Here is a 72,089-nt window from a genome sequence, read left to right on the forward strand (position 1 = left end):
TCTTTCTAGGAATAAAAGAAGGAGAGCAAAATGACAAAGATGTCTCTGACCCTGGGATCCAAGCTTTGGGCACCTGACGCAAGCACTGGATATAGAAGAGGTGGGCCATTATCATCACTGTAACCTCCTCCTGCTGCAAGAGAACAAGAATCAGTCAAAGATTCTGATATGCATGGCAACAAAGGGCATTAACGGCAAAGGGAACCAGCAAAATTTCCACCCCAACCTTCCCCACGTCTGAGGGACGGATTCCCTCACCCAACCCCCAAGATGAAATCTTGTCTCCTCCCTAGTGACGTCCAACCCCTCTCCGACCGTTGTGGAATGAACTCCTGTCCCATTCCTCTCAGCCCCACTGGGAGAGCTGTTCTACCTTCCAAACCAGCCGGGGATTAAACTCCGCTCCCCAGAATCCCCTCAGCCTCCCTCTCCCCATCCAGCTGAGGGGCTGGAAGGCTCTGGGCAGTAGTGCTGTGGGGTGAGAGGACACTTTTCCCAAGGGCCCCACCCCTGTTGTTAAGATGACGCCTTGGACAGTAGCTGAGGGGAATGGGAAACTTCAGCAGCCTCTGCTGACTGACTCCTCCAGTTCTCCCAGAACAGGTGGTGGCTGGGATAACATGATACTAGGGCCTGGAGGTGAAAGGCCCTGGGGGTCCCTCCCCAATTGATCCTTCTTTGATTACCTCATTCCCTATCAGCTGGCCAACTTCCCACTGGATGGAATCTGTCAGCACCAGCCCAGACTGGAAACACGGAGCTGGGCGTCATGGATGGCCAGAAGCATCGCCTGGAGGAAAGATCTTTTCTTGCCTTCCATGAAGATCTCTCCAAAGACCTAAAACCAACAGCACCAGAGCCCTTGTCAATTGCCCAGAACCAGGCTCCAAATCCCTTTAGCATCTCACAAGGTGGATAAGAGTCCTGGGGCAGCCAACCTTTGGAGCAGGATTCACCATAGGTGCCATGACAGGCTGGGAACATGTCTGCGTGCTCCGGATCCCAGCTCAAAATGACAACAAAGGTCCCCAACTGCTCCCAACAGTGCTATCTCCTGTAGCTCATCCGCTAGATGTTAGGGGACTTTTCGATCTGCTTCCACTCCTGCTCCTCACCAACAATCCCAGGAGCATGACATATGGTGCTGTAATAAATATAAAGGGAAGAGTAAACCCCTTTAAAATCCCTCCTGGCCGGAGGAAAAATCCTCTCACCTGTAAAGGGTTAAGAAGCTAAAGGTAACCTCGGTGGCACCTGACCAAAATGAACAATGAGGAGACAAGAATCTTTCAAAAGCTGGGAGGAGGGAAAAAAACAAAGGGTCTGTGTCTGTCTGTGTGATGCGTTTGCTGGGGACAGAACAGGAATGGAGTCTTAGAATTTAGTAAGTAATCTAGCTAGGTATGTGTTAGATTATGATTTCTTTAAATGGCTGAGAAAATAGCCGTGCTGAATAGAATGACTATTCTTCTCTGTGTGTCTTTTTTGTAACTTAAGGTTTTGCCTAGAGGGATTCTCTATGTTTTGAATCTAATTACCCTGTAAGGTATTTACCATCCTGATTTTACAGAGGTGATTCCTTTTTGCTTCTATTAAAAGTCTTCTTGTAAGAAAACTGAATCCTTTTTCATTGTTCTAAGATCCAAGGGTTTGGGTCTGTGGTCACCTATGCAGATTGGTGAGGATATTTACCAAACCTTCCCCAAGAAGTGGGGTGCAAGGGTTGGGAGGATTTTTGGGGGAAAGACGTGTCCAAACTACGTTTTTTCAGGAACCCAGATAAGGTTTGGTGGTGGCAGTGGAAGTCCTGGGGATAAGGGTAAAATAATTTGTACCTTGGGAAAGTTTTAACCTAAGCTGGTAAAAGTAAGCTTAGGAGGTTTTCATGCAGGTCCCCACATCTGTACCCTAGAGTTCAGAGTGGGGAAGGAACGTTGGCAGGTGCCGTGATTCAGCCGAGGAAAGGAGCTCAGTGTCCCTCACCCGATGCCCAGGGCAGGGGCAGGTCAGGTTTTGTTCCCTGACTCTCTTTTATGCTTCGTAACAATGGATCCATGCAACACAGACAAGTCTGGACAGTTAGCAAGGCTCCAACCCAACCCAGGGTTCTCAGCCTCTTGCAGCTGAACACTCTCTGCTGGAAATAAGTAACTAAGAATATCCGGGTTGGAAGGGACCTCAGGAGTTGATCTAGTCCAACCCCCTGCTCAAAGCAGGACCAATCCCCGACTAAATCATCCAATGAATTTTTGCCCCAGATCCCTAAATGGCCCAATCAAGGATTGAACTTATAACCCTAGGTTTAGCAGGCAATGTTCAAACCACTGAGCTATCCCTCCCCCTATAGAACACACTCACTGCAGCGGGAGACAGCTCCACACCTGAGCTAATGAAATGCACCGACAGAGAGACCTTACCTCCCCCACCCTGGCCATGTTCCTGTATGCCAGGCGCTCGGTGTCTTGGAGCCCGTCCCGACACCACAGATCGCTTGCCGCTCTGTTGTTCAGCCCTGGGGGAGAAAGACACACCCATTGGGGAGGTTTGGCATCCGGCTTTAGTGCATGTTTCCTTCTGTTCCCTTTGCTGGGTGAACACTGGCCGGGGTCCTCGTGGCATCCACGGCCCAATGGACTCGCAGGGTCCCCACCAGGTGGTTTAGTACCTGAAGGGGGATTTGTCTCATTAATCACAGTAATCATGTGACCCTTATGGTCACTGTGCTCTGGGGGTGGGTGTCTGTTAACGGTAGCGTCTAATATTGAGAACCTCCCACACCCACTGACATCAGGATCTGACCCTAGCTACTGAACTGGTGACATCCTACAAGCTTTGTGTCCATCCCCTGCCCTCATGATGGCTCTTTCCCTCCATGTGTCTCAATAGGTCCGTTCCTGTCCCCTCACCAGCTGGCAGCCCCCTGGGGGGGCTGATTTCCCTGGACTGAGGGATAGAGCCAGGCTCTGAGGTAAAGCAGCCAATTTCCTTGGCATGTTCACCCCCTTCCTTTCTCCCTGAATTAGGGAGATGAGTGTGAGTCATCATCTAAGCTGGGGTCAGTCTCAGAGGAGGGAGCTTCTTTCTGCAGGGTCCCTAGGCCAGTAAGTGGAGGGCCCAAAGCAGGAGCCTTCTTTCCACTGGGGTCCCTCTGCCCTGCTGCAGTTGGTCTAAGAGAAGAGACCTTAGTTCTATTGGTGTCCCAATGGCCAGCTGGAGCTAGTCTCCAAGGGACTCACTTCTACGGGGTCCCATTGCCCAGCTGGGTTTCTGACCCCTCCTCTGCAGCAGGAGCCTCTGCAGCCAATATATCCCATCCCTGGCTTGCCCACTGATGTCGTTGGCTGGGTCAGAGATGTAGAGACCCAGCTGCAGCACAAAATTGTCTGCCTTGGTGAAATCGGAGGAGGTCTGGCCGAAGGAGGAGAAGGGGGGAATCCATCAACATTCTGCATTCAGCTCCCCAGCTCCCCTGGGCCAGAGCTCTGCTCCCATCCATCTGCAGGAGGCGCTGGGGGAGAGGAACTAGAGCCCTCTTTCTCTCTTCCCCCAAGGGAGCTTTGAGCAAAGGGACCCACGGCCTGGGCCCTCTATGAGCACTAGCTGCCAGGCTTCTCCAGAGTAACAAGGGCACTGAGGCCAGGCACGACCCTGCCAGCCAGTGGCCTATGGAATGTCGCAGTCCCTTACGGAGCCAGGGGGGACCACTTAACCAGGGGATGAGGAATTTGACTCAAGCCCTGGCTCTGCAGGATGCTGGGGTCAAAGGTCACTTACGTCAAATCCGGAAAGGGAGGTGGCGAATCGGAGCAGGGCAGCGTTGCTCCTTATGGCCCTGGCTCTCTCCTTGGTATTCCCAGAGTTGAGCGAGAAATGGACATGCTGGATGCCTGCTGGCTCTTCAATCCTTGCCCTTAGCAGTTCTCTGTGCAGGGCCTGGTACCCAGCAGAGTTTGGAACAGCCGAACTGCAATGGGTTGGAGGTAGGATACCCGGGAGAGTCCAGGCAGCAAAGCAGAGCATGAGGAGAAGAGGGAAGGCTGGTATCAGCCACAGAGGGGTAACGCAATCCCCTCTGGAGGGGAAGGAGTCCTCCCTGAGAGTTTGTGGTGTTCCCCCCCTACCCCACCCTGACCGGGCCTGTTCCCAGCTCTGCTCACCCCTCCCCTACTCTCAGCAGCTCCATCAAACCGAGGGAGCAGGTACCAGAGGCCACTCCTGCTCCTGGGACAGAGAAGTAGGATCATGACCTACCCGAAAGTGGGTGGTGTCCGGCCCAATGCCCATGGTGAAGATGGTGTAGAGTAGAGCCCGCAGGATGCGTGACTCCAGCTCCAGGGCAAGTGGTGACTTCAGTTTGCTGGAGGGAGAGAGGAGCCCGTGTTATGTTATGCTTGGCACATGACCCTCCTCCCCTGCAATGATCCCCTCCCTATGGCCACTGTAACGTTACAGGAGTGAAATCACCCCCCAGCCAGGGAAGAGGGGATGTTCCCACCTCCTCTGCTGGGGGATGACAACAGCCACGGCTGGGGGTAATCTAGGCTGGAGAGGATCAGCACCAGGGTTAGGGAAGCTGCATGGGAGGGTCCTGGTATCTGAGGCTGCAAACCGCAGCCATGAAGCTGGAGATGATGGAGCTCAGCTCAGACTCCATGGGCAGATTTTCAATCAGCTCCTGACAGACGCCAAAAAGATAAAATCCCATGTGAGACTCAGCGCAGACCCTCAGGTGCTTCCCCGGGAGGAGGCCACAGTGCTCTGCAGAAACAGTCAGTGTCACCCCCACCCGCAACCAGCTGGGCCCCTCATTCCTCCCATCCATCAAACTTACCCCTTCCTTCCCCCTCTCCCATCCAATTCCTCCCTCCCCTCAGCCTCAGCTGCCCCTCCGGCCTTACAATTCCCCTAGTGCCACCTCCCCATCAGCGTCAGAGTCAGAATTTCACCCTTCCCTGCTCCCCAGAGCTCAGTCCCAGGAACCCCTGTGCTCTGCTCCCCACTCCAGCCCCACTAACTCTTCCTCCCATGTCTGGCTTCCTCACCCCAGGGGCCAAGCACAGGATCCTACTCACCGCAATGCTCTCCACAAGGGCAGCTTTGGAGAACTGTGGCTCCAGAGTGTCCCGCCTCTGCTTCTGTGCCAAGAAGCACAGACGTGGGACAGCATGGAGGAAGTGGAGCTGTTTGGCCCTGTCCTCCACCCACTAAGAGTGGGATTGGTAGAGACAGAGAGAGAGACGGTTAGGTAGGGCCCTCCCCACCCCACCTACACCAGCTCCAGGGCTCAGGAACCCCATGGAGTTGGAAAGGGAAAGCCGCCCTGCTTCCCCAAACCAGTGTCGCCCTGCACAGACGGGGTTGTAACTGGGACAGTGTCTGCGGGGAGCGGACACCTTGGCCTGTGAGAGACAAACACCCCCACTTCGGGGTACCAGATAACAGGGGAGAAGTTCCCCCCGTTGAGGGTCACGGATTCTCTGGGACAAACCCCCCCAGTGTGGGTGGGGATGGAACAAGGGGAAAGACAAACTCGGGGGCAGTGCAGCTTGAAGGTTTTTCTACCTCAGCTCTGTCCTGGAGGTGCTGCTGGATGACCCTGATGGTATCTTGTTCAGGGGACACATCCTCCTCCTCCTCATCTCCATCTCCTCCAGCTGGGCACTGAGGGTCTCTGCACCGGGGAGAGAAGGAGAAAGGGTCATTTGTGCTGATGCTGTGGGAATGCAGAGTAGAGAAATGGCTCAATGTCCCCCATCCTCTTCAAGGAACCCCACGGCATAGAGGGCCCCGCCCTGCCCCTCTCAGAGATGCCCTCAGCCCCATCAGCCTCAGGGCCCCGTGGCCATCAGCCCCCCATCCCAACATCATCAGGGGAGGCTGGAGCTCCCCTGACACTGCCCAGCATCCCCTGCCACTGGATGTGGCTGGGCCACTTCCACTGGTGTCAGTGGGGCTCCTGTGGCTCAGTCCTGGCACCTTGGTGAGCCAAAGGGCACAGGGTGGTACTAGGGTGGCATGACCTTGGTGCGTGACCAAAGGGAGGTCACTTCTTTTCACTCTCCCTCTGTATCATGGGGATGGAGAAAATTCTCTAAGTCCTAGCAAGCAAGAGATTTAATGACGTCAGATGTGTTAGAGCCCTTGTGCTCGAAAGGACAATGAGTGATGGTTGTTCGGGGCAAGAATCCTGGTGGATTTGATACTTGTCCCCCATCCAAAGCCAATAACACATCTCTGTATCTGCAATCATGAGTTAGACATTCTCAGCACCCCCCTGTCTCCCGCAGCCCTCAAGTGTGCCTTGGATTATGGAGGCTTGATTCCTAAGTGGACTTGAATTTTTCTACTGGCTTCCTGGGTGTCCCTAGCCAATGAGGGTCTCAGTCTGGCCTCTGAGGCCCACACCATGAGATACTAAAGATCAGGATGGACTGATTTCACTCCAAGTTTTTTGTATTTGTATTTTTGAATTATTTTCCTAATGAAAGTTTGATTCTCATGAAATTCGTAGAGCTGGCAGACGACAGAACAAGGAGCAATGATCTCAAGTTGCAGTGTGGAAGGCTTGGATATTAGGAAAAACTTTCTCACTGGGAGGGTGGGGATGCCTTTGAATCTGCTAGGATAGAGTTCCCCATCTTCTACTTAGAGCCTATATTTTTTCTTACCTTCTACACAGATGATGATTGCTTTCCACAAAATCAACACAGTAATGAAAACAATCCCGGAGAATCTCCTCCACACCAATTGTCTCTTGGTCCTCCCCAACAGACCGCGAGATGGAGGCTTGCTGCAGCAAGGCTACAGTGGTCTCCGAGGTTCCCCCTGCCCTGCATCCCTGTCCTGCCGGTCTATTGTCAAGGGAGCTCTGTGGGGTCACATCCGCCTCATCATCTTTGCCCAATAGGCTGAGTTCCTGCCAAAGGCCTTTGTGAAGTCACTGCCACACTCACCTTTCCCTTGCAGGCCTGATGTCTGCCCCTGGCCAGCCTGGATGGATGTTTGAGCTGCACCCTGGATCTCCCCAGTTGCTCATTATTGATTCTGGGGAGCAAGCAGGCCACCCAGTAAAACAGCAGAGTCTATTCCTCACCCCACACTGGGTTTTCCATACAGACATAGATTGTGAAACTATTTGATCTCTTAATCCGGCCTCTATTTCACCGGCTATGACATTTCACACGCTTACCACAATATTAAGCCCAATTGCTTGTAATTCACGAAAAGGTGCCATGGCACCTTCCAGAACGATAACCAGTTGTGATGCGAGTATACCAGGAAACAGAGAATCCACCTCTTCCCTGCGTAATTTGTTCCAGGGTTTAGTCTCCCTCACTGCCAAAAATGTGTGCCTTACATCTCATTTGAATTTCTCTGGCTTCAACTGACAGCCGTTGGTTCCTGTTGTGCCTTTCTTGGCTAGATCGAAGTAGCCCTGCCCCATGAAATCCGATCTCTCCTGGAATCCCCCAAGCCAGGAGAAACCAGCAGGGTCCTCCTAGCTGTTTGTCTGCTGGGCTGGGGATATCAGACGCACCAGAGGCATGCAGAAGAGAGTGCACTGCATCAGCCCTGCGTTGGGCTCAGGGGTTTGGCCTTGGGAACTTTTGCTCCAGTCACATCTCTGGGTGCCTGGGCTCAGGGCTTCTGACCCCCGTGGTTGCAGCCAGGGCTGGGGTGCTGAACTCAGGACTTTCATGCCCCTACCCACTTCTGCTCACACTCTGGGTGCCTGGGCTCAGGGCTTCTGCCCGGCATCTGCAGCTGGGGCTCAGGGCTTCCCTTGCACTTCCTTCTGGGGCTCAGGGATCCATTTTTAAGGATGCCACCAAATTGGCCCTTGTCTTAATTTGCCAGGGGACTAGTAAGTAGGAGCCCCCAGCTGAGCTGCTCTCAGAAGCAGGGACCCACTCGCACATTTTAGAACCTCCTCTAACTTCAGAAAGATTCTTGGCTGCTGCCCTCAGAGCCCAGGTCTGAAGGCAGCACAGAAGTGAGCGTGGCAATGCTGTGACCCCCCCACAACAACCTCTGAACTCCCCCACAATCCCATTTTGGTTGGGACCCCCACCAAAGAAAATGTCATTGAGATGGACGTGTTCCCAAGGAATGTGTCAATTTCAAGGAATCAACATTTCCCAGCTGGAAACAAATGTTCTCCTGGAAAACTTTCAATTTTTTTCAGAGTGGTGGCCATGTTAGTCTGTATCAGCAAAACCAATGAGGAGTCCTTGTGGCACCTTAGAGACTAACAAGTTTATTTGGTCATAAGCTTTCGTGGACTAGAACCCACTTCATCACATGCATGGAGTGAAAAATACAGTAGCAGGTGTAAATACACAGCACATGAAAGGATGGGCATTGCCTTATCAAGTGGGAGGTCAGTCTAACAAGACAATTGAATTAAGAGTAGGATACCAAGGGAGGAAAAATCACTTTTGTTGTGGTAATGAGGGTGGCCCATTTCAAACAGTTGATAAGAAGGTGTGAGTAAGAGTAGGCGGAAATTAGTCTGGGGGAAGTTAGGACTTTTGGCTGCAGAATTTTATTTCATTTTTTAATGAGAGATTGCGTCTCTTAGGTTTTGTGGCACACAAGCAGAGAAGTTTGTAAGACATTGCAAACTTCCAGCAAGAACAATAACACACAAGAGCCCCAAAATCATAGGGAGAGAATGTAAGCTACTGCCTATAACAGAGAGGCACAATTCACTGGGTACCTGCTGACTGACTGCTGCTAAGCCCCCACTGAGCTGTCTAGCATACAAGTAGGTCCAGGAACCGTGCCCAAAATGTAAAGTCGCAGTATTCAATTTTAACACAACCACAAATACACCAGAGCCTCCAAATTTTCTGTTTTACAAGGTCTCTCCTTGTTTTGGAACACTGAGTTCTAAACATGCCATGGGGAATTTGAATCAAATTTCAGCTACTAATTAGTATGTGTTTGGAACAATCACTGCTGTGCATTCGGTGTTATGTTGTAGGTTTCTTTAGTAAATCTGGGGAAACAGGAGCACTGGGAAAGCCTGCCCACCCCCCCCCCCAGACACACACACACTGCACATTCGCTGCCCACTGGTGCTGCCTGAGCAGTAGCATTGTGACATCAGAGATAATCCACCACTCAGCGCTCCCTGCCTCCAGCTCCTTGTCACACCTGGGGAGAATGACTAGCCCCTGGCTGCCATGGCAACAGCTACCTTTGACAACTGCTTGTCCCCTTATGACCAGAACATCATCACAGAAAGGAAGTTTGTAATGAAACAGGTACAGATTTGCATAAGCAGGGCAGCCGCCTGCTGCACTCATTTGGGTTTGTACTGTGGTACGGTACAGTGTTTCTTCTCAAAGGGCCAGTGTGTGTTACTTTCCTTTGTAAGGGCTAGGTGAAAGTGATATGCAAAGATCCAGCTCTTTTTCTTGGATATTGTTTATCTGCTTCTTACAAATTGAGGATTGGAGCTTAGAACTTTCACTGAAACTCAAGTTGCATTAAGTGAGTTTTGTTTTAATATAGTTTAATTATTTTCAATACTGTGTTCAACACAGCACTGAGTGGTGAAAAGGGACCTTCACAAAGATAAGAATGGCAATAAAATATATACTGAAAACAACAGATGATTAAGAGGTTCATTGTTTAAACAGCACTTAGATAATAGTTTTTCTTTCTACTAAAAAAACTATGGAAATTAACAAACCAAAACCCCTTCATTTAATGTTTCTTAGTTTAGCTTTCAATTATAAATTAAGCTGTCAAATAATTCGGATATACAAAGTCAAGGTTTTAAAACGGATTAAAAGGTTACAACCTTTAGCATTCTCAGGTTAGCAAATGTCCAAATAAGTGTTGCCCTGGCACCCTTAATTCAGTCATCTTGTGCCTTTGCGTGATGATGCAGATTTTAGTTACATCATCCCATGTTGTTTTTTTCCCGTCAGGACCCTGCCTTATTCAGTGCACAAGATTTTCTGCTCTGGGGCTGTGTATTGAAAGAGTCTGTTGTCTGTAGGATCCCTGCCTTATTTATTGCAGACTTAATGTTGCGTGGGCAACGCTCATTCTGGTATTTCCTAACTTGAAAGTGCCTGACTTTGAAACCTTTTAATCCTTTGTAAAAAGAAAAGGAGTACTTGTGGCACCTTAGAGACTAACCAATTTATTTGAGCATGAGCTTTCGTGAGCTACAGCTCACTACATCAGATGTATACATCTGAGGAAGCGAGCTGTAGCTCACGAAAGCTCATGCTCAAATAAATTGGTTAGTCTCTAATGTGCCACAAGTACTCCTTTTCTTTTTGTGAATACAGACTAACACGGCTGTTCCTCTTAATCCTTTGTGTATTTTCTATTTTTTAAGGCTTACAACACTGATGAGACCAACCTTTATGACAAAGGGTATTTTTTTTTTGTGACATATCTATTATTTGTCTGTTTAGTGTCAATAGTGTGTACTTTACAAGACAGAAAAACTAAAGACACTCCCTAATACAAAGACCTCATGATCTAAGGAAGACGGACACATACAGAGAAACCAGCATGTGTAAGGACTGGGAATTTCTTTTTCTCTCTTTCTTTTGAAGTCATTTATACTTAATTATTATTATTTATTAGTAAAGAAAGGGTGGTGCATTGGGGAAGTTGTGTGGTGAGGATGTTCCATGCAGAGGGAACAATATGGAAAGACACGAAGAATGGAATGGGAGAAAGAAACACCCATGGTATTGGTGCTAGCTGTACTGGTAAAGCAGAAAGGGAGGGAGGTGATGTCGAAAAGGACAAGATTGCTGATTATGGCCTGTCTCTGTGAATAGTCCTGTACTGGGGTGGTTTGGCATTTTAAGGACTGGAGGCCTTAGCTCAGCCAACCCTAGCTGCTAAGAAGGCCCACCTGAACACAGATCAGCTGATTCTCTTACTGATCATCTGGGAGCAGAAGAGGAAGTGGCTGAGAGAATTGCAGGAGCTGCAGAGAAAGGAAGGAGCAGCAAGGAGGGCTAGAGACAGAGTCTGGCAATAACCTTGGAGGAAAGACCCCGAGAGCAGAGACTAAGGCCAGCAGCAAATTTGCCTTATGCTGTTCTTCTCCTTTAGGTTCGTTGTCTCTTGGAAAATAAATAAAACCCAGCTGGAAGGGGCAGTGAGACTGATCTGTTGTGAGTGCAGCTGTGTAGTCTGGAGGAGGTTGAGATGGATTACAGGGTGCTACAGATAGACTCAGGCCACCAGGGGATGCTTGGGAGGAGGTCATGAGCAGGGGAGGAGTGGGGTTTGGGAGGAGACTGCTCTACAACAGGGCCAAACAGGAACCCTGAATTTGTGCACCCACCTTCTTTCCTTATGTTTCAAGTTCTAAACTCCAACCTGGTCAGAAGGCGGTTGTTCAGAACCATTCATAAGTCACATTTAATTGGGTGCAAAGTTACACAGGCACAAGGTCATGCCCCCAGAGTTCAAATAAATTGGAAAACCAGCATTGTACGTTGCATGTAGCACCCTGGGCCGGCAAACAGGATGGAACATGGCAGGTACCATTGCTGGACCAGGCTTGCTGCATACCGGGGAACAAGTCATGCTCTCCGCCACACTGTTAGAGCCCCTTGGGAATCAATGATGAGAATGATGTCAAACCTACTCAGGACCAGCACAGTATAAACACATAATAATGCAAGGCTGGCCATACCTTGACCTTCCCCTGGATTGCTCCAACCTGCCTCGTATGACAGGTGCTGGGTCAGGGAGCCAGGGGATGGGTTTTACATCAGCCACAGAGCCCATAGCTCCTCAGTGGCAGAAAACTTTGCAAAACTTTTAAAGATAATGCATCTACATGTGATTATCCCCTGTCCCCAAGAGAAATATGGTATATTTTAATGAGTCTGCCCATGCTTGTCTTGATGATCAGAGCTAAAAAGTGCAACAGGGATTCTCTCTCAAAACGATGCTATGCCAAACATTAAAACATACTTCCATCCTATACTTTGAAATCATGAAAGACAACATCTCTCAGAAGGTAGGAGTGAACATTATTACCATTACAATAGAACTGAAATCTCCTTTTGTTTTTACATCATGAAAAACTCTCTTCAAGTTACCTTGCCCAAGGTAGAAATTTGCAGAAGTCAACTTGTTGATTATTGGAATCTGAAATGCAGCCATATTTTTCTTTCAGGATAAAATTATACTCTGGAAGGGGCACTGCTCTCCGGTGAGGACATCAGAAGATGTGAGAACAGAAAGGAGATTGTTCTGAGTCTTTCACATGACTTCTCTCTCGTAGTCCATACCTTGGGTGACTTTCTGAGTGGATTATTGACATGTTCTCTGTCATGAGAAACTCAGCCCAAGCACAGATATTGCCCAATGCAGCTATCCACTAAATTGAGGGGATATTACACCTAAGAAGAAATCCTGGGTCACTGAAACTAATGTGAATTTTGCCATAGACTTCAGTGAGGCCAAGATTAAATATGTGGGGAGTGATGGTTGAGCATTCTCACTGGGGACTCTTCTAAACCTGGACGTCATTTCCCTGGGTACGCAGGTCAGAACTCTGCGTTTTCAGGGCACAGTGTAAGGCTCAGCTCTTTTTCTGACTGCTGTGTGGAGGTTTGGTTGTGGTGAGCTGAGTCCAATGAAAATAAATCATTTCCGTGAATTGAATGGGCTTTCAGTGATATGGCCAGCTCAGTTGCTCTACTGAGCATTATGTAGAATGTGTTTACATTTGTCTTTTCCCTGATGTTTTTAACTCCATCTTTCCTTGAATTATATAAAGGGGAATTCGACAGCCTCTTTTGAGAGAACTTTTTGCTTGCAGATAGATAGATAGATCTGAGCTGTATGAACAGACAGAAGAGCTCTTTTAGCATCAATCCTGCTCTTCCTTTAAAAGTGGGGGTAGGAAATAGTCACATTATAGCAAATTTCTATTAAGCTATCTGATCTCTGGTTCAGAGTCTCTCTTGAGAAGGAATTTGGTCTGCAGGGGCATTTGGCTTCACTGGTCTTTTTATGAAACACTGAATAAACACACAGTAATTGCCAGATTGGATCAGACCTGAACTCTATCTAGTGTCTTGTCTCTGAAAGTGGCTAGTACTAGATGTTTCAAAAGAAGGTTTAATGACCTTTAATAGTGAGACGTGGAATAATCAGCCCTTCCCCGCATCTCGCCCTGAACTCGAATAGTTAGAGATTCATTTAAGCCCTAAAGCATCATGTTAGTATCCCTTAAGCATCTGGATCTATACACTATGTTATATAAAGCTGTCAAATCCCTCCAGTTTCTTTGTAGTTCTGCTTAACAGCACTCCTAGGATCTACAGACATTTCCCAACTTCTCAGCTCACCCATAATACAAGCTCAAACCAGCAAGGTACTGAACATGCTACCCGCAATCCAAAGAAACATATAAGCACATGCTTAACTTGAAGCAACTTTAAGAATGTAAGAAGCCCCATTGAAATCAACATGCTTAAAATTCTGGGTGCTCCACTACATGAAAGATGGAGATAGATTGGAGACAGCTCAGAGGACAGCAACAAAAATGATGAAAGGTTTAGAAGTGGTAGGGGATGGGCTAGATGACCTCTTCAGGCCCTACGTTTCTATGATTGTATGAAAAGATAATGCAGCTGCCTAAATGTTCTGCTAGACTGAGGCAAGATCCACACAGGATTAAGGCTTAAATGACCTATTGTTCTTTGCTTGGACTCATTTGATGAAAGAAGTCAAGTCCTTCTTCCTTGGTACCTTCTGTAGAACTGCACATTAACCAAGCTGCTTTTGAAGTTAAATAATCATTTTCTTTGTAATATTTGTCTGAATGCCGACTGACCTACATGCTATTTGGCCACAACCAAAGAGTGGGTAAAGAAATAAATGACACATGTGTGTATGTACGGCATGTGTATGAATATGTACACACACACACACTTTTTCTTCGTCTTTGGCCACAATAAACATACCACACATACATACCTTCTGATCATACTCGATGTTCTCTACCTTTTACCTTGCCAGGGGTGTTATGAATGAGACCCACGACATTCTCATAATTTCACAAACTGGAATGTGTGACATGAGCTAAATACAATTAACGATTTCATGATTTGGCAATCACTATTGTGACATGGGCTGAGGAAAGAGGTTCAGTGAGGATATTGACATAGGATGAAACAGGTTTACAGGCAGTTTGATCCCAACTCACTAATCATAATAGAATATTATTATTCTTATCTCTATAAAGACAGGTTAAAAGGTAAATCTATTCAGACAACATTTTTTTCTTATCATTATAAATATATGTTTCTGAAAATATGTTCACTGTGGTTAATTTTCTCACAAATATTCACGCCTGGCTACACACTTTTAGTCTGATCATTAGAAGTGTATGTGTGGTAATTTTTCAGCAGCCAAAGAACAAGAAGCTGTAGGACTTAGTCAGCATGGCTGTAGTGTCCAGAAGGGATACATTTAGAAGTTTCATTTTTGAATTATTTCCTCAATGAATGTATGTGCATCCTCTGTACTGCCTGGTAGCCAATGATTTAAAAACACGAAGGCAAATTTAGGTGCTGGAAACTGTCACCCAATAACCAGACAGTGTGATGCAAACTGTGTCTTCCTCCTACCCATGTTATTGTTCCCAGGTATAATGGAGATCCACGGATCCTAAGCCTACACTGATCAGTGAAATTAAAATATGAGCTGAATCAGGGTCAAAATGTGTAAATCAGACTAAATGGCAGGGTAATGCACTTTCGTAGAGATAAAGGAATTTTTTTCCCTCAGAAGAAGTGAAGGAGTTCTGGGTTTTCCCATCAGTTGTTACAGGTTCCATTAAACGACTCAAAGGGTCTCTGTGCATATGACCACAGTTCTTTATATTAGCATACACCATTCGCATAAGAACTAATGCCTTCCTTTATGGTTGATCCCGCAGCGAGCACCCAAGGCTGAATGGATGGCTGGAGGAAATTGTTCGGCAGTGACCGAGTTCATTCTCACAGGACTGACAGACCATCCAGAGCTGCAGGTCCCGCTCTTCACGATGTTCCTAGTGATCTATGGTATCACCCTGGTGTGGAATCTGGAGATGATGGTTTTAATCAGGATCAACCCCCGACTTCACACCCCCATGTACTTCTTCCTCAAGAATTTGTCCCTCATGGATGCCTGTTACTCCACAGTCATTGCTCCCAAGATGCTAATGAGCTTCTTAGCCAAGAGGAAAGCTATTTCCTGCACAGCTTGCATCATCCAATATTTTAGCTTCATATTGTTTGTCATCTCTGAGTGCCTTCTGCTGGCAGTAATGGCGTATGACCGTTATGTAGCCATCTGTAACCCGCTGCTGTACACAGTCATCATGTCACCAAAGCACTGCCTATGGCTGGCAGCTGGTTCATATCTATGGGCCTTCCTGACCTCTGTGATACACGCGAGCGGTTTGCTAAGATTATCCTACTGCCACTCCAATCTCCTGAATCATTTTTTCTGTGATATCAACCCACTTCTAAAGCTCTCCACTTCTGGCACCTATGTCAACAAGCTACTTGTTTTCCTCTTTGGCAGTCTGATAGAGGTGATCAGCATTGGGACCATCCTCATCTCATACATCTTAATTATTGCAACTGTGCTGCAGATCCGCTCCATCAACGGCAGGTGCAAAGCCTTCTCCACCTGCACCTCCCACCTGACGGCCGTCTCCATGTTCCATGGGAAAATTCTCTTCATGTACTTCCGACCCAGTGCCAGCTACACGCTGGACACAGACAAAATGGCCTCAGTGTTCTACGCAGTGCTGATCCCCATGCTGAATCCCCTCGTCTACAGCTTGAGGAACAAGGATGTGATGGATGCCCTGAGGAGAGCAATAGAGACAAAATTGAGGGCCCATTTTCCCCCAAAGGGTGTCTTAATAGGAAAACCAAATCCTTTAATGGCTGCTCTGCACACATAGGGCTTTTCTCCACTATGGGGTGGATCAATGCTGTGACCATCGATCCACTGGGGGACAATTTAGCAGGTCTAGTGAAGACTCACTGGATCGACCCCGATTGCTTTCCCATTGACTCTGGTACTCCACCAGAATGAGATGAGTAAGGGGAATGAAAGGGAGAGTTTCTTCTGTAGACTCAGCAAAGTGTGGACCCCGCAGTAAGTAGATCTAAGCTACATCTATATGAGTTACACTACTAACAAAACTCCAATTATGTAGCTTAGATTGACCTGTTCCCTTAGTGTAAACTAGGCCATGTGCTCTGATTCAGAAAGTCCATAAGCACATGTTTAAGTATGTCTCCCTTTGACTTCAATGGGACCTAACCATATGTTTAAAGTTGAACTTGTATTTAAGTGCTGCCTCAGACAGAGATGGTTTTCTGAGTAGACACCTTATGTGCATAAAAAGGCCATGTCAGTTATTAAATGATGGTTTGGCTCCCCTGTACCGATAGTAAAATACTTTGAAATTGATTTTTCAGTGTAAAATGTAAGAGTGCGATTTGAATACTGTTTAGAATTACTGAATAAAAGGGAAAGTTGACACTGCAACAATGGATTCATGAGCAATAACCAGAACTGGTTTGATACTCCAAAAATATTGACAGATATTTGTTCAAATACATTTTGTGATTTTGCTTCAATCAGATCCACAGCCCAATTCATCTGTTTTCCTGGAGACACTTGTGTGCATGTAATTATATTGAAAACTGTGTCTGTTGAAAGGGAGAATGTCATGAATGCTCACTCAGATATAATATTTTGTCAGTACTCACACCACCCCCACCCCACACACACGCACACAACTCTTTGGTCACCTAAACTACCTGATCTTTAAATGCGACTCCTAAACTCACAACTTTTACAGACACATTTTCAAGGATAGTCATTGTTGGTGAATGCCACGGTTATTGGGATCTCAATGTAAAAATCCTTGGGCCCTATTTTCCTAAGTGCTGAGTACTTGCAGCTCCCCTTGACTTCAGCTGGAGTGATGGATCTTTTATCTCTGGAAATGAGGGATCGAGGGGACTGAAGTTGGGCACCAAAATCACTGGCCATTTCTGAACCTTTTCAGCACGGCGAATTACAACAGTGAATACCTGAAGCACCAGTCACCTCAGGGTAAGTCCACACTGCAACGTAAGCCCAGGGTTTGAACTCATGCTCAAGTCAACTCAAGCCCCCTTCCATCTCCACATAAATTGCACGAACCAAGGGCTCAAAGACCGGGTCTGAGGACCCACAGTGATAGAAGGCCTGAGCCTGAGTCAAGCTAAGACCCAGGGTTTATGTTTTTTATTGGTGTGCAGTGTAGATGCAGCCCCTCTGGACTCCTGCTTTGGGATTCAGCCAAAAGTATCCCAAAGGCTGGGTTTCTTTGTCCTCTGGACAATAAAGTGTTCCCACACTGCACCACGAACAAAGAGCTAGACTGGTCACATTTTGGAAGCGTGCTGGGAACTCTGGGATCTGGGTGGTTGAAATGGGGATCACATAATGCCGTGTGGATGCTGGAGCCCCAGTTTGGGATCCAGGGTACAACAATCCCTAACCTGGGGTTACAAATGAGTGTAGATTCTCAAACCCGATGTTAACAAACTCAGGCTCTGCAAATGTGAGTTCTACTGGCCCAGGGCTTACACTGCAGTGTAGACATGTCCTCAGAGAGCTAGTGAGTCACTGTGGTGTGGCTGTGTGTTCAGCACAATGGGGCTCTGGTCTCGGTTTGCACCTCCAGTCACGACTGTAAAAGTGAGAACATTGAACTACGGGCACGTTTCAACCACCTGCCAGGCTCCTGCTAAGATCCTTTGATTTCATACGTTTGACACAGCAGAGCTCCCCTCAGGAAATGGAGAGATTGAACTAATCTGTGGAATCCCAGCCTAACCCCTAGGCCCACTGCCTTTCAGACCCAGTCAAACATTTCCCCACTTTTTCCTGTAATTTGCTCTCTTCTGCCTCTGGCTGCTGTCACCCCCTTGTGCCCTCACCCATACACCGTTTGGTTTTATCTGAGCCCAAAACACAGCTCAGACCCAGAGCAGGGGACAGAGCAATTTTAAAGGCTGGGGAGCCTCCTGCATGGCCTACAGAAGCCGCGGAATCCTAGAGCTGTGCAGGCAGAGGAAGGGGGCAAAGAACAGAGCCACACCCAGCTACCAGCACCAGCCATCTTAACAGAAAGCATCACCCAGCCCATCACATAGAACCATAAGACTACTCATACGGCATCAGACCAATGGTCCATCTAGGCAAGTGACCTGTCTTCCACAATGGCCAATGTCAGATGTTTCAGCGAGAATGAACAGAACAGGGCAATTATCCAGTGATCCATCCCCTGTCATCCACTCCCAGCTTCTGTCAGTCAGAAGTTTAGGAACATCTATAGCATGGGATTGCATCCCTGACCATCCTGGCTAATAGCAATTGATGGACCGATCTTCCAAGAACTTATCTAATTCTTTTAAAAACCCAGTTATACTTTTGGCCTTCACAACATCCCCTGGCAATGACTGTCCTCTTCACAGCTCTACTGCTGATGGCTGAAATTCTTCTTATACACCTCAAATATTGGCTTGTGTTTTAGGGACTGAGTTCCAGACCCTACGTTATTGTATACTTTCATTGAAGTCACTTGAAGTCAAAGGAGCTGCACAAATGACAGCAAATGTGGATCTGGCCCTGAAAATAAGGAGTTGTACTGATACATCTTATTTTTATTACTTAGTTTATCCAAGGGAAGGTCAAGAAGTTCCTTAAGCATGCTATATATGTGCCTGTGTGGGACAAAGATTTCCAATAGGGTAAAGATCTTCAATTCTGCAGACAGAGGCATAAAATTCAGTGACTGGAAGCTAAATAAACTCAGTCAAGATATGAGGTGCACCTTTTCTTCCTGAGGGTAATTAATTATTGGAACAAATTACTTATTACTGTGGCGGATGTTCCATCACGTAATGTCTTAAAATCAAGGCGATATATCTTTCTATATCATATACTATAGTTCGAAGAGAATTCATGGGCTCAATGGATAACTTAAGGGGTGAGGGACTTGTGCCTGTCTTATAAAGGAAGTTCAACTAGATGAAGGTATTGTTCCTTTCAGCATGTTTAAGTCACTTTAAAAAAATCTAGGAATCTATGAGTCTCTTTATGTCATCCCAACACAACTTGATCTCTGACCTATAATGATACAGAACAATAACCCTGTTATCTCTGTTCAGAATATGACATTTCTTGCAGCAGCTATTCACACATCCCATAACAGTGTGGAAGTGGAAACACTGAGCGAAATCCTGCGCTTAACAAGGCACGTATAAATCTGGAATAACTTCCTAATTTCACTGGCTTAACGATGGCATAAGAGCCTGAGCCAAAGGTGCTGAACTCAATGACAGCTTTCCATTGACTTCAGATCAAGGCATAGAATTTGATGCACTACTTAACTCTTCCTTGTTGGGAAGAGTCATCTCTGCCTATATCTCCTCCCATCCTGAGCCAGGAACTGGGGGTCTTGCCAAGATGCTCCAATACAATGCAAGGCTCTCTCAGTCTCAGTAGCTGCAAGAAAAGAGAGTTCCCAAAGAACAGCAGCAAAAGGGTTAAGGAGCATAAAGTTTAATTCTACAGACACAAAACTATACTCGTCTGCTAACTATGCCCATTGCAACTGATGTTCAAGAGATGTCTTCAGATGCTGGTATTTACATATTCCCAATATATTTGATTATCGTCATTATGTTTATACCCAAGAGCATATCTAGTGTTGCAGTGGGTGAACGAATACTTTGATCAATACTGAGAGCAAAAGGCCAACCAGGAAGGAAGGGCTGGCAGTCTGGGTGCTAGCCTGGAATTTAGAAGTTGAGTTACATTCCTATCTCTGCCACAGATTTGCTGTGTGACCTTGGACAAGTCACTTAGCCCCTCATTTGAAATTCTGTAAAATGGGGTTAATAGCACTTCCTTATTTCACAGAGGTGTTCTGAGGACACAGTCATGAGAAGGTTGTGAGATACTCAATCGTTGCAGTATCTGGAGCCATATATGTCCTTTAAACACATCGCAAATACCTTACTTATGTTGGGGAATGCTGATCCACATGAGCTGTCCCATTCACTACTGCAGGAATAAGATGTCACCCATCAGTAAGGGTCCAGTGATGTGGCTCAGACAGATGTAGAAAATGGTTACCATTATCAATAAGAACATTCCTATAACCGAGCTATCGGGACGCCTTTGGTGTGGTGTGTGTGTGTCCTTTCTGATAGATATCACGCCTGACATTCATAGCACAGGGCATTTTTGCATGAAAAGGAGATAGAAGGTAGGGGAGTTGAATTAGTAAAAGAATTGTTTCATATGAATTCCCAAAGGCCTGCCCCTTCCTTTCCTCTTCTGTGGCAAATATCCTAAACTGTGGATTGAGACATGAAAGATTCCATAGGCCAGATGCTTTGAAAATGATCCACTAGCTGATTCAGAAATGACCATTAAAAGGAAGAGAGACAAGCTATGGAATAAAGCTGTGGATAGAGGTGGAAGCATTTGAAGAAAATTAGGGTCCAGTTGTGACAGGGTGTGGCCAGACTGCAGTATTTTGTGGCTATACTGTGCTGGTGTAATGGCCCTGAGTACTTTTAACATCATTACATAAGAACATAAGAACGGACATACTGGGTCAGACTAAAAGTCCATCTAGCCCAGTGTCCTGTCTTCCAACAGTAGCCAGTGCCAGGTGCCCCAGAGGGAATGAACGGAAGAGGTAATCATCTAGTGATCCGTCCTTTGTTGCTCATTCCCAGCTTCTGGCAAACAGAGGCAAGGGACACCATCCCTGGCCAGCCTGGCTAATAGCCATTGATGGACCAATCCTCCATGAATGTATCTAGTTCTTTTTTGAACCCTATAATAGTCTTGGCTTTCACAATATCTTCTGGCAAGGAGTTCCACAGGTTGACTGTGCATTGTGTGAAGAAATACTTCCTTTTATTTATGTTAAACCTGCTGCCTATTCATTTCATTTGGTGACCCCTAGTTCTTGTGTTATGAGAAGTAGTAAACAACACTTCTTTATCTACTTTCTCTACACCAGTCATGATTTTATAGACCTCAATCATTTCTCCCCTTAGCTGTCTCTTTTTCAAGCTGAAAATCTCCAGTCTTATTAATTTCTCTTCATATGGAAGCCGTTCCATACCCCTAATCATTTTTGTTGCCCTTTTCTGAATCTTTTTCAATTCCAATATGTCTTTTTTGAGATGGGGCGACCACATCTGCACACAGTATTCAAGATGTGGGCGTACCATGGACTAATAGAGAGGCAAGATGATATTTTCTGTCCTATTATCTATCCCTTTTTTAATTATTCCCACCAGTCTGTCCTGTTTTTGGCCTGCCACTTCACATTGAGTGGATGTTTTCAGAGAACTGTCCACAATGACTCCGAGATCACTTCCTTGAGTGGTAACAGCTAACTTAGACCCCATCATTCTCATCACTGATTCTCAAGGGTCTGTAACAGTGTGGCGGAGAGCATGACTTGGTCCCCGGCATGCAGCATCCCTGCTCCCACAGTGGTACCTGCCATGTTCCATTCTCTTTGCCAGCCCAGGATGCCATTTGCAATGTACAATGTTGGTTTTCCAATTTATTTGAACTCTGGGGACATGACCTTGTGTCTGTGAAACTTCGCAGCCCAATTAAATGTGTCTTATGGATGGTTCTGAACAGTCACCTTCCGACCGGTTGGAGTCTAGAACTTGAAACATCAGGAAAGCTGGTGGGTGCACAAATTCAGGGTTCCCATTCAGCCCTGTTGTGGAGCAGTCTCCTCCCAAACCCCACTCCTCCCCTGCTCATGACCTCCTCCCAAGCACCCCCTGGTGGCCTGAGTGGTCCTGCAGAACTCTGCCTCCATCTCTCCCGCCTCCAGGCTTCACAGCTGCACTTACAACAGATCGGTCTCGCCGGCCCTTCCAGCCAGGTTTTATTTATTTTCCAGAGACAACAAGCCAAAAGGAGAAGAACAGCATAAGGCAAATTTGCTGCTGGCCTTAGTCTCTGCTCTCGGGGTCTTTCCTCCAAGGTTATTGCCAGACTCTGTCTCTAGCCCTCCTTGCTGCTCCTTCCTTTCTCTGCAGCTCCTGCAATTCTCTCAGCCACTTCCTCTTCTGCTCCCAGATGATCAGTTAGAGAATCAGCAGATCTGTGTTCAGGTGGGCGTTCTTAGCCGCTAGGGTTGGCTGAGCTCAGGCCTCCAGTCCTTAAAATGCCAAACCACCCCAGTACAGGGCTATTCACAGAGACAGGCCATAATCAGCAATCTTGTCCTTTTCCACATCACCTCCCTCCCTTTCTGCTTTACCAGTACAGCTAGCACCAATACCATGGGTGTTTCTTTCTCCCATTCCATTCTTCGTGTGTTTCCACATTGTTCCCTCTGCATGGAACATCCTCACGACACAACTTCCCCAATGCACCACCCTTTCTTTACTAATAAATAATAATAATTAAGTATAAATGACTTCAAAAGAAAGAGAGAAAAAGAAATTCCCAGTCCTTACACATGCCGGTTTCTCTGTATGTGTCTGTCTTCCTTAGGTCATGAGGTCTTTGTATTAGGGAGTGTCTTTAGTTTTTCTGTCTTGTAAAGTACACACTATTGACAGTAAACAGACAAATAATATGTCACAAACAAAAAAAATACCCTTTGTCATAAAGGTTGGTCTCATCAGTGTTGTAAGCCTTAAAAAATAGAAAATACAAAAAGGATTAAAAGGTTTCAAAGTCAAGCACTTTCAATTTAGGAAATATCAGAATGAGCGATGCCCACACAACATTAACTCTGCAATAAATGAGGCAGGGATCCTACAGACAACAGACTCCTGCAATACACAGCCCCAGAGCAGAAAATCTTTTGCACTGAATAAGGCAGGGTCCTGACGGAAAAAAACCAACATGGGATGATGTAACTAAAATCTGCATCATCACGCAAAGGCACAAGATGACAGACTTAAGGGTGCCAGGGCAAGACGTATTTGGACGTTTGCTAACCTGAGAATGCTAAAAGTTGTAACCTTTTAATCCTTTTTAAAACCTTGACTTTGTATATCTGAATTATTTGACAACTTAATTTATTATTGAAAGCTAAACTAAGAAACATTAAATGAAGGGGTTTTGGTTTGTTAATTTCCTTAGTTTTTTTAATAGAAAGAAAAACTATTATATAAGTGCTGTTTAAACAATGAACCTCTTAATCATCTGTTGTTTTCAGTATATATTTTATTGCTATTCTTATCTTTGTGAAGGTCCCTTTTCACCACTCAGTGCTGTGTTGAACACAGTATTGAAAATAATTAAATTAAACTATATTAAAACAAAACTCATTTTATGCAACTTGAGTTTCCGTGAAAGTTCTAAGCTCCAATCCTCAATTTGTAAGAAGCAGATAAACAATATCCAAGAAAAAGAGCTGGATCTTTGCATATCACTTTCACCTAGCCCTTACTAAGGAAAGTAACAAACACTGGCCCTTTGAGAAGAAACACTGTACCGTACCGCAGGACAAACCCAAATGAGCGCAGCAGGCGGCTGCCCTGCTTATGCAAATCTGGTCCTGTTTCATTACAAACTTCCTTTCTGTGATGATGTTCTGGTCATAAGGGGACAAGCAGTTGTCAAAGGTAGCTGTTGCCGTGGCAGCCAGGGGCTAGTCATTCTCCCCAGGTGTGACAAGGAGCTGGAGGCAGGGAGCGCTGAGTGGTGGATTATCTCTGATGTCACAACGCTACTGCTCAGGCAGCACCAGTGGGCAGCAAATGTGCAGTGTGTGTGTCTGGGGCGGGGGGCTTTCCCAGTGCTCCCGTTTCCCCAAATTTCCTAAAGAAACCAACAACATAACACCGAATGCACAGTAGTGATTGTTCCAAACACATACTAATTAGTAGCTGAAATTTGATTCAAATTCCCCATGGCATGTTTAGAACTCAGTGTTCCAAAACAAGGAGAGACCTTGTAAAACAGAAAATTTGGAGGCTCTGGTGTATTTGTGGTTGTGTTAAAATTGAATACTGCGACTTTAAATTTTGGGCACGGTTCCTGGACCTACTTGCATGCTAGACAGCTCAATGGGGGCTTAGCAGCAGTCAGTCAGCAGGTACCCAGTGAATTGTGCCTCTCTGTTATAGGTAGTAACTTACATTCTCTCCCTCTGATTTTGGGGCTCTTGTGTGTTATTGTTCTTGCTGGAAGTTTGCAATGTCTTGCAAACTTCTCTGCTTGTGTGCCACAAAACCTAAAAGATGCAATCTCATTAAAGAATGAAATAAAATTCTGCAGCCAAAAGTCCTAACTTCCCCCATACTAATTTTCCCCTACTCTTACTCACACCTTCTTATCAACTGTTTGAAATGGGCCACCCTCATTACCACAACAAAAGTGATTTTTCCTCCCTTGGTATTCTACTCTTAATTCAATTGTCTCGTTAGACTGACCTCCCACTTGGTAAGGCAATGCCCATCCTTTCATGTGCTGTGTATTTATACCTGCTACTGTATTTTTCACTCCATGCATGTGATGAAGTGGGTTCTAGTCCACGAAAGCTTATGACCAAATAAACTTGTTAGTCTCTAAGGTGCCACAGGGACTCCTCATTGTTTTTGCTGATACGGACTAACATGGCCACCACTCTGAAAAAAATGGAAAGTTTTCCAGAAGAACATTTGTTTTCAGCTGGGAAATGTTGATTCCTTGAAATTGACTCATTCCTTGGGAATACGAGCATCTCAATGACATTTTCTTTGGTCGGGGTCCCGACCAAAATGGGATCATGGGGGAGTTCAGAGGTTGTTGTGGGGGGGTCACAGCATTGCCACACTCACTTCTGTACTGCCTTCAGACCTGGGCTCTGAGGGCAGCAGCCAAGAATCTTTCTGAAGTTAGAGGAGGTTCTAAGATGTGCGAGTGGGTCCCTGCTTCTGAGAGCAGCTCAGCTTGGGGCTCCTACTTACTAGTCCCCTGGCAAATTAAGAAAAGGGCCAATTTGGGGGCATCCTTAAAAATGGACCCCTGAGCCCCAGAAGGAAGTGCAAGGGAAGCCCTGAGCCCCAGCTGCAGATGCCGGGCAGAAGCCCTGAGCCCAGGCACCCAGAGTGCGAGCAGGAGTGGGTAGGGGCATGAAAGTCCTGAGTTCAGCACCCCAGCCCTAGCTGCAACCACGGGGGTCAGAAGCCCTGAGCCCAGGCACCCAGAGATGTGACTGGAGCAGAAGTTACCAAGGCCAAACCACTGAGCCCAACGCAGGGCTGATGCAGTACACTGTCTTCTGCATGCCTCTGGTGCGTCTGATATCTCCAGCCCAGCAGACAAACAGCTAGGAGGACCCTACTGGGTTCTCCTGGCTTGGGGGATTCCAGGAGATATCGGATTCAATGGGGCAGGGCTACTTGGATCTAGCCAAGAAAGGCAGAACAGGAACCAACGGCTGTCAGTTGAAGCCAGATAAATTCAAATGAGATTTAAGGCACACATTTTTGACAGTGAGGGAGACTAAACCCTGGAACAAATTACCCAGGGAAGAGGTGGATTCTCTGTTTCCTGGTATACTCGCATCACAACTGGTTATCATTCCGGAAGGTGCCATGGCACCTTTTCGTGAATTACAAGTATTGGGCTTAATATGGTGTTAAGCGTGTGAAATTTCATAGCCGGTGAAATAGAGGCCGGATTAGGACATCAAATAGTTTCATAATCTATGTCTGTATGGAAAACCCAGTGTGGGGTGAAGAATAGCCTCTGCTGTTTTACTGGGTGGCCTGCTTGCTCCCTAGAATCAATCATGAGCAAGTGGGGAGATCCAGGGTGCAGCTCAAACATGCATCCGGGCAGGCCAGGGGGCAGACATCAGGCCTGCAAGGGAAAGGTGAGTGTGGCAGTGACTTCACAAAGGCCTTTGGCAGGAACTCAGCCTATTGGGCAAAGATGATGAGGCGGGTGTGACCCCACAGAGCTCCCTTGACAACAGCCAGGCAGGACAGGGATATGGGGCAGGGGGAACCTCGGAGACCCCTGTAGCCTTGCTGCAGCAAGCCTCCATCTCGCGGTCTCTCGGTGAGGACCAAGAGACGGTTGGTGTGGAGGAGATTCTCGGGATTGTTTTCATTACTGTGTTGATTTTGTGGAAAGAAATCATCATCTGTGTAGAAGGTAAGAAAAAATATAGTCTCTAAGTAGAAGATGGGGGACTCTATCCTATCAGATTCAAAGGCATTCCCACCCTCCCAGTGAAAAAGTTTTTCCTAATATCCAAGCCTTCCACACTGCAACTTGAGATCATTGCTCCTTGTTCTGTCGTCTGCCAGCTCTACGAATTTAGGGTTTAGCTCTACGAATCTAGGGTTGGCTGAGCTCAGGCCTCCAGTCCTTAAAATGCCAAACCACCCCAGTTCAGGGCTATTTACAGGGACAGGCCATAATCAAAAATCTAGGTCTTTTCTACATCACCTCCCACCCTCTCTGCTTTACCAGCTAGCACCAATACCATGTGTTTCTTTCTCCCATTCCATTCCCTGTGTGTTTTCAAATTGCTTCCTCTGCATGGAACATCCTCACCATGCAAGTTCCCCAATGCACCACCCTTTCTTTAATAATACTAATGATTATTCATCAAAAGAAAAAGAAATTGCTAGTTCTTATATACCCTGCTTTCTTTGTATTTTTCAGTCTTCCTTTGACCATAGGGTGTTTGAATTAGGGAGTGTCCTTACTTTTTCTGCCTTGTAAAGCACACACTGTTGATACTGGACAGATAAATAATGGATACATCATGCACACACCAAAACAAAAAAAACACCTTTGTCATAAAGGTTGGTCTCATCAGTAAAGTAAGCCATAAAAATTAGGAAAGGCACAAAGAACCAAAAAGCTGCAAACTCAGGTTAGGAAATACCAGAATGAGCATTGCCCATGCAACATTAACTCTGCAATAAATGAGGCAGGGATCCTACAGACAACAGACTCCTTCAATACACAGCCTGAGAGCCAAAAATCATGTGTACTGAATAAGGAAGGGGTCCAGAGGGAAAAAAATAATATAGGATCATGTAATTAGTCTGCATCATCATGCAAAGGCACAAGAGGACTAAATTAAGGGTGCCAGGGCAACATTTATTTGGATATTTGCTAACCTGAGCATGCTAAACTTTGTAACCTTTTAATCCTTTTTGAAACCTTGACTTTGTATTTCTTAATTATGTATGGTTTCAGTTATTGATGAAAACCAACTTAAGTAACGTTAAATGAAGGGGGTTTTGTTTGTTATTTTTTTTTTAATAGAAAGAAAATATTTTATATATGTGCTATTTAAACAATGAAGCTCTTACTCCAGTGTTGTTTTCAGTATATATTTTATTGCCATTCTTATCTTTGTGAAAATCCCTGTTTCACCACTCAGTGCTGTGTTGATCACAGTATAGACAGTGAGTAAATTAAACTGTATTAAAAAAACCCCCCTCATTTTATGCAACTTCAGTTTCAGTGAAAATTCTAAGCTATAATCGTCAATTTGTAAGAAGCAGATAAACAATATCCAAGAAAAAGAGCTGGAATTTTGCATCTTATTTTCACTGAGCCCTTACTAAGTAAAGTAGCAAACAATTGTCCTTTGAGAAGAAACACTGTACCATACCACAGTACAAACCCAAATGAGCACAGCAGGAGGCTGTCCTGCTTACCCAAATCTGGTCCTGTTTCATTACAAACTTCCTTTCTGTGATGATGTTCTGGTAAGAAGGGGGCAATCAGTTGCCAAAGGTAGCTGTTGCCATGGCAGCCAGGGGCTAGTCATTCTCCCCAGGTGTGACAAGGAGCTGGAGGCAGGGAGCGCTGAGTGGTGGATTATCTCTGATGTCACAATGCTACTGCTCAGGCAGCACCAGTGCGCAGCAAATGTGCATGGGGGGAGGGGCGGGGAAACAGGTTTTCCCAGTGCTCCTGGTTTCGCTAATTTCTTAAAGAAACCAACAACACAGAAAACACGTTAATGGTGATTCCACACACATGCTAATTAGTAGCTGAAATTTGATTCAAATTCCCCATGGCATGTTTCAAAACCAGTGTTCCAAAACAAGGAGAGACCTTGTAAAACAGATGTTAATGTTCTGGTGTATTTGTGATTGTGTTGAAATTGTGAGTTTAAATTTGGGGCATGGTTCCTGGACCTGCTTGCATGTTGAAGAGCTCAGTAGGGCAGCACGCAATCAGGGCGTAGTAGCAGTCAGTCAGCAGGTACCCAGTGAGTTGTGCCTCTCTGTTATAGTCAGCAGCCTACATTCTCTCTCTCTGATTTTTGGGTTCTTACATGTTATTGTTCTGGCTCCTGAGAAACAAATTAGAGAGACATTGTGAACTTCCAGCAAGAGTATTTTATGTTTTCTCTAACTTCTCCGCTTGTGTGCCACATAACATAAAAGACACAATCCTGTAAAAAATGAAATAAAATTCTGAAGCCAAATGTAGTTTTGAAACAAAAAAATTGAACCATTTCATTCTGAAAATATTGATCTTCCTGAAGCACTTCACTTTTCCTTTCCCTTTCACAGGGAGGAGCCTAAATTAGATTCCCCTAAATCCATGATTGGAATAGTCAAACATTTCCCCTCTTTTTCATGCAATTTGTTCCTTCTGCCTCTGGCTGCTGCTACCCCTTTTCTGCCCTCACCCAAACACAGTGGAGATTTTATCTTGCTCCCTTGCCACAGTACAGCTCAGACCCAGGGCAGGGGAGCCAGCTGCCTACAGAGGCAGCGGTATCCTAGAGCTGAGAACTGTGCAGGCAGAGGAAGAGGGCAAAAAATAGAGCCACCCCCAGCTACCAGCACCAGCCATCTTAAGGAAAAAAGCATCACCCAGGCCATGATAGAATCACAGAATTGGAAGGGACCTTGAGATGTCATCGAGTCCAGCTCCCTGAGCTCATAGCAGGAGCAAGCACCACCAAGAACATCCCTGACAGGTGTTTGTCTAACCTGCTCTGAAAAATCTCCAACGATGGAGATTCCAGAACCCCCCAGGCAGTTTATTCCAGGGCTTAACCACCCTGACCATTAGGAATTATTTTCTAACGTCCAACCTAAACCTCCCTTGCTGAAATTTAAACCCACTGTTTCTTGTCCTATCATCAGAGGTTAAGGAGAATAATTTCTTCTCCTTCCTCCTTGTAACAACCTTTTAAGTATTTGAAAACTGTTAACATGTCCCCTATCAGTCTTCTCTTTTCCAGATTAAACAAACCGAATTCTTTCAATCTTCCCTCATAGGTCATGTTTTCTTGACCTTTAATCATTTTTGTTGCTCTTCTCTGGACTCTCTCCAATTTGTCCCCATGTTTCCTGGAATGTAGTGCCCAGAACTGGACATGATACTCCAGCTGAGGTCTTATCAGAGCTTTGTAGAGTGGAAGCATTACTTCTTGTGGCTTGCTTACAACACTCCTGCTAATGGTGGATTGTCTGTCACTTGAAGTCTTCCCAACTGGATACCGAGCTAAATGATGTGTTAGAGCTAAAATAATAATAATAAATAATAATAATAATTAATAATAATAATAATAATAATAATAATAAAAAAATTGAGCTTGATACAGAATTTATTGGACAAGATTTTGTTATGCGGGAGGTCAGATTAGATGATCATATTGTCCTCTTCTGGACTTAAAATGTATGAAAAATCAATTTTACCCCATGAGGAGTGGTAAACTCTGCTCTGTGTGGATGCCAAGCCTTACAATTAGTGTTTTACAAAGTTAAAGTTGTTTGATTGCTGTAACTGTGCTCTTTCAATAGTTTAACATGTCTGGATTTCTTTTAAGCTTAACTTTGACACTGAATTCACCGACTCCTCCATACGGAAAGACAGACTTAGCCATTCATTTTCAGTTACACTGCCCCTGAGACCTCTTTTGTGGCTTAGCAAAACAGTGAGAGCTTTCTGTAAAACTAAGCAAAGACTAATAAAGAAAGCTACTTAGCACGTGCATCGTTTGGAGGTAAGATAGGGCACCACGGAGGGCATTGTAATGAGCCCTTCTGTGCCTGGCTTGAGACTATAATTGAAGGTGTAACGTACTTCGGAGACTTGATCCCTAAATGCCACAGAAATGAATATATAAGGTTTGTGGTGCCTTAACATGTTCCTTAGGGACGAAGAGTGAGTGAACACTTTCATCCACCAGCAGCTATGGTTCAATACCTCTTTCCTTCTCTTTTCTGTCTCAGGATAAATAACAGTGAAAACGGACATGGTTCATGAAAAAGAGCCTGAAAGGTCCAGGTGGATACTAGGTAAGAATCCAGTATTGTACATAGAGATGCATCTGAGTTACACACTTCAGAGATCTGGAATCAGATTCAGATCCAACTTCTGTAACCTTTGATGATTTTCAGATTCTGGGCTTTGGTTACAGCCAATTATAGAGATAAGTCAGGGTTGTAAAACTTGTATTTATTGTCGTTGTGTTGTCAGTTAGAGATCAGTGCCCCCACTGTACTGGGTTCACCGAAGACACATAGTAAGAGACAGTTCCTGCCCTCAAGAGCTTATAGGCTAACAAACAAGACAGAAGAGGGTGGGTGAAAGGAAGGTTTATTATCCAAATTTAATAAAGAGGGAATTGAGGCAAAGAGGAAATCTTTGTCCGAAATCACACAGGTATTCTGTAGCAGAGCCAGGACTTAAAAGGCCGATCTCAGTCTAATGCCCCTAGCGCCAGTCTGACCATTATCCAGTGTTGTGTATGGATGTGAGTGGGGGTGGGGGAGGGGGAGGACAGACACTTGGATCCAGTGGGTTGTGGTGTGGCCGATCTCTCACCATAAGGGGGAAATAACAATAATTATTTGCACTGCGGCAGCTCCAGACATCTTTGTGTTTGTTTGAAAAATGTGACCAGTGGGTAGTATTGGAAAGGCGGAGGTGGTAGATGACATTGCAATAGCAGAGGATCCTCAAGGTGTTGAGAGCCTGTGAAGGGCCTTGAATTGAAAACAAGCTGTTTGTGTGTGATGAAATGGGGAAGGGGGAGCCAGAAGAAGGAAGCAAATGGAGAAAGCCTCACTTTTGAGGTGTTACATAGTTTTAGCTTCATGTCTCTTCAGCCTTCTTTCTTCGTTCTTTCTCTCTTCCTCCCCATCCTTCTCACACTCCTTGTCTACACAGCAACTTCTCCATTTATCTTATTCTCTCACCTGTGGCTTCCGGCATTCCCTGTATGCTACCTTTTCCAGGCATCCTGCCTCCCTCCTTCAGAGCCTTGCTTTGCACACAGCTTCCCATCGTCGCTTCTGTGCCAACATTATTCCTTCACCTTTTCCTGTCTACCTCAAACTCCTGTGTCATGGCGAATGGCCCAGAGAGATGAAGGACCTGGCACTGTGTACCATTAGTAGGTGTAAGCAGTTGGGACTGCAGACAAGTGGCCAGACCAGTTGCTGGTGGCTGCTGCAGCCTGGTGAGTCTTCCTCTGGAAGGGATCGAGTTAACTTAAAAGTGAAAAAGCCTCCAGCCTGCCAGACTTATGTGATATTAGTCTGGCAATATTACAGTGATGCACAATATTACAGTTGTGCATCACTGTAATATTTACTCAGAACATGTTAGTCTACCGGAGCTACATTTAAAATCTGCTTTAAAAATATTTCATCAGTATGTTGCTGAAGATTATAAAATCACAACTCTAAAAAAATTGCTGTCATCCCCCTAAGGCTGCCATTGGCCACAGGGTTTAAAAATACTTCTTAGGACCCCATATATCCTAAAGATGGATCTACCCTTTCTAAACCCTTTCTGTATTATTTTAAAATGATCTCAAGATTTTAAGCCAATCACATGATTTTTGGAAGCCTGGTTCCTGGTTTTCAAATGCTTGGGATTAGCAACAGGGGATATGTTATGAAGCAGCAGTAACCAAGTGACTGGGACACAACTGAGATGCTGTAGTCATCTAAAAGGGATATCTGGGAGGAGTCTGAACCCAGAGAATAGGATCCCAAGTACAAGAGCTTTCTAACTTACCCTTAGTGAGCAGACAATATAAAGTGAACTCATAACTCATGCAGGTATATTTCATTGGGGAAAATTTGTAAGAATGTGCTTGGATTTAGAAATTCCCCAAGGGGAACTGGATGCCTAATTCCAGTCAATTTTATGGAGACTGGGATGTCAAAATCTCCTAGAGAGCTTTAAAAATCCCAGTCCTCATGAAAAGGGAGTGTAAATCAAAAAGTCCATCTCAACTTTTCCCAGACATCAGGGTGGCTGGTTTCCTGTAAGATATTCACTACCCACTCTCAAGCCCGGTGGTGTCATTCAGATTTAATTCATGCCATGAAATTTCCTTCTTCAACGCTGCTTTCTCTTGTTATCCCGGCAGGTATGGTTTCATGTACCCCTGTATAAATGGCTGAGGGCAATCACAGCATGGTGACCCAGTTCATCCTCCTGGGGTTGACGGATCGTGAGGAGCTGCAGATACCCCTCTTTGCGGTGTTTCTGGTGATCTATATTCTTACGCTGGTGGGGAATCTCGGGATGATCATGTTGATCAGGGTTGATCCCCGACTCCATACCCCCATGTACTTCTTCCTCAGTAACCTGTCTGTCATTGACCTTTGCTATTCCTCAGTCTTCGCTCCGAGGATGCTGGTGAATTTCTTAGTGGGGAGTAAAAGAATTTCTTACTCTGCCTGTATTGCCCAACACTTCTCCTTCGTTGTTTTTGTGACCACAGAAGGGTTCCTGCTGGCCGTGATGGCATACGACCGCTATGTAGCCATCTGTAACCCTCTGCTGTATACTGCTGTTATGTCTAAGAGAGTCTGTTTTCGTCTAGTGGCCGGCTCATATGTAGGGGGGCTCGTGAACTCACTGACCCACACATGTGGCTTGCTGAGGTTGTCGTTCTGTGGGCCAAAATCATCAATGATCATCAATCATTACTTTTGTGACACTAACCCATTGCTGAAGCTCGCCTGCTCTGATAACCACATCAATGAGATTTTGCTCGTAATGTTCTCCGGGGTTATTGTGATGTCCACCCTCCTGACTGTCATCATCTCTTATCTGTACATCCTCTTCTCTATCCTGAGGATCCGCTCCGCCACGGGCAGGCGGAAAGCCTTCTCCACCTGTGCCTCTCATCTGACAGCTGTCACCATGTTCTATGGACCTGTAAGCTTAAGCCACATGCAACCCAGTTCCACCTACTCGCTGGAACAGGAGAAAATCTCTGCTGTGTTTTATACCCTGGTGGTCCCCATGCTGAACCCCCTTATTTACAGCCTGAGGAACAAGGAGGTTAAGGATGCTCTTAAGAGGGTGATAGACTGGAAAAACATTCTCAGCTAATTTGTTCACCATGACGATCCCAGTCAATTGAGAAAAACAATTGGAAGAAGGAGAGGAGTATCGTCTATGTGTCACTGCCTTCATTTGTGTATCTCAAATGTTGTACAGGAATTAAATGAAACTCAAAGAACTGATGTAGCATGTGGAAATTATGTTGAGAGGAACAATGTTACCTAATATCCTGTCATTATGTGACTGTTGCAACAGACACCCTTCCTTGTTTCTTGACCATGAATCTATTTGAAATGCTGCCCTGCAAGGTTATCTGAGATTTAAAATAAAATAAAACTTGCCTCTAACTTTAATTTCTTCATGTGTTGCTTTGATTAATGCTCAGTATGTAACTTGCACTATGAACATTCAATACTTTTGCTCTCTTTAGCGTCTGGGCCTCATAAGCGCTTTGTGAGCCTGACACAATTAATCTCCTACCCCCTTATAACAGCCCTTAAAGTAGTTGAAGCCTATCAGGACCCTCCTCAGTCGTCTTGTCTCAAAAGAAGACATGTCCGTTTTTTTTTAAACCTTTCCTAATAAATCAGATTTTGTAAACCCTTTTTGTCATTTTTCTTGGTCCCCTCTGGACTCTCTCCTATTTGCCCACATCTTTTCTAAAGTGTGACTCCCAAACCTAGACACAGAACTTCAACTGCAGCCTCACCAGTGCCAAGTACAGCCAAACAGTTACTGCCCTGGTCTTACATACAACACTCATGGTAATACACCCCAGACAGCCTTTTTCACAACTGCATCTCATTGTTGGCTGATACTCAACTTGTGATCCGCTTGAACTCTCAGATCCATCTCAGCGGCGCTTCTCCCTAGCTGGTTATTCCCCACATTGTATTTGTGCATTTGATTTTTCCTTCTAGAGTGAAGTACTTTGCACTTGTCTTTATATTGATCACATCTATACTCAGACCAGTCCTATATACATCTATTCTCAACAGTGTTATCATATATACTTAGGCTTGGAAGGAATAGACTTTTCTCAATAAATGTTCGTAAATGTTGATTTCCCCACAAGCACACAAACCAATGAAAAAAATATTGCCTTCAATAATTGAAATGTACAGCTAGGCAAGAGGAAGAAAAATTGCTGCTTGAGAATGTATTTAAGGATATTTATTTTGACATGTGATGTTGTTGACAATTTGTGTTTTAACAGTTATAAAGCTTTAACTTTTTGAATCTCAGTGTTGGCTGTCATTAAAAAAAATATGTCTGACCTCCCATTGCCTGATCCCCCATAATTTCCTGTGACTGTGAACGTTTGAATATTTAAAACAAAAAGACTTAAAAATAAACATTGATATTATCAATTAAAATTATAAAAAATATTTCAAAAAACAAATTCTGAACAAGGCTATCTATACTTGTTACACAGCTTTATTCTCAATCATCTTTCTGTCACCTTATTCTGTTCTCCATCTGTACCTCTTGTCTCTTATTTTAAGCTTACATTACAAGCTCCTTTGGCCAGAGATTGTCTTTTTGTTATATGTTTGAATAGCACCTAACAGAATGGGGTTCAGATTAATAATAAATAATAAAATAATAATAATAATAATAATGCTCATGTAATGTTACTCCCACCAATGCCGTATATTTCAGAGGGGTAGCTGGGTTAGTCTGTTTCAGCAAAGACAATGAGGAGTCCTGTGGAACCTTAAAGACTAACACATTTATTTGGGCAGAAGCTATCGTGGGCTATAACCCACTTCTGGGTTCCAGCTCATGATAGCTTATGCCCAAATAAATTTGTTAGTCTTTAAGGTGCCACAGGGCTCCTCGTTATCAATGCCATATAGTGATTTTATAGGTTTACTAACAGCAATGCTATAAATTGATCGTATATTTTAAGGACTAGACGGGACAATGAGATCATTTAGTCTGACTGTGTAACTCAGGTCACACTTTGATACAGTTACCCTCTGTATTAAGCCCATTAACTTGTCTTTTATTAAGTGTGTCTTCCAGAGAGCCATCGGGTCTTGACTTCACAGCATCTCTAGCTGGAGAATCCACCACTTCCCATGGTAGTTCATTCCAGCGGTTAACCACCCTCACTGTTGGAAATGTGAGCCTCATGACTAAATTGAATTGGGATAGTTTTGCTCTGAGCAACATGACATATTGTTCAGTAGAACTGGGGTTGGGGGAAATTGGGCTAAAATACTTGTTTTTCTGAGCAACGCAGATTTGGGTTTTCTGAAATATTTTATGAATTTGTATCAAATGAGCTGAATTATTTTGCTTTGAACTAAAACCTCAGAAAAATCAAAAAGGTCTAAATAGTTTAAGTTTCCCATTTAAAAGACTGTTTCAAAATTTACTTTCATTTTATGAAAAAATATAACAATTGGAAAAACAGCAATTGATCAAACAAAACATTTCAGTCAACTTGTCAGTCAGCCAAAAACTTGGAAAAAAAATCAGTTAGGTTCAATCAGAAACTAATTTTTTCATTTATGTTTCAGAAGAGCCAGCAAACCAAGAAGTCAGGTATTCACACAGCTCTTTTGATCATACATTTTTTTTCTCATCATTGCTATCTACTGATTAGCCCTATTCTCACCAGTGATACAATTCTACTGCTTTAGGGCTGGTCAACGTGGGAAACTGACTCTGCAGTAACTGACTCTAATGTAACTCCCTATGTGGCCACTTTTCTTTTTCCAGGTTAGTTTAATCCAGTGGATTAAGAGGGTCCATACCAGGAGCTATTCCAGAATAGCTCTAGTGCCTTACATTCACCTATTACCTTGCTCAGGAATAACTTCCCAGTGCAGACAAGCCCCTGTTCTCACCAACATTGATTTGGAGCTGTCCTTTTGCCCCTACATGCAGAGGTGGGACACTGCACAGCAAGGTTTATCAGTGGGGAAATGAATTTATTTGATGTTTTTCCCATCCCGAAGAACCCAATACAATTTTACAAACATTCTGGTATAGCTGAATCGGCATTTTTCTCTGAAAAAAAGTTTCAGCCAAAGAATTTTACCCAGCTGTCGTTAGGATCCTTTCTACCCCCTTGGAAGTGCCTTACATTTAAGCTCTGCTAGGTAGACTTGAGCCAAGGGAAAATAGGGTTTAGCCCATGGTGAGTAATAGTGAGAGGACAGAAACCACAGAAGAACACTCAGATGCAGCTTCCTCCAGGATTCAAGAGTTGACCGGCTACCCAACCTCATTCATGGGGGTTCTTTTTTATCTTGTATTAATACAGTTTGAATGAAAAATATCAGAGCACAATATTTGATCAATGCTACCGTACAAAGGTGATTTTATCTTTCTCAGCTGATAAATGTCTACCTTCTTCACACCTCAACATCAGAAAAAAAAAACAACTTTAAATAAATCTTCAGCTAGTACAAGTCCTTCTGCACTAGTGTGATTCTGTGGTCACAAAGTTTGCCATGGAATTCACCCTGTTGCTTCCAGAATGGTGGCCCAGAATCTCCACTTCCATTAAATAGGCCTCAGGTGTCCAGCGCTTTGTGGAATTGACCTTCAATGCATAGCCAATGCAGTGCCATCTGCTTGTGTCTGCAGGCTTCCTAAAACAATAGCTCTGAGAAGTATTAACACTCCCATTCATCTTAATCAGAGCTCTGGGGTGTCCTTGTGTGTGGGGTTTCCACTTCCAGGATGCCATAGAGCAGCCAGGCACTTCACATTTTGTTTCCTGTCACCTTGCCCAGCTAGTACAAGGAGGAGTTAATTGGACCAGGCAGTCTGAGTTGCTCCAGGTAGGAGGGAGCCTGGGCCCATGTCCAACTTGCAGCTAGGGAGCATAGGGAATGACAAGTACATTGCGGCGGCTCAGGCCGAGGGGAGTCAGAATGCGTGTGAAGGATCCGCTCTTGGTCCTTTCTTGGCTCCTGTTTAATTGTACGTTTCACTTTTCCCCTGTAAAGGAGGAGATCATGGGTGGAAGAAATGGCGGAGGGAAATCACACCGTGGTTACAGACTTCCTTTTCCAGGGGTTCATGGATCTTCCGGAGCTTCAGGTCCCCCTCTTTGTGTTGTTCCCAATGATCTATGTTATCACCCTGGCGGGGAATCTAGGGTTGATAGTCTTGATCAGGTTCAACTCTGGACTCCACACCTCCAGGTACTATTTCCTCAGCAGTTTGTCTCTTGCCGACGTCGGTAATGCCTCGGTTGCTGATGACTTTTGGGGTTCAAGGCAAACCCATTTCTCTCACCGCATGCACAGCACAGGTTTCCTTTGTCTGTAACTTTCTGACCAAGGAAGCTTTGCCTGGTGGCAGTAATGGCATCTGATCACTTCCTAGCCACCGGTAGCACCTTGCTCTAGAGCCTCATCATGTCAACGATACTGTGTGTGTTACTCGCGGTTGCTTCCTACATATGTGGCTTTGTGAATGCGGTTCTTCAGACTCCATTTATAATTTGCCCTGTCCTTCTGTGACTCCAATGTCATTCACCATTTCTTCTGTGACATTCCCCCAATCCTTAAGCTGTCCTGCTCCGACACCCGCAACGCTAACACAGTGTATTTCACCTTGTCCACTATAGTGGTCATGACTACGATTCTCATTGTACTATTCTCCTACATGTACATCCTCATTGCCATCCTGAAGATCCACTCTGCCAAGGGCAGAAGCAAAACCTTCTCCACCTGCGCCTCCCACCTGATGGCCGTAACAATTTTCTACGGGACGGTGATCTTCATGTATTTACAACCCAGTTCCAACTACACCACAGACCCAGACAAGATCATCTCTGTGTTTTATATACTCATAATTATCATGCTGAATCCCCTGATCTACAGCTTGAGGAACAAGGAGATGAAGGACGCCTTTAGAAGGATGATAAACAGGAAGGTTTGCTCTCAGTTAATATAATTATTGGGATTTGTGCTTATCAATAAACAAGTGATGAATTAATAGTGAATTCTCTGTGTCATAGCTCTGATTTCTTTGTTTTAACTGTATTCTGTGGCTTATTAAAAAAAAAAAAATGGAATCCAAGACTGTTAATCTTGGAAATTCAGTGTCCCATGTTCAGAAATGACTGCGAGGCTGCAAAGAATACAGACGCTCCCCGACTTATGCAAGCATTCCGTTCCAGAATGCCTCGTGTACCTTGAGTTTTGCGTAAGTTGGAAACGTATCTCCGACCATTACGTGCAAAAAAAAAACCCAAAAACTCCTATTTCTAGTTTACAGAACTTTTTCCATAATCTCGGATTTGCGTAACTCGGGGAGAATCTGTGCACTATTGTAAGGGAGCATTTGTCACAGTTCCTCTCTGACTCCCTTTGCTGGATATGCACCGACTTGTGTTGAGGGGAATCCCATCTTGGATCCCCAGTTGTTTTAAGGTGCCAGAGATTGAATGGAGTTAGTCACTGCTGCAGTCTTGGGGTTCCTAGGCACACTATAGGGTGCAGGCCCTCTGCCTAGCGCCCTTTCTGGAGAGCTAGAACCTGCTATCTAGCTGCCTAGTCCCTGGGCTCAGGGATGACTTTTCGGACTCTGCCATAGCTTAAACACCCCCTGTCCTAGAATGCCACCAAACAGTGTGAGCCTTCTGGGTTACAGCTGAACTCTCCCATAGGGCCACGCAGTATGTATAAATAACATAACACAGAGAGAGAGACACTCTGAACAGGAATCTAACACGGCAGAGCGAACACTTCACCAGTAAAGCACAAGCTCATTTAGACAAGGACCCACATCCTAACTTCAATGGGCCTCACTAGCTCATCCTTTCCTTGGGAGTCCCCTTGTGTATACATCTATGTTCAGAAAGACTGCTCCTCTCCCTCCTCATAGAGCTCCTACACGCAGCTCCTCTCAGTTTGAGCTGGTCAGGTAGAGCCCAAATTCAGCAGCTTTTGCCCTTTTATAACCATCTTACTCGTGACCTCATGATCATCCGCTGCGGATGGCCAGATACCCCTACCAGGCAACCACTGCTTCCCCCTCCCGCCTCCCGCCCGCATCAACAGAAAGTTTAGATGGAAAATTTTCAACCACCCCCAGCCAGGAACAGATCCAAAGCTCATTGAAGCCAATGAAAAGACTCCGATTGACTTCAGTCAATATTTGGCTCAGTCTGCAGGAGTTTAAGTAGGGATATTCAAAAGGCACCAAACTCTCATTCCAGGGAGTTGTCCAGTGAACTGGATGTCTAACTGCTCATTGAAAATGTGTATTTGCTCACGGGCAGTTGTTGATTGCACTATGGGGTTCCAATCCTGGACCGGTATTAAAGTGTTGAAAGGAAAATAGCATTGGCAGCCAAATGACTTTGGCCCACACACGTATTGCCAGTTTAAGAACATCACGATGTTAATCAATAGAGTAACTTTGATGTCTTTTTAGTTATGGCACTATAGCTTCATTCCATTTTGCACATATATGGAAAAATCAGAAGTAGTATTCCTAGGAGCACAAGAAGTGGATTTAAGTGATTGATGATTCAGAGAAAACTTCCCTGGACTAACCAGAGCAGATGAATATTCATATGTCAGTGTGTGAGCAAGCTTGCTAGTGCTCTGAATATTGATAGCCCCATCACACTAGTACTTCATAACGGGTACTAGTCCATCACAATCGTACATCTTTATAAATTGATTGGACTACATGTATCCTTTATCTGTCCCCACATCATACTCACAAGTCAATGGAGTTACTTCTGGGATGAATCTGTCTCAGGGTTTACAAAGTCCAAAGAAAGCCAAACAAAGCAGACCCTTGACATAATTTCATGATCACCAGAGAAACTCTTTCATAGGTTGGTGAGAAGATAAAGAAGTAAATTGAAGCACTCCCATAAAAATGTCTAGGATTGAGATCTATGGTGCTGAACTAATGTGCACTGGAGAGACTCCATTGAGTCCAATGGCCAATGGCTCTGGTCCTTAATGAATGACAAGGGGGCTGGTATAGTTTTCTTCAGATTGATTTGAATGAGAAGGGACAGCTCTTTTTTTTATACACAGCTGTTCTCTGGGAGAAGGTGTTACTGTACAAATTGTCTTGGCAAATTATCTTAACTTCAGTTACACTACAAATAGGTTTAACTTATTCATTACTCTGGCAGAGCAAGTGTTAATATTGACATTATTTCTGTATCATGACTCATATATTGTTTTCCTAACCATTCCCAATATGTTTTCTTGCCCAATTAGATAACGACAGAATTGCTCAAAAAACAACGTTTTAATGAGGCCCACAGCAGCTTATTATAATCCATAATAATAGATGCCATCTACATAGTTCTCCAAACTTTGGAGAATTATGTCAATATGAACATTACTGGCATAACCAGTGCTGGACAATAGCATTTACTCTTTCCCTTTTTTTCCCCTTTCAATATCTTTGCTTTCGGGCCAAATTAATCTCTGGCATCATTCTTTTATGCCACGGCTATATTTGGCCCATTGTGTCCAAAGCCATGACAAATTAAACCAGGTCACTGCAGGCATGAGTCTATGATCCTTGCTCACATTGTCTAGCACTTACTCATAGCAGGAGCCCCAATGAGATCAAGTTCTACTCAGTGCAAGTAAAGCCAGATCGGTTTAGGTTCCAAATAAACTAAAAATGTTAATGTGCACAAGACAGACAAGAAGGGGCTTTAATCCATATATAACAACATGTTAGAGCATCTCGAAACTATAGGCTCGATTCTGTTGTCCTTACACTCAATAGCCCCTTACTGTGAGAGTGGTCTCATGGACTTCCACCTGCTGAAAAAGTGTGAGTAAGGCCATAAAAATCTGCCATTAAAAAGCCATGAAACTATGTTAGGGAAATAAGCAGAATATCTTATTTAATCTGGAAGAAACAGTGCAATCCTCAGAATGTTTTATGTCAATTCAACATTAATACAAATCAGTACTGAAAATGATGGTGAAGTGAAATACACTCGGCCAGATTCTAAGCTAGTGTAAATCAGCATCACCACATTGATGCCAAAGGGGCGGAAACCCCAGGTAATGTAATGTAACTTGAGGGAGTGCCACTTAAATTAATGTGGCTATATCGCCAGTGGGTGTAAATCATCTTTGCCCCATTGAAATCAATTCCATACGGCTAAATTGAGTGGAAATCCATCAACCTCAACAAAAACCTCACAGATACAGATTGAAATCAATGGCGCTCCAGCTCCAGTTGGTGTAAGCTAGCATCACTACATTGCAATCAATGGGGCCAGATCCCCAGCAGGTGAAAATCAGCATTAGCTCCATTGGTGCTAATGTGTGAGACCCCAAAGTAAATAGGTGGAGTGCTACTGAACGCATTGGGCCAGAACCATAACTAGTTAAAATTGGTGTCATTCCATTGAAGTGAGTGGGGCTACACACATTTACACAGGAAGAAGATCTGGCCCTTATGACCATAGGATTTCCCAAGGCACATAAATGACTTATGGGCAAATGCCCCTTATTGAGGCAGCAGTCTGGCTTGTTCTATCCAATTGGGAGATCATGTCCTTAACTTGTAACCTGGTGTAGATATGTAACCCACACACCGCCTGGGTGTGGTGCTCTGTCCCATCTGCTGGCACTGAGACCACTCAGAGAGAGTTTAATGAGTCTACCCTACATCCTTAGTCAAGAGCCATGTGGCTTTTAGCTCATGTGGTAGAGCCTCATGTACTAAGCTGCAGAGGTCCCAAATTCAATCCCGACCGCCGAAGACTGGGGCCTGTCGGTGTTACAGATGCACATCAAATTATCCACCCACAGGGGCAAGTGTGAATTGTCTGATGTTCATAGCTTCCCAACATTAACCTTAATCCTAACCATACCCCTGCAGAGTTTGGGGAAGTTATGGGGCAGACTCTTGTTCCATGACTGAACTAACCTGTAGAAGCTACCAGTTCCCCTTGGTCTCATAGAAACATGGGGATTGCCAGACAGGTTCAGACACAAGGTCTATCTAGTCCAATAGCCTGTCTATGACAGTGGCTTATACCAGATGCTTCTAAGAAAAGCGGAAGAAGCTCATAGTAGGCAGATGTGGGATAATCTTCCCCCAACATTAGGTCACTGGAGAATGGAAATAGTGATATATTAGGTGATGGTCTGTTTCCATCTTGGCATTTTGTCAGAGGCCCATGCAGTGGTTATTCCGATGTTGTTTAATCTGTTCTCCCTAAGAATCTTCTGCATTGTCAGCTTTGTCCACAACCCTCCCTGACTTTGTATAGGTCCATATCTGAGTCTGCACTGGGATCAGAGTGAACCTCACATGATCTAAGAGTTTGATGGAAATATTTTCCACATACCAGGCCCTGAGTTCTCTCTCTGATCCCACAGGATTGACATATACTTTTCTCTGCAGTCCTAGCCTCCTTTCAATTCTGTCACAGTAGTGTTAGAATTGAGATTGTGTGATCTTAGCACACCAGGAGTTGAGCACAGTCTAACAAAAGAGAATATAAAATAGATGGGCCTGTATATTTAACAGCATTCTCTACTGAGATGCAATTTCAGAACAGCTCAGGTATTTGTATGATTTCAGCATTCTTTTACCTGAGTTTCAATCTACAGAGGACACCCAACCTAAAGCACTAATGGTAACTGCAATTCACCTTTAAATCAAGAATAAGAGGCCTGTGATTTACAAACAGAATCTCATGAGGTCTAGCCTTACTGAGTACAACAAACTGCAGACACCCTGTAAGTAGAATCCTGGAAGTGTGCTACTCCCATAATAACCCAGTGGTCAGTGGATTGAAACCAGGGTCAGCTAGCCCTGGCCTGTTTATTATTTACGGGTATAAAATGCCCATGACTAAAGTTAGTCTGGAAAGTGGAAGAAAGTTTCTAACCATCAGAGGAGGGAGGTTCAGGAACAGCCTCCCACTAGAATTAGTGGAGTTATACAACCTCACTCGATTTAAAGTGGAGTTGAATAAGTTTATGAATGGGATTATATCACGTTGCTGCCTGCAACAGCAGTAGACTGGACTCAGTGACCTCGGGGGGTCACTTCCTTTCCTATGTTGCTCTTGGGATTGCCAATATTAATGAGCCTGCATTATGCACAACCATTTTTGTGCAATTCAAAGAAATGCTGCAACCTGAGAAATCAGGATGGTGACCCAGAGAACTTGCCCCCACTCTCACAGCTGTTTATTGAATTTTTTAAAAATCAGTAACTACATTTATTGAGAAAATATCTTCCTGTATATCATCCTTCTAAAGGAGTCCTTCACTCTTTGTTTCTAAGGCTATAGATCAGGGGGTTCAGCATAGGGAACACAGAGATGACATTGTTTTGGTCCAAGATGTAGCCAAAACTGGGTTGTAAATACATAAAATCAGAGTACTGTAGAAGGCAGTGACAGCTGTCAGGTGAGAGGCACAGGTAAAGAAAGGTACAAACGGGTTTGAGTGGATCTTCAGGATGGTGTATTAAGAAGACGGCCTGAAACATAAGACCGTGTATCAGAGTCCTGGTGTGAGGCCTAAAGCCTGAGCTAAAGTAACCAAAACTTTGCAGATCTAAAGCAAAGCCAAGCTGTGAGCAAGAGGCAGCGCCCGTTCACAGAATCTGGCAAGAACAGGGCTGATATTGCAGAATCACACGTGCTTAAGTAGTGCTTAGGCACAAGTATATACACGCCAGCACATTCCAGAAAGGCGGTACCAGAACACCTCGATACCAACCACATGCCCCAGAGATAACAGGAGCACGCTGACCCATCTTAAGAATAAGGTCAGGATGACAGCATGATGGATAGAGATGTTTTAATCAAACCAACATGTACAAGGTAATGGGCAGCCCTTGGATCCCTCAATGGGAGGCACCCTAATGCAGCAGAGGGTGTTACTCTGATACGTCAGGGGCAATACGTCACTTGTTTGTATTTGTGTATGAAGATGTATCTCAGAGGAAGTGTCTTTGGCCAGCCTAGGGAGCAGTGGAGAGTCTCACCACTGACTGAGTTGCGTCCATTGACACAAGCATACAGGTCTGACAATCCATCCAGATACTATTACTGTGCTCTATTGACAGTAAACCTGGCCAGGTGCCTTCACTGAACATTGAGTCTGTGGATTTATTGGGCTGTTTAATTGAGGTCTGCTATCTCCACAGAGCTGGGACAGCACACTGAACGAACACACACGCAGCCAACATCTAACCACTGATGGCGACAAGGCTGTGCTTATAAGAGACTATCTAGAACAACTAGCATAGTAATCTTGACAAATATAGTCAACAAGGTGAAATGAATAACATCATTGTGTTGTGTATGTCAGAGCAGGACAGCTTAAGGATGGGGAGGGATGTCAGAGAAGAAATGATTGCTGACCCTGGGGTGAGAGAAAGACAAGGTGAATATACAAATTATTCGGGCCGTTGAATTCACAAAGACACAACATCTATCAGCACACAGGGTTTCCTGGACATGATAACCCTCTAGAGCAGTGGGTTACAGATGACTGTGAAGCGGTGAGAGGCCATGGTGGCCAGGAGGCATCATTCATTGGTCACAAAGACACAGACAAAGAAAAATTGCACAGCTCACTCAGTGAATGAAATGATTCTATTACTCTCTGCTACAGAAGTCATGAGCACCCTAGGTGCAATGGCAGAGGAATAACCAACATCGACAATGGACAGATTACTGAGGAAGAAGCACATAGGGGTGTGAAGATGGGAGTTAATCCTGATTAAAAGTCATCCCAAGATTCCCTACCAGTGTGATAACAAAGCTCGGTAGGAACAACATGAAGAGTGGGACGTGTAGCTCTGGGTGGTCCATGAATCCCAGAAAAATCAACTGTGTCACCATGGTACGAGGCGGCATGGGTGGGAAATCTAAATTTGCAAATAAACTGGAGTCAAAAAGGGAGCATGTGTAGATTCCTTGTAACAACTCTGACTGCTCCTGTGAAATAGTGTGTCTTGGGGAATATATTATGGGTTATGCACACACTTCCCCCTGGAGCTAGTGCACTGTCTCCTTACAGAAACACAAAACACTGTGCATTGTTTTGCATTCAATTAAATATGTGAAGAGATTCCACCACAATACGAGAGACTGTCCAAATCTGAATCGTTCCCATGCCAGAAATATCCCTTAGGGCACAGGGCTTTGCCATCTATGTCTCTCCTGCCCACCCTCTCTGTTGTTAAATCAGATTAGTTTGCAAAGGAGGTAAATCATCTCTTGTAAAAGTACAGACAATAATGAATGGTGTAGAATGTTTTCATTTACACTGGTTTTCTCTTCTGGCTCCCATCAATGTCAGTGGGAGTTGATGGCACTTGGCACCACATAAACTCAAAGCAAAGATCCCAGAAAGGATCTGTTTCTAACGCTGGGAATCCCCAGCAGAAAGATGTTGCAGGGCTAATACGTATCAGTAGAGACATTCATGTCATTGAATGTCTTTTTTTCTTCCTGAAGGCTAGATATTAAATGGAAAGATCTGCTCAACTTTAGAGAGTCACGAGCACCAAAGGGCAATAATACATGTAGATGACCATAAGTGATAGCTAACATAAGGACCGTAAGAAGTTCTAAAAATCATCCCCCTCCCCGCCCCCTCATTGGGTATATCTATGCGCCATTCCAAGGTGTGATTTCAGCTTGGGTATTCCTCAATCTCTACAGAAGTGGTGTAGGTCCAAAAATCTAACTTTGACAATTGTTTTAAAGGATAATTATTTTAAGTGGTAATATTATAAGTGGGTACAGAGTAGATATAGGTTGGAAAAGGATTTCCTGTCTCCTGAACATATTCAAGATTTCAAAATATTTTCCCATTCTACATTGGGATGAAACCAGGTCTTCTGCAAAAACTTCCCAGAAAGTGAGAGGTAGAGAAGCTTGACCCATGAATAACCAGTAGCCCAGTGGTTAGGGTACTCATCTAGGTTAAGGGATGAACTGGTGGATTTTCAACAGTTCCAGGGAGACTCGCTGACAGTCACTAATGTGACTTGGCCCTCCAGATAAGCCCCGGATACTACCACTCAAAATGCCACCCAGCAATTGCCTGGTGGGTCAGGATGACTTGACCACCACAGAAAAGGTTGGGGGAGAAAGGGTGCTGGAGAGACTCTAGTAACACTTATAGAAAGGGGTGCATCCGTTTGTCATCATCCATGTCCATCACCTGCAGTATCATTCCCCATAGCTCTCTTGGCTAGGCAAACCCACAGTTTCTTGTGGATGCTCTTCCCCAGGCCACACCTAACTCTCCCCAAACTCACTATCTCTCCCACCAAGCTGATCACAACTCCTTCTTCCCCATTCCAAATCAGGCACTTGGACTTGGGTCTCTCACATCCCAGATCAGGCTTACAATCACTGGGCTATCAAGATAGACTTTCTCTTTGTGTGTCCCAATGAATCCTTTATTGTTCATCCAACAGGAGAGATTGAGAGACAGAGATGCACCACAGAACAGAAAACAGGGCAGGCATTAGGGCACTCCCCTGTGATATTGGAAACATAGTTCTATTTCCCTGCTCTTAATTAGGCAGAGAAGTGACTTGAATAGGGGTCTCCCACATCCCAGGTGCGTGCCCTGCTAGCTGGGATTTGGCTATTTTGGAGTTGCTCTCTCTATGTCTCTGGAGTTTAATCACAAATTCCACCCTGAACCTGAGAAATGTTGAATCAAAACTGAGACATTCCAATTAAAAGATTCCTATTTGGCAAATCCATATTTGTGGTGGAAAATCCATTTTATTAAAAAAGTTCCCAGCCAGCTTGAGTGCAGAGAATGGACAGTGCCCACTTTGTGAGCAGCTGTTCAGTATTTTGTTTAAGCCTCATCATTCAATGTGTGGGCCCAGGTGTGACGAAGAGCTGGGCAAGAGCTGCTGACTCAGCCCTCTGTCAGGCCAGCTCCCATTAAGGGAAGCAAATTGGAGCTGGCTAGAAAAACCTGCACCGAGTTGGTGAATGGGAGACAGTTACCCACCCAATTAGCCTGGGGCTATAGAAAAGGCTGGGAGAACAGCCGCTGAAAGTGGGGGAGAGTAAGGGAGTGGAGGCAGAGGTAGGGAAGTGAGGCACAAAGAAATTACGGTCAAAATTTGCCACTAATTTTGAGTGCCCAATTTGAGACCTTGCAGCAGCCCAGAACTGGAATTGTTGGGAAAATCCCCTGCTCAGCCCCTGGAATCCCTGGGATGTTGCCTGCCCAGGGCAGATGGACTCTTGGGGAGATTAAACTGGGAAGCTCTAGCAAATCTCGATTGATCCTGTGTGAGCAGCAATTTTTTAAAGGGTCAAATTTGGGCAGAATTTCATGAGACCGACATAAGGCACCGCCCTGTCAAATTTCAAGTCACTGCTGCAAAGCTTGGGGTCACCAGAGCTTTTCAGAGGAAAAGTCATCTGAGGTGGGGTGTTGTTTTTTTTTTAATTTTTTTTTAATGTGGGTAGAACAATGTCTTTTCCCCTAGCTTTGGTCTCAGAAATGGCAGAACAGGCTGAATCTTTCCAACTAAACACATTTCAATCTGAGGCAGGCAGCAGCCTTTTAAGTCAGGTCAATAAACCGACAGGAAGCATTTCAGTTTTGGAACGTCCACATGTTTCATGCTGATCAAAAATTTGAAAACCAAAGATTTTGACATTTGCAAATGGACATTTTTCAGAATTTCCATTCTGTTCAAAATGTTAATATTTGAGCTTTTTTCCTTGATTTGTCACCATTTGTTTGCATCCCAAGTCAGTTTTTCCCATGGCATGGAAATTCTGAATTTCACTCAGCTCTGCCCTGTAGAATAGACTCAGCTACAGCAGGGTAAAGCTGTTTTGTTCTAGGGTAGCACTAGGGAGAAAGCACTAATGAAATGTGATAGGTAGCTCTGTGGTGCAATGGCTAGTCCATGATCCCTGCTAATGGAGGTGGTGAGGCACAGATTGGGGTTTCACCTGAGTCAATCATTTCAACATTTCCTTTATGGCCTGTATTATGCAGGAGGTCACACTAGCTGATTACAATGGTCCTCTCTGGCCTATAATCCATGGACCTATTCAGTATATGACACCTTTATATTGATATAACTTCATCCACACCGATGCTTATACCAGTATATCAGAGGAGAAGCACATCCCTAACAGATATAGCAACACCTGTAAATCTTTTGGTTGTAGGCCAGATCTAAGTGTTGGCACGTGGCAGAGATGAAACCTGTACTCCTAAATTGAATTGCCACTTTGGGCATCTCAATCCAGAACCAGGCCCCATTGCTATTTCTGAAATCCCCTCTCAGCTGAGGCCAAACCCCATAGATGCCTAAACTCACTTGGCACCTACATTCTTGCAGTAAAGCTCCTTTGTGCCTGTTTCAGCCTCTGAGGATGCACACTCCTACTTCTTTCTGAGTATCCAGATGCCTACCTCTTCCACCTCAAAGGAGAAGAGATTTCACCAGGTGTCTCCCACCTCTCCTGTGGGCACTCTAGTTGCTGAAATATGCGATATTCTGGTGTGGTTCTCCCTCCATCTCTCCTGTTAGAGCTGTTCTATTTTGGAATCTGTGATTTATTATCCCCAGGCTCCAGGAGACATCAAAGACATTTTCATGATCTCTTCTGACATTCTATCAGGGGGTAGCCATGTTCGTCTGTATCCACAAAAACAACACGGTGTCTGGTGGCACCTTAAAGGCTAACAGATTTATTTGAGCATAAGCTTTTGTGGGTAAAAAACCCACTACTTCAGATGCATGGAATGAAAATTACAGATGCAGGCATTGTTATCCTGACACATGAAGAGAAAGGAGTTCCCTCACAAGTGGAGAGCCAGTGTTTGCAGGGCCAGTTCAATCAGGGTGGATGTGGTCCACTCCCAATAATTGATGAGGAGGTGTCCGGTTTGGCCAATGTACATGGTAGAGGGGCATTGCTGGCACATGATGGGATATATCACATTAGTAGACCTGCAGGTGAATGAGCCCCTGATGGTGTGGCTGATGTGGTTGGGTCCTCTGATGGCGTCACTGGAGTCGAATAGGGACTGGGAGTGGCTGGCTCACTACAAAAGCAGCTTTGCCTCTCTTGGAATTGACACCTCCTCATCAATTATTGGGAGCTAAACCAGCCCATCACTTCCTCCACCAAATACAAACCACAATGGAATTTACTGAGTGTACACCTACACCATGACTGGTTAGAAATGTCATTATTATTATCTTTTGAGCATCTCTTGGTGAATGTGGCAGTGAAATTCCATAGAAACATAACGACCATACTGGGTCAGACCAAAGGTCCATCTAGCCCAGTCTCCTGTCTTCTGACAGTGGCCAGTGCCAGGTGCCCCAGGGGGAATGAACAGAACAGGGAATCATCAAGTGATCCGTCCCCTGTCGCCCATTCCTAGCTTCTGGCAAACAGAGGCTAGGGACACCATCCCTGCCCATCCTGGCTAATAGCCATTGATGGACCTATCCTCCATGAGCTTATCTAGTTATTTTTTGAACCCTGCTATAGTCTTGGCCCTCAAAACATCTTCTGGCAAGGAGTTCCACAGGTTGTCTTAGTATTTATCCCTAGGAGATGCATTTTCTCATTTCTAGGCTCTGGGAATCTGAGAGTCAAAAGTAACCATGGAATCAGTTACAGTCCATACCACTTACAAATGTTAGTACCTCTGAGAGGATTTGTAAGAGGGAGGAAAAATAATGCACATGGTGACAAAGAATGTTTGTAAAACATACACTGACTTCAATAGGACTGTGACACTTTAAGGCTACATAGACAGTGATACCAAACTTTTCTGCTGGGGCTGCCTCATAGTAGGCACCTAAATTTCTATTTAGGCACCTATATGAAAGGGGCACTGAGCATCCCTTGTGCCCTTTGAGGTCGTTTGGATTAGGAAGAGAAAATCAATGACCATGAATAAACTCTATAGCATTGATTATTTGTGTACATTGATAGGAGATTATTTGCCTCCCTTCTAAACTAAACACTCCCAATCTATATACCTTTTATTTTACAGAAGATTTGACCCACTGGATGGTTTCATGCATATTAACACAGAGTCTACAATATTTCTGTAGCTAGAACATATCCTATCTCTAATGGAAAGCATGTGGGTAATACAAAGAGAACATTCCCTTTGATGTATTATGTTTGTTCTTATGAAATGGTGTATAATCACAGGGATTATGAGGGATCTGTACTCAATACTTTATTGGCCCCTGATTAATTGTAATCCTTATTTTTATTTTTCACCAGCAGAGGAGAGAGTTTCTGAAAGAAATGGCAGAGAGAAATCACACCACAGTGACAGAGTTCATTTTTGTAGGATTCAAATGTTCATCCAGATCTACAGACCCCCTCTTTATGTTGTTCCTTGTGATGTATGTGGTCAGCCTGACGTGGAATCTTGGGATGATAGCGTTAATCATGGCTGAAACCCGACTTCATACCCCCATGTACATTTTCCTAAGCCAGATGTCCATTGTAGATATTGGATATTCCACAGCCATAGCTCCCAGGCTGCTCATGACCTTGGTAGCAGAGACGAGAACCATTCCTTTCACTGAGTGTGCGGCACAACTATTCTTCGTCTGTTTCTTTGACCAGTGAAAGTTGCCTCCTGGCTGTGATTGCGTATGACCGCTTCAAAGCTATCTGTAATCCACTGCTCTACAGAACCATCATGCCCAAGAGACACTGTGTCCTGTTGGTGGCTGGCACATATGTCTGTGGCTCTGTGAATTCAATTGTGCAAACTCTATTTATATTCAGTCTGTCCTCGAGCAGAGGCAACGAGTCCCCATTTCTTTCAAAGGTATCCATGTACTCTGGGTATTGATCAAGATGCTGGGTGTCCGAGTCAAGAAGGTGGAGTCAGTCCAGGGGTGGAAGCTGGTTCAAGGAACCCCTGACTTTTTCAGTCATTTCCATTGCGCAACTCCAGCAGGGATATCATCGGGCTAGGCTCATGTAGTGAGGTCATTGTTCACACCTGGTGTGGTGTGTGCCTGTTGCATACGGGCCACTTACTTGCATAGAGCCTGCTTTTCTCCAAAAAGTTGCACTAGCTAATGTCACGTGCTGCATCCGATAATTAGGCCCAGGGGTTAGAGCGCAGGCTGCAGTGAGGTGCAGGATTGTGCCTAGGCTGATAGTGGTGCTAGAATCAAGGTCCAGGGACACACCACGGTCCAAACCAAGATCAGAGTCCATCAAAAAAGCAGAAGGAGAACCAGAGCCAGAGTCTAAATCCTTGCCAAAGGTCATAGCCGGATAGTCAGAGAGGAAAGATCAGCCAAGTCAATGTCAAGCCAGAGTCCAGATACAGGCCGAGGGTCAAAGCCGGGTAGCCAATGTCTGAGTGTTTGAGGAAGATCAGGAGGAGAAGACAATGCTGGAGTGGGTTGGTGGAGGGCCTGGAGTGGGGCTAGAGAAGGGCAAGGAGAGTATGGAACTAGGATGGGTAGCCAACATCTGGAGCTAAGAAGGGTCACGCCAAAGTCATAATCAGAGACCAGAGCCAAGGGCCAGGCCAGAGTCAACAGTGAAGAACAGGAGGGCAGGGCAGGACAGGGTGATGCATGCAGGCGGGAACCAGGATGACTTACAGGTTCTCCGAGGCCCTGCCCAGCTGGATCCCTAGAGACCCCTCATCGGGGGCGGGGGAGGGGTCTCTCTTTCTAGGAATAAAAGAAGGAGAGCAAAATGACAAAGATGTCTCTCACCCTGGGATCCAAGCCAAGGGGAGCAACCACCCAGGCATTGTGCTAGGACCCCATAAACCTCCCTGTTCATTTCACACTCAGAGACCTCCCCCAGCAGGAGGGGAGAATAAAGGGCAGAAACTGAAGTTGCCCCTCGGGGAAAGGGACTAGCTTGGGACCCAGTCCAGTTCCCAGATCTACCCCCAGGAGTGTGTGACCAGGATCTCAGCCATTCCTCTGTGTCTCATACCCCACCTGCCAGATGGGGAGAATCCTACCTTGCCCGAAGGTGTTAGGGGGGAGTTTCCTTTGTGGATGGGAAGGGTTCAGATACCAGGTGAGTGGCTTGGGCCTCAGGTGGGGGATAGTCAGACATTCACTGCAACGGGGTGACATGGGCCATGGGGAGGTCTGAGCAGTGATGACAGGGGAGGGGCTCTACATTGGGCCAGCCCTTCCAGACTGCAATGGTTACTGAGGATAACCCGTGGCCCTGAGGATGCTCTCATTTCTGGGCCAGCCCCACGGCCCTGATAGCTTGATGCTTCTGAAACTGGCCTCTGGGCATGGGGGAGGGACCGTATCTGGCCTAGCCCCAGCCCCTGGCCCCTGCAGTGCTTTGGGCACCTGGCGCAAGCACCGGATGTAGAAGAGGTGGGCCATTATCATCACTGTAACCTCCTCCTGCTGCAAGGGAGCAAGAATCAGTCAGAGATTCTGACATACATGGCAACGAAGGGCATTAACGGCAAAGGGAACCAGAAAAAATTCTACCCCAACCTTCCCCACATCTGAGGGACAGATTCCCTCACCCAAACCCCAAGATGAAATCTTGTCTCCTCCCTAGTGACCTCCAACCCCTCTCCCACCGTTGTGGAATGAACTCCTGTCCCCTTCCTCTCAGCCCCACCGGGAGAGCTGTTCTACCTTCCAACCCAGCCGGCGATTAAACTCCGCTCCCCAGAATCCCCTCAGCCTCCCTCTCCCCATCCAGCTGAGGGGCTGGAAGGCTCTGGGCAGTAGTGCTGTGGGGTGAGAGGACACCTTTCCCAAGGGCCCCACCCCTGTTGTTAAGATGACGCCTTGGACAGTAGCTGAGGGGAATGGGGCACTTCAGCAGCCTCTGCTGACTGACTCCTACAGTTCTCCCAGAGCAGGTGGTGGCTGGGATAACATGATACTAGGGCCTGGAGGTGAAAGGCCCTGGGGGTCCCTCCCCAATTGATCCTTCTTTGGTTACCTCATTCCCTATCAGCTGGCCGACTTCCCCCTGAATGGAATCTGTCAGCACCAGCCCAGCCTGGATAACACAGAGCTGGGGGTCATGGATGGCCAGAAGCATCGCCTGGAGGAAAGATCTTTTCTGGCCTTCCATGAAGATCTCTCCAAAGACCTAAAACCAACAGCACCAGAGCCCTTGTCAATTGCCCAGAACCAGGCTCCAAATCCCTTTAGCATCTCAGAAGGTGGATAAGAGTCCTGGGGAAGCCAACCTTTGCGCTCCCATGGACCATGGAACCCCACCTTCAGTAAGAGGTTGCAGGCACTGAGGAATAGCTCTTTCTGGAGCAGGATTCACCACAGGTGCCATGACAGGCTGGGAACGTGTCTGCGCGCTCTGGATCCCAGCTCACAATGACAACAAAGGCCCCCTACTGCTCCCAGCAGCGCTATCTCCTGTGGCTCACCCGCTAGAGGTTAGGGGCTTTTTCGATCTGCTTCCACTCTTGCTCCTCACCAACAATCCCACGAGCATCACATACAGTGCTGAAATAAATATAAAGGGAAGGGTAAACCCCTTTAAAATCCCTCCTGGCCAGAGGAAAAATCCTCTCACCTGTAAAGGATTAAAAAGCTAAAGGTAACCTCGCTGGCACCTGACCAAAAGGACCAATGAGGAGACAAGATACTTTCAAAAGCTAGGAGGAGAGAGAAAAGCAAAGGGTCTGTGTCTGTCTGTGTGATGCGTTGCTGTGGACAGAACAGGAATGGAGTCTCAGAATTTAGTAAGTAATCTAGCTCGGTATGTGTTAGATTATGATTTCTTGACATGGCTGAGAAAAGAACTGTGCTGAATAGAATGACTATTTTTGTTTGTGTGTCTTTTTTGTACCTTAAGGTTTTGCCTAGAGGGATTCTCTATGTTTTGAATTTAATTACCCTGCAAGGTTTCTACCATCCTGATTATACATAGGTGATTTCTTTTTACTTCTATTAAAAGTCTTATTGTAAGAAAACTGAATCCTTTTTCATTGTTCTGAGATCCAAGGGTTTGGGTCTGTGGTCACCTATGCAAATTGGTGAGGATTTTTACCAAACCTTCCCCAGGAAGTGGGGTACAAGGGTTGGGAGGATTTTTGGGGGAAAGACATGTCCAAACTACTTTTTTTCAGGACCCAGATAAAGTTTGGTGGTGGCAGTGGAAGTCCAGGGGAAAAGGGTAAAATAGTTTGTACCTTGGGAAAGTTTTAACCTAAGCTGGTAAAAGTAAGCTTAGGAGGTTTTCATGCAGGTCCCCACATCTGTACCCTAGAGTTCAGAGTGGGGAAGGAACCTTGACAAGTGCTGTGATTCAACCCAGGAAAGGATCTCAGTGTCCCTCACCCGACGCCCAGGGCAGGAGCAGGTCAGGTTTTGGTCCCTGACTCTCCACGGTGCTTGGCAAACTCCACACCCTGCCTGTGCTTCCAGAGGTGCAGGGAATCCAACAAGGACCTGTTCCAGCAATTGCTGGTTTGAGCTTCCCAACTCACTGACCCAGGGGCTCCCCTCTCAGACACCAGGGTGTCAACCAGGGAGACAGTGAGCAGAGCCAGATCCCTGTAGATACAATCCTCTGTTAACTCAACCCCCCAAGGGGATCCCTTTTATGCTACGTAACAATGGATCCATGCAACGCACACAAGTCTGGACAGTTAGCAAGGCTCCAACCCAACCCAGGGTTCTCAGCCTCTTGCAGCTGAACACTCTCTGCTGGAAATAAGTATCCAAGAATATCAGGGTTGGAAGGGACCTCTGGAGTTGATCTAGTCCAACCCTCTACTCAAAGCAGGACCAATCACCGACTAAACCATCCAATGAATTTTTGCCCCAGGTCCCTAAATGGCCCCCTCAAGGATTGAACTTATAACTCTAGGTTTAGCAGGCAATCCTCAAACCACTGAGCTATTCCTCCCCCTCCATAACACACTCAGTGCAGGGGGAGACAGCTCCACGCCTGATCTACTGAAATGCACTGGCAGAGAGACCTTACCTCTTTGACACTGGCCATGTTCCTGTAGGCCAGGCGCTCGGTTTCTTGGAGCCCGTCCTGACACCACAGATTGCTCTCCTCTCTGATGTTCAGCCCCGGGGGAGAAAGACACACCCATTGGGGAGGTTTGGCATCCGGCTTTAGTGCCTGTTTCCTTCTGTTCCCTTTGCTGGGTGAACACTGGCCGGGGTCCTCGTGGAATCCATGGCCCAGTGGACTGGCAGGGTCCCCACCAGGTGGTTTAGTACCTGAAGGGGGATTTGTCTCATTCATCACAGTAATCAGGTGACCCTTATGTTCACTGTGCTCTGGGCATGGGTGCCTGTTAATGGTGGCTGCTAATGCTGAAAACCCCCCACAGCCACTGACTTCAGGATCTGACTCTAGCTACCAAACTGGTGACATCCTACAAGCTTTGTGTCCGTCCCCTGCCCTCATGATGGGCTCTTTCCCTCCATGTGTCTCAATAGGTCCGTTCCTGTCCCCTCACCAGCTGGCAGCCCCCTGGGGGGGCTGATTTCCCTGGACTGAGGGACAGAGCCAGGCTCTGAGGTAAAGCAACCAATTTCCTTGGCATGTTCACCCCCTTCCTCGCTCCCTGAATTAGGGAAATAAGTGTGAGTCATCATCTAAGCTGGGGTCAGTCTCAGAGGAGGGAGCTTCTTTCTGTAGGGTCCCTTGGCCAGTAAGTGGAGGGCCCAAAACAGGGGCCTTCTTTCCACTGGGGTCCCTCTGCCCTGCTGCAGTTGGTCTAAGAGAAGAGACCTTAGTTCTATTGGTGTCCCAATGGCCAGCTGGAGCTAGTCTCCAAGGGACTCATTTCTACGGGGTCCCATTGCCCAGCTGGGTTTCTGACCCCTCCTCTGCAGAAGGAGCCTCTGCAGCCAATAGATCCCATCCCTGGCTTGCCGGCTGATGTCATCGGCTGGGTCAGAGATGTAGAGACCCAGCTGCAGCACAAAGTTGCCTGCCTTGGGGAAATCGGAGGAGGTCTGGTGGAGGAGGAGAAGGGGGGGAATCCATCAACATTCTGCCTTCAGCTCCCCTTGGCCAGAGCTCTGCTCCCATCCATCTGTAGGAGGCGCTGGGGGAGAGGAACTAGAGCCCTCTTTCTCTCTGCCCCCAAGGGAGCTTGGAGCAAAGGGACCAGGGCATGGGACATCTATGAGCACTCGCTGCCAGGATTCTCCGGAGTAACAAGGGCACTGAGGCCAGGCACGACCCTGCCAGCCAGTGGCCTATGGAACATCGCAGTCCCTTATGGAGCCAGGGGGGACCACTTAACCAGGGGATGAGGAATTTGACTCAAGCCCTGGCTCTGCAGGATGCTGGGATCAAAGGTCACTTACGTCAAATCCGGAGAGGGAGGTGGCGAATCGGAGCAGGGCAGCGTTGCTCCTTATGGCCCTGGCTCTCTCCTTGGTATTCCCGGAGTTGAGCGAGAAATGGACATGCTGCTGGAGAAGAAGGTGGGGAGGGTCAGCGTGCAGGCGTACGTGCTCTACAGACGAGCCTGTCCCACTCCACACGGGGCTGAGGCCTTATGTTCAGGATGGAATATCTGACTTCTCATGTGGGGGTTCATGACACTGCCCACGTCTTGCTGGGCACAAGCTGTCAGTGTCCCTCCAGCCTGGGACAAAGCTCGGCCTTGGGGCTGGTCTATTTGCTCTGAACCACTGATCCATGAACAGCCTTATCAGGATCAAGGCACATACCCTGGGCCCCCAAACTCCGGCTCCAGAGGCCTTGGTAGGATGGATGGATGGACCATGAGGTCAATCCCTTCGGGAACTGCCGTGTCTCTAGGACAGAAGAGCTGATTTCCTGAGGCTCCTCCTGTATCTCAGGGTCTCCCTAGAAAGGAGCCAGTGACTTTTCTCAGAGGCCTGTGTCCCAGATCACTAAGGGGTTTCAGCCTCTGAGTCCCCAGCCAGGACTGGTGATCACTTTTAGTGCTCAATGGAACCATGCAGAGCTCTGGCTGACAGTCCCAGCTACTTCCCTCTGCCCCCCCTTCCCGTCTGCCACTACCCTGGATGGCGGAAGGGCACCAACATTGCACTGCACTGATGGCTCTCGGAAACTCTCTGGCCACTTGGGACCGAGGTGAGAGGACACAATAGAAACAGGGTTCTTCCAGTCTCTCCTTTGCAGCCCTCCCACGAGGTTCATGGGAAATTCCCCCCCCCCCGACCCTCCCATTCTGCTCACCTTAAAGAGGTGCTGCAGCTTGTCTGTGGTGGGGGTCTCGGTGAGCAGGCCCCCAAGCATGGTGTCCAAGGCTCTCTGAATAGGTGTTGTGCAGAGCCTGCAAGAAGAGGGAGCACCCATCAGTTAGGGGCATGGGGCTACCCCAGTCAGGGGATCTGGAGGATTCTCTGGGGAGCCCTGGCCAGACCCAAAAGGTACATCCTGGGCTCTGCCATTCACATCACTGCAGGGACACTTAGCAAGAGTTCATGGCCGGAAGCCGGCTGGCTCTTCAATCCTTGCCCTTAGCAGTTCTCTGTGCAGGGCCTGGTACCCAGCAGAGTTTGGAACAGCCAAACTGCAATGGGTGGGAGTTTGGATCCCCGGGAGAGTCCAGGCAGCAGAGCAGAGCTTGAGGAGAAAAGTAAAGGCTGGGATCAGACACAGAGGGGTAACGCAATCCCCTCTGGAGGGGAAGGGGTACTCCCTGAGAGTTTGTGGTGTTGCCCCCTATAACCCCTCCCTGCCCGGACCTGTTCCCAGCTCTGCTCACCCCTCCCTTACTCTCAGCAGCTCCATCAAACCAAGGGAGCAGGGACCAGAGGCCGCTCCTGCTCCAGGGACAGAGAAGTAGGATCATGACCTACCCGGAAGTGGGTGGTGTCCTGCCCCGTGCCCATGGTGAAAATGGTGTAGAGTAGAGCCCGCAGGAGGCGTGACTCCTGCTCCAGGGCAAGTGGTGGCTTCAGTTTACTGGCGGGAGAGAGGAGCCCGTGTTATGCTTGGCAGCACCGGAGTGGCGCAGGCAGTGTCATGCACATGACCCTCGTCCCCTGCAATGATCCCTCCCTATGGCCACTGTCACGTTACGGGAGTGAAATCACCCCCCAGCCAGGGAAGAGGGGATGTTCCCAGCTCCTCTGCTGGGGGACGCAAACAGCCACGGCTGGGGTTAATCTAGGCTGGAGAGGATCTGGGGCTACCGGCTCTGGACCTGATCAGCACCAGGGTTAGGGAAGCTGGATGGGAGCGTCCTGGTACCTGAGTCTGCAAACCGTGGCCACGGAGCTGGAGACGATGGAGCTCAGCTCAGACTCCATGGTCAGATTTTCAATCATCTCCTGACTGACCCCAAGAAGATAAAACCCCATGTGAGACTCAGCGCAGACCCTCAGGTGCTTCCCCGGGAGGAGACCACAGTGCGCTGCACAAACAGTCAGTGTCACCCCCACCCGCAACCAGCTGGGCCCCTCATTCCTCCCATCCATCAAACTTACCCCTTCCTTCCCCCTCTCCCACCCAATTCCTCCCTCCCCTCAGCCTCAGCTGCTCCTCCAGCCTTAGAATTCCCCCACTGCCAGCTCCCCATCAGTGACAGAGTCAGAATTTCCCCCTTCCCTGCTCCCCAGAGCTCAGTCCCAGGAACCCCTTTGCTCTGCTCCCCACTCCAGCCCCACTAACTCTTCCTCCCATGTCTGGCTTCCTCACCCCAGGGGCCAGGCACAGGGTCCCACTCACCGCAATGCTCTGCACGAGGGCCGCTTTGGAGAAGTGCGGCTCCAGAGTGTCCCGCCCCTGCTGCTGTGCCAAGAAGCACAGACATGGGACAGCATGGAGGAAGTGGAGCTTTTTGTCCCTGTCCTCCACCCACTAAGAGTGGGATTGGTGGAGAGAGAGAGACGGTTAGGTAGGGACCTCCCCACCCCACGTACACCAGCTCCCGGGCTCAGGAACCCCATGGAGTTGGAAAGGGAAAGCCACCCTGCTTCCCCAAACCAGTGTCGCCCTGCACAGACGGGGTTGTAACTGGGACAGTGTCTGCGGGCAGCGGACACCTTGGTCTGCGAGAGACAAACACCCCCACTTTGGGGTACCAGATAACAGGGGAGAAGTTCCCCCCATTGAGGGTCACGGATTCTCTGGGACAAACCCCCCCAGTGTGGGTGGGGATGGAACAAGGGAAAAGACAAACTCAGGGGCAGAGCAGCTTGAAGATTTTTGTACCTCAGCTCTGTCCTGGAGGTGCTGCTGGATGACCCTGATGGTATCTTGTTCAGGGGAAACATCCTCCTCCGCCTCATCTCCACCTCCTCCAGCTGGGCACTGAGGGTCTCTGCACCGGGGAGAGAAAGAAAAGGGTCATTTGTGCTGATACTGTGGGAATGCAGGGTAGAGAAATGGCTCAATGTCCCCCCTCCTCTTCAAGGAACCCCACGGTATCGAGTGCCCCACCCTGCCCCTCCCAGAGATGCCCCATCAGCCTCAGGGCCCCATGGCCATCAGCCCCCCATCCCAACATCATCAGGGGAGGCTGGAGCTCCCCTGACACTGCCCAGCATCCCCTGCCACCGGATGTGGCTGGGCCACTCCCAGTGGTGTCAGTGGGGCTCCTATGGCTCAGTCCTGGCACCTTGGTGAGCCAAAGGGCACAGGGTGGTACTAGGGTGGCATGACCTTGGTGCGTGACCAAAGGGAGGTCACTTCTTTTCACTCTCCCTCTGTATCATGGGGATGGAGAAAATTCTCTAAGTCCTAGCAAGCAAGAGACTTAATTACATCAGATGTATTAGAGCCCTTGTGCTCGAAAGGACAATGAGTGATGGTTGTTTGGGGCAAGAATCCTGGTGGATTTGATACTTGTCCCCCATCCAAAGCCAATAACACATCTCTGTATCTGCAATCATGAGTTAGACATTCTCAGCACCCCTCTGTCTCCCGCAGCCCTCAGGTGTTCCTTGGATTATGGAAGCTTGATTCCTAAGAGGACTTGAATTTTTCTACTGCCTTCCTGGGTGTCCCTAGCCAATGAGGGTCTCAGTCTGGCATCCGAGGCCCACATCTCAAGATACTAAAGATCAGGATGGACTGATTTCACTCCAAGTTTTTTGTATTTGTATTTTTGAATTATTTTCCTAATGAAAGATTAATTCTCATGAAATTCCTGGAGCTGGCAGACGACAGAACAAGGAGCAATGATCTCAAGTTGCAGTGTGGAAGGCTTGGATATTAGGAAAACCTTTTTCACTGGGAGGGTGGGGATGCCTTTGAATCTGCGAGGATAGAGTCCCCGATCTTCTACTTAGAGCCTATATTTTTTCTTACCTTCTACACAGCTGACAATTTCTTTCCACACAATCAATACAGTAATGAAAACAATCCCGGAGAATCTCCTCCACACCAACCGTCTCTTGGTCCCCACCGAGAGACCGCGAGATGGAGGCTTGCTGCAGCAAGGCTACAGGGGTCTCCGAGGTTCCCCCTGCCCCGCACCCCTGTCCTGCCGGGCTGTTGTCAAGGGAGCTCTGTGGGGTCACACCCGCCTCATCATCTTTGCCCAATAGGCTGAGTTCCTGCCAAAGGCCTTTGTGAAGTCACTGCCACACTCACCTTTCCCTTGCAGGCCTGATGTCTGCCCCTGGCCAGCCCGGCTGGATGTTTGAGCTGAACCCTGGATCTCCCCACTTGATCATTTTTGATTCTGGGGAGTGAGCAGGCCACCCAGTAAAACAGCAGAGGCTATTCTTCACCCCACACTGGGTTTTCCATACAGACATAGATTGTGAAACTATTTGATCTCCTAATCCGGCCTCTATTTCACCAGCTATGACATTTCACACGCTTACCATCATATTAAGCCCAATTGCTTGTAATTCACGAAAAGGTGCCTTGGCACCTTCCAGAATGATAACCAGTTGTTTTGCGAGTATACCAGGAAACAGAGAATCCACCTCTTCCCTGGGTAATTTGTTACAGGAGTTCATCTCCCTCACTGTCAAAAATGTGTGCCTTACGTTTCATTTGAATTTCTCTGGCTTCAACTGACAGCCGTTGGTTCCTGTTGTGCCTTTCTTGGCTAGATCCAAGTACCCCTGCCCCATGAAATCCGATCTGTCCTGGAATCCCCCCAGCCAGGAGAACCCCGTGAAAGCCGATTTTCCCATCCTGCTGGAATCCCCCCAGCCAGTAGGGTCCTCCTAGCTGTTTGTCTGCTGAGTTGGGGATATCAGATGCACCAGAGGCATGCAGAAGAGAGTGCACTGCATCAGCCCGGCGTTGGGCTCAGGGGTTTGGCCTTGGCAACTTCTGCTCCAGTCACATCTCTGGGTGCCTGGGCTCAGGGCTTCTGACCCCCATGGTTGCAGCTAGGGCTGGGGTGCTGAACTCAGGACTTTCATGCCCCTGCCCACTTCTGCTCGCACTCTGGGTGCCTGGGCTCGGGGCTTCTGCCCGGCATCTGCAGCTGGGGCTCAGGGCTTCCCTTGCACTTCCTTCAGGGGCTCAGGGGTCCATTTTTAAGGATGCCACCAAATTGGCCCTTGTCTTAATTTGCCAGGGGACTAGTAAGTAGGAGCCCCCAGCTGAGGTGCTCTCAGAAGCAGGGACCCACTCACACATTTTAGAACCTCCTCTAACTTCAGAAAGATTCTTGGCTGCTGCCCTCAGAGCCCAGGTCTGAAGGCAGCACAGAAGTGAGCATGGCAATGCTGTGACCTCCCCACAACAACCTCTGAACTCCCCCACAATCCCATTTTGGTCAGGACCCCCACCAAAAAAAATGTCATTGAGATGGACGTGTTCCCAAGGAATGTGTCAATTTCAAGGAATCAACATTTCCCAGCTGAAAACAAATGTTCTTCTGGAAAACTTTCAATTTTTTTTCAGAGTGGTGGCCATGTTAGTCTGTATCAGCAAAAACAATGAGGAGTCCTTGTGGCACCTTAGAGACTAACAAATGTATTTGGGCATAAGCTTCCATGGATTAGAACCCACTTCATCACATGCATGGAGTGAAAAATACAGTAGCAGATATAAATACACAGCACATGAAAGGATGGGCATTGCCTTACCAAGTGGGATGTCAGTCTAACGAGACAACTGAATTAAGAGTAGGATACCAAGGAATGAGATTGCGTCTTTTAGGTTTTGTGGCACACAAGTAGAGAAGTATGCAAGACATTGCAAACTTCCAGCAAGAACAATAACACACAAGAGCCCCAAAATCAGAAGGAGAGAATGTAAGCTACTGCCTATAACAGAGAGGCACAAGTCTCTGGGTACCTGCTGACTGACTGCTGCTAAGCCCCCACTGAGCTGCTTAGCATGCAAGTAGGTCCAGGAACCGTGCCCAAAATTTAAAGTCGCAGTATTCAATTTTAACACAACCACAAATACACCAGAGCCTCCAAATTTTCTGTTTTACAAGGTCTCTCCTTGTTTTGGAACACAGAGTTCTAAACATGCCATGGGGAATTTGAATCAAATTTCAGCTACTAATTAGTATGTGATTGGAACAATCACTACTGTGCATTCGGTGTTATGTTGTAGGTTTCTTTAGGAAATCTGGGGAAACAGGAGCACTGGGAAAAGCTGTTTCCCCGCCCCTCCCCCCATGCACATTTGCTGCCCACTGGTGCTGCCTGAGCAGTAGCGTTGTGACATCAGAGATAATCCACCACTCAGCGCTCCCTGCCTCCAGCTCCTTGTCACACCTGGGGAGAATGACTAGCCCCTGGCTGCCATGGCAACAGCTACCTTTGACAACTGATTGCCCCCTTCTTACCAGAACATCATCACAGAAAGGAAGTTTGTAATGAAAAAGGACCAGATTTGGACAAGCAAGGCAGCCGCCTGCTGCGCTCATTTGGGTTTGTCCTGCGGTACGGTACAGTGTTTCTTCTCAAAGGGCCAGTGTTTGTTACTTTCCTTAGTAAGGGCTAGGTGAAAGTGATATGCAAAGATCCAGCTCTTTTTCTTGGATATTGTTTATCTGCTTCTTACAAATTGAGGATTGGAGCTTAGAACTTTCACGGAAACTCAAGTTGCATAAAATGAGTTTTGTTTTAATATAGTTTAATTTAATTATTTTCAATACTGTGTTCAACACAGCACTGAGTGGTGAAAAGGGACCTTCACAAAGATAAGAATGGCAATAAAATATATACTGAAAACAGCAGATGATTAAGAGGTTCATTGTTTAAACAGCACTTATATAATAGTTTTTCTTTCTATTAAAAAAACTAAGGAAATTAACAAACCAAAACCCCTTCATTTAATGTTTCTTAGTTTAGCTTTCAATAATAAATTAAGCTGTCAAATAATTCGGATATACAAAGTCAAGGTTTTAAAAAGGATTAAAAGGTTACAACTTTTAGCATTCTCAGGTTAGCAAATGTCCAAATAAGTGTTGCCCTGGCACCCTTAATTCAGTCATCTTGTGCCTTTGCGTGATGATGCAGATTTTAGTTACATCATCCCATGTTGTTTTTTTCCTGTCAGGACCCCTGCCTTATTCAGTGCACAAGATTTTCTGCTCTGGGGCTGTGTATTGCAGGAGTCTCTTGTCTGTAGGATTCCTGCCTCATTTATTGCAGAGTTAATGTTGCGTGGGCAACACTCATTCTGGTATTTCCTAACTTGAAATTGCTTGACTTTGAAACCTTTTAATCCTTTGTGTATTTTCTATTTTTTAAGGCTTACAACACTGATGAGACCAACCTTTATGACAAAGGGTATTTTTTTGTTTGTGACATATCTATTATTTGTCTGTTTAGTGTCAATAGTGTGTGCTTTACAAGACAGAAAAACTAAAGACACTCCCTAATACAAAGACCTCATGACCTAATTAAGACAGACACTTACAGAGAAACCAGCATGTGTAAGGACTGGGAATTTCTTTTTCTCTCTTTCTTTTGAAGTCATTTATACTTAATTATTATTATTTATTAGCGGTTGTTCAGAACCATCCATAAGTCTCATTTAATTGGGCTGCAAAGTTACACAGGCACAAGGTCATGCTCCCAGAGTTCAAATAAATTGGAAAACCAGTATAATACGTTGCATGTAGCACCCTGGGCCGGCAAACACGATGGAACATGGCAGGTACCATTGCTGGAGCAGGCGTGCTTCATGCCGGGGACCAAGTCATGCTCTCTGCCACACTGTTAGAGCCCCTTGGGAATCAATGTTGAGAATGATGTTAAACCTACTCAGGACCAGCACAGTATAACCACATAATAATGCACGACTGGCCATACCTTGACCTTCCCCTTGATAGCTCCAACCTGCCTCGTATGACAGGCGCTGGGTCAGGGAGCCAGGGGATGGGTTTTACATCAGCCACAGAGCCCATAGCTCCTCAGTGGCAGAAAACTTTGCAAAACTTTTAAAGATAATGCATCTACATGTGATTATCCCCTGTCCCCAAGAGAAATATGGTATATTTTAATGAGTCTGCCCATGCTTGTCTTGATGATCAGAGCTAAAAAGTGCTGCAGGGATTCTCTCTCAAAACGATGCTATGCCAAACATTAAAACATACTTCCATCCTATACTTTGAAATCATGAAAGACAACATCTCTCAGAAGGTAGGAGTGAACATTATTACCATTACAATAGAACTGAATTCTCCTTTTGTTTTTACATCAGGAAAAAACTCTCTTCAAGTTACCTTGCCCAAGATAGAAATTTGCAGAAGTCAACTTGTTGATTATTGGAATCTGAAATGCAGCCATATTTTTCTTTCAGGATAAAATTATACTCTTGAAGGGGCACTGCTCTCTGGTGAGGACATCAGAAGATGTGAGAACAGAAAGGAGATTGTTCTGAGTCTTTCACATGACTTCCCTCTCGTAGTCCATACCTTGGGTGACTTTCTGAGTGGATTATTGACATGTTCTCTGTCATGAGAAACTCAGCCCAAGCACAGATATTGCCCAGTGCAGCTATCCACTAAATTGAGGGGATATTACACCTAAGAAGAAATCCTGGGTCACTGAAACTAATGTGAATTTTGCCATAGACTTCAGTGAGGCCAAGATTAAATATGTGGGGAGTGATGGTTGAGCATTCTCACTGGGGACTCTTCTAAACCTGGAGGTCATTTCCCTGGGTACGCAGGTCAAAACTCTGCGTTTTCAAGGCACAGTGTAAGGCTCAGCTCTTTCTCTGACTGCTGTGTGGAGGTTTGGTTGTGGTGAGCTGAGTCCAATGAAAATAAATCATTTCCGTGAATTGAATGGGCTTTCAGTGATATGGCCAGCTGAGTTGCTCTACTGAGGATTATGTAGACTGTGTTTACATTCGTCTTTTCCCTGATGTTTTTAACTCCATCTTTCCTTGAATTATATAAAGGGGAATTCGACAGCCTCTTTTGAGAGAACTTTTTGCTTGCAGATAGATAGATAGATCTGAGCTGTATGAACAGACAGAAGAGCTCTTTTAGCATCAATCCTGCTCTTCCTTTAAAAGTGGGGGTAGGAAATAGTTACATTATAGCAAATTTCTATTAAGCTATCTGATCTCTGGTTCAGAGTCTCTCTTGAGAAGGAATTTGGTCTGCAGGGGCATTTGGCTTCACCGGTCTTTTTATGAAACACTGAATAAACACACAGTAATTGCCAGATTGGATCAGACCTGAACTCCATCTGGTGTCTTGTCTCTGATAGTGGCTAGTACTAGATGTTTCAAAAGAAGGTTTAATGACCTTTAATATTCAGATGTGGAATAATCAGCCCTTCCCCGCATCTCGCCCTGAACTCTAATAGTTAGAGATTCATTTAAGCCCTAAAGCATCATGTTAGTATCCCTTAAGCATCCGGATCCATACACTATGCTATATAAAGCTGTCAAATCCCTCCAGTTTCTTTGTATTTCTGCTTAACAGCACTCCTAGGATCTACAGACATTTCCCAACTTCTCAGCTCACCCATAATACAAGCTCAAACCAGCAAGGTACTGAGCACGCTGCCCCCAATCCAAAGAAACATATAAGCACATGCTTAACTTGAAGCAACTTTAAGAATGTAAGAAGCCCCATTGAAATCAACATGCTTAAAATTCTGGGTGCTCCACTACATGAAAGATGGAGATAGATTGGAGACAGCTCAGAGGACAGCAACAAAAATGATGAAAGGTTTAGAAGTGGTAGGGGATGGTCTAGATGACCTCTTCAGGCCCTGCGTTTCTCTGATTGTATGAAAAGATAATGTAGCTGCCTAAATGTTCTGCTGGACTGAGGCAAGATCCACCCAGGATTAAGGCTTAAATGACCTATTGTTCCTTGCTTGGTCGCATTTGATGAAAGAAGTCAAGTCCTTCTTCCTTGGTACCTTCTGTAGAACTGCACAATAACCAAGCTGCTTTTGAAGTTAAATGATCATTTTATTTGTAATATTTGTCTGAATGCCGACTGACTGGCATGCTATTTGGCCACAACCAAAGAGTGGGTAAAGAAATAAATGACACGTGTGTGTATGTACGGCATGTGTATGAATATGTACACACACACACACGCACACACACTTTTTCTTCGTCTTTGGCCACAATAAAAATACCACACATACATACCAGCTGATCACACTCGATGTTCTCTACCTTTTACCTTGCCAGGGGTGTTATGAATGAGACCCACGACATTCTCATAATTTCACAAACTGGAATGTGTGACATGAGCTAAATAAAATTAACGATTACATGATTTGGCAATCACTATTGTGACACGGGGTGAGGAAAGAGGTGCAGTGAGGATATTGACATAGGATGAAACAGGTTTACAGGCAGTTTGATCCCAACTCACTAATCATAATAGAATATTATTATTCTTATCTCTATAAAGACTGTCATGGATGGATACAAACTGTTCAGGAAGGACAGGCAGGGCAGAAAAGGTCAGGGAGTAGCACTGTATGTAAGGGAGCAGTATGACTGCTCAGAGCTCCGGTACGAAACTGCAGAAAAACCTGAGCGTCTCTGGATTAAGTGTAAAAGTGTGAGCAACAAGAGTGATGTCGTGGTGGGAGTCTGCTATAGACCACCGGACCAGGGGGATGAGGTGGATGAGGCTTTCTTCCAGCAGCTTGCAGAAGCTACTAGATCGCATGCCCTGATTCTCATGGGTGACTTTAATTTTCCTTTTGTTTGGTGCTTTGGGGTTTGAAGGGGAACGGTTTGTTGTAGTTGCTGCTTTTTTTAGCCGGGCGTTGCTATCCGAATCACGGCACCAAATTGTGGAAGAAAACAAGTTCTTACTTTTAGTTTGGATGCAACAAATTAGAGACAGTTTTATTTTTAGGCAATTGCAAGAAGGAAGACGGCCATTTGGACAGAGTGTCCTTAGGCAAATTTTTAAAGTATAAACAATGTAAAGCAAGTATTTATAGCTTTTTATTATTTATGTAATAATAAAGCTTTGTTTTGTTTATACTTTTTTATAATTTATTTGTGGCAAAAAATGTTAAAGAATTACAGTTTATTGTTATTTTAAGACAAGGTTAAAACCAGCTTTGCTTTGCAATTTTTATACGCTTACACCAGTTTTGCCTTTATAAGTTTTGTGTTAGAGTTAGTCTGACTTTTGCTTTGTTTTCAACAGAACTAAGATGGCTGCACTTAAATCCCTTTTTCTTACTTCCACAGGAAGTTTAGACTTGAAATTAAATGAAGATTTCTGACCATCAGAGGAGTGAAGTTCTGGAACAGCCTTCCAAGGGAAGCAGTGGGGGCGAAAGACCTAGCTGGCTTCAAGATTAAGCTTGATAAATTTATGGAGGAGATGGTATGATGGGTTAACATGATTTTGGCAATTAATTGATCTTTGACTATTTGTGGTAGATGGGGCCCAGTTGCCTGGGATGGGATGTTGGATGGGATGTGAGTTACCCAGAAAAGAATTCTCCTTCGTATCTGTCTGGTGAGTCTTGCCCACATTCTCAGGGTTCAGCTGATCAGCATATTTGGGATCAGGAAGGAATTTTCCCCCTGGGCAGATTGGCGAGGCCCTGGGGGTTTTTCGCCTTCCTCTGCAGCATAGGGCACGGGTCACTTGACGAAGGCTTCTCTGCACCTTGAAGTCTTTAAACCATGATTTGAGGACTTCAATAGCTCAGACGCAGGTGAGAGGTTTATTGCAGGAGTAGGTGGGTGAGATTCTGTGGCCTGCACACAACAGTCACCATTAAAGGCATGTGTTCCATATGGCTGATGTCAGGTGTGCAGTCTAGAATAAGAGGGTAATATCTTGCTGACTTAAGATCTCCCACAATCTTCCGTTTGACTTTTGTTGCCAGTAACTGTATGATCTCATTTTGAATTATTTTCCAAGGCAGTAGTGTGTGTACATTTCCTGGGTGATGACACTTCTTAGAAGCTCCTGGAGTACAGCACCAAACTCAGCCATCAGCTCCACAATTTTAAGGAAGTTTCCATTGTTTGGCACATACAGCTGATCTGAAATGCCACACAGTGCAAGGTTTTAGGTAGCAAGCATTCTCACAATGGCAATGAGACTTTTTTCAACATTTTGCCAGTAGAGAGAAACTGATGCAATCTTCTCTTGATGCTGATCATCTATGGTGGCCTTTAGCCTTAGTCTCATCTCAAGCTCTTTCCACCTATGGAATGCTCTCTGGTGATTTGCTGTCTTCTCATGGCATGCCAGATTTCTAGCCAGATTTTTCCAGTCCTTTGTTTCTGTAGAACCCAACATGGCTGGAACATTAGATCGGAAGAGTTTGCAACAAAAACAGTGTGCAGCATTCTCGATTTTTGAATACATAAGTCCTGGCCTCTCCACTTTGTCACCATTGGGGATTTCATGCCAGTAATGTGTTTGATGGAAACTACTATTTTCATTGTCTTTTTGGGAACATGAAGTTTTTCACTTGCTGTGGCCCATGCGGTACAAGGAAGTCCCTCAGGCTACTGCTCAAGTGAGTCCACAGTCTTGGATCATGAGATGTAAGGAACTCAAATCATCAGCAGCAGTTTCTTGCGCCTCCACCACACTCTTCTCTGATCTACACTTTTCTTCAGGAACGTGCATGGTTACATCCATTGGAGATGGAGATATGGATGCTGCAGTAGCTGCCAGGTCACCTGCACTCTGACTAACTGGAAGATCAGGTATGTCCTCACCACTCACACCCTCACTGGGGCCGGAAGGCTCACCCTGAACATTTGTGTCTACGTATCTCAGGAGAGCTCCTTCCTGCTTAGATAAAGAAAGCAAAAGAAGCATTTCTCTTTTTCTGAATGCTGCCTCAGAGGGACGTTTTCTTCTTTCACTCATGACTGCTGTTCTGTGCCAGCTATAGTGGCTCTCAACACTCAGTTGAAGGGGACAAATAAGCAGGCTGGTAGCAGGGCCTGAGTGAGGGAAGAAATCAGCGTCTTAAGGGCCTAACTGGCTCCTACTATTCCGCTGACTTCCTGTTCTCCTCAAGTGGGTTCAGGTAAGCAGCAGGAAACAGGAAGCTCCCTGAGAAGCTGGGATTAATCAGTCCAGACTCCTGGGGATGATAGAGAGGTACATAAGAGGTTCCTCCTCTGTTTTCCTGCAGTTCCTGGTGCACGGTGACTCCTGTGACCCCTCTAGCCCATCAGCACTCAGCTCTCCTGCATTCTGCTGAGTGGCTGAGATCTGGGGGAACAGAAACCCTTTGTTAGAGATGGAAAATCTCTTCACAGGGTCACTCTGTCAATGGCGGCCAGACGCCTTCCCTGTGAAATGCAAAATGCGCAGCCCCTTGAATTTTCACAGGGGAGATCTCTGCTCATTCACTGGTCACCCGTGGCTGCAGTCTCTGGTGGGGGGAATGTAGAGGAGTCTCTGCAGATGGTCCCTTCTACAGTGCCCATAATGGGAGGAGGTTTGGCCTTGTGATGTGAGGCATGGATCTGAGAGTTAGGGCTCCTGGGTTCTGTGACTCTGGAAGGGGGCGAGGTCTAGTAGGTAGAGCTGGATTGTTGACAATGAGTGAGCGGAGCTTGTGCTGAAGGACCCTGGTTCAATCCCCCCCAATTCCTGTTGTGTCTACATGTGGCCATGACTTTACTTACCGATCAGTGTAGGTTTTTCAGACTATTCCTGGACACATGTCTTACATGTGCTGCTGGCCATCCCTGAGATGTAGGTCCTTCATCCACACAAGGACATGGCATATCAAGGTCAATCCAGCAGCTCCCATCTGGTCTTCACCTCCACAATGGATGGCAAGCCCGAGCCTGACCAGAGAAAGACAGGGTGGTGTTATTCAGGGGAAGCTGCTGGAGCTCCTGTATCCCCGCTCTATCTCACTCTCCCGCACATGAAGGAATTTCCAAAGATACCACTAATCATGGATGAACAAAGCAGCCAAGATGAGGTCAGTTTGGCTTGATTTACTGAGGTGACTGGTTCTAAGGGAAGAACAGGTTTCTCCCCTGCTCTAGGGAGATTCCCATCGGAAAAGTATCTGATGGCAGGGGTGGGGGCAATGCAAGCCCCCAGCCCCTTGAATGGCAGGAAATCAGGACTTGGGGAGTTAAGGGGTGTCTCTGTCCTGCTGCAGGGAACAGGTCTGGAGAGCAGAAAGGGCACTAGTGACGTTGTAGGAAAGACAGTGACTTCTACCTGTGAAGGTGTCTGAAGCTTCTTGCAGACACTAGAGTTGAAGATCCTCACACCTCCTTTGGGGATCCTTTTCCCTCGGAATAAAATAAGGAGAATGATGTGTGAAGCCCAGGTCTGGGATCCAGGGAACAGGCAGGATCTCAGCCAGGCTACGCACCAGGAACCTGATCTTTATCCCAAGAACCACAATTACCCGGATGAGGTTTTCTCCCCCATTTGCTTTCAGGTTATTTATTCACAGAATTCATTCGTTTGCTTTGCTGTGTTTCCACTCTCTGCATCTGTTCATTGGTTTAAGTAACATTCTTTCCGTCTTTGCTTTTGTTTCCTCTTATTACAGGGTAGCATCTGCTTAGCACTTTAAAAAAATAAATTAAACACAAAATCCTGATTCTACAAGAGGAAAGTTGCTGAGAATTTGGCTGCAGAACTTTAGTGTCTGCATATTTCATTTACTATTGTTTATTCCGGTGCAGGTCTGATGCAATCTGCCCACCCAAGAATGCCCCCATGAAGCATAGGTGTGCCCTTACAATACCAGTTAAAAGAGAGGAAGAGAGTAGATTAATAGCAGGGAGAAAAAATCCAGTGCATCAGCACTTCTCTGCATCGTTGCAGCACCAGTCCCGGGAGCAATACAGGTTAAAAATCCGCATTGTTCTTTCCTCCTCGAACCACATCCGAGCAGAAAAAGGCCTTCAGACAATTGTTTCCTTACACTCTAAATGGGTGAAATTCAGCCCTGTGCAGACAGCCAGGGAAAGGTCTGTGCATCACAGAGGGTTTAAGTGGTACTTCACTGCACAAGTGCTGTGAGAGGAGAGGACATACCCCAAAAACTCTGTGGAGAGTTGGCCGGAGGTAGGCTTTTCCAATTCTGTGTGGAGACCATGCTGCCGAAACCTCTCCAGGTTCAGGTGTGGTGCGCATGCTGCTCTCGGTTCTCCAAAAAAAGAAGTCTGTCACCTGAATAGATAACACTGTGTGGATCCACAATGTCCCCAAATACATCACTGATGAAGTGTTGCAAAGGCAGGGGACCGTTAGTTAGCTCAAATGGCATATCAGACAGTTAAAATGTCCATAGTGTGCTTTGAAATCTGTCTTCTATTAGTGCCCTGCCTAATGAGTGTTAGATTGTAAATCCTCGCAAATGAAGTTGGATGAACAACTTTGCAGGTTTCCTGC

At 46.0% G+C, this 72,089-nt stretch overlaps 2 protein-coding genes and 2 pseudogenes across 2 annotated transcripts; all 4 read left to right on the forward strand.

Annotated features, from left to right (window-relative positions):
* The first annotated feature begins 14,968 nt into the window (after positions 1-14,968).
* Positions 14,969-15,967, forward strand: LOC140912790 (olfactory receptor-like protein COR4). Its single transcript, XM_073347846.1, has one exon. It carries the CDS (start codon positions 14,969-14,971, stop codon positions 15,965-15,967), a length of 999 nt encoding a protein of 332 aa, XP_073203947.1.
* A 16,499-nt stretch (positions 15,968-32,466) lies between these two features.
* On the forward strand, positions 32,467-33,414 carry LOC140913772 (olfactory receptor 5J3-like). Its single transcript, XM_073350569.1, has one exon. It carries the CDS (start codon positions 32,467-32,469, stop codon positions 33,412-33,414), a length of 948 nt encoding a protein of 315 aa, XP_073206670.1.
* A 3,942-nt stretch (positions 33,415-37,356) lies between these two features.
* Positions 37,357-38,289, forward strand: LOC140912795 (olfactory receptor 5AR1-like; annotated as a pseudogene).
* A 12,355-nt stretch (positions 38,290-50,644) lies between these two features.
* Positions 50,645-51,203, forward strand: LOC140912799 (olfactory receptor 5G9-like; annotated as a pseudogene).
* The last annotated feature ends 20,886 nt before the right edge of the window (positions 51,204-72,089 follow it).

Source organism: Lepidochelys kempii, chromosome 6, assembly GCF_965140265.1.
Source record: "Lepidochelys kempii isolate rLepKem1 chromosome 6, rLepKem1.hap2, whole genome shotgun sequence".
In the NCBI taxonomy this organism is placed as follows: Eukaryota; Metazoa; Chordata; order Testudines; family Cheloniidae; genus Lepidochelys; species Lepidochelys kempii.

Bases quoted from the DNA above. Each gene is read 5' to 3' on its own strand.
- LOC140912790 (XM_073347846.1), top strand. From the start codon at position 14,969: ATGGCTGGAGGAAATTGTTCGGCAGTGACCGAGTTCATTCTCACAGGA.
- LOC140913772 (XM_073350569.1), top strand. From the start codon at position 32,467: ATGGCTGAGGGCAATCACAGCATGGTGACCCAGTTCATCCTCCTGGGG.